The sequence below is a fragment of the Leopardus geoffroyi genome, chromosome E2, assembly GCF_018350155.1.
Source record: "Leopardus geoffroyi isolate Oge1 chromosome E2, O.geoffroyi_Oge1_pat1.0, whole genome shotgun sequence".
NCBI lineage: Eukaryota > Metazoa > Chordata > Mammalia > Carnivora > Felidae > Leopardus > Leopardus geoffroyi.
The window spans coordinates 6,111,055-6,182,774 of record NC_059335.1 but is presented as its reverse complement, the minus strand read 5'-3'; the positions used below and the strand labels follow the sequence as shown (position 1 = coordinate 6,182,774).

Below are 71,720 nucleotides of genomic sequence, written 5' to 3'. Positions count from 1 at the left end.
CTATCCAAAATGACCAAGCGGAAGAATTCCCCTCAGAAGAATCTCGAGGAAATAACAACAGCTAATGAGCTGATCAAAAAGGATTTAAATAATATAACAGAAAGTGAATTTAGAATAATAGTCATAAAATTAATCGCTGGGCTTGAAAACAGTATAGAGGACAGCAGAGAATCTCTTGCTACAGAGATCAAGGGACTAAGGAACAGTCACGAGGAGCTGAAAAACGCTTTAAATGAAATGCAAAACAAAATGGAAACCACCACGGCTCGGATTGAAGAGGCAGAGGAGAGAATAGGTGAACTAGAAGATAAAGTTATGGAAAAAGAGGAAGCTGAGAAAAAGAGAGATAAAAAAATCCAGGAGTATGAGGGGAAAATTAGAGAACTAAGTGATACACTAAAAAGAAATAATATATGCTTAATTGGTATCCCAGAGGAGGAAGAGAGAGGGAAAGGTGCTGAAGGGGTACTTGAAGAAATCATAGCTGAGAACTTCCCTGAACTGGGGAAGGAAAAAGGCATTGAAATCCAAGAGGCACAGAGAACTCCCTTCAGACGTAACTTGAATTGATCTTCTGCACGACATATCATAGTGAAACTGGCAAAATACAAGGATAAAGAGAAAATTCTGAAAGCAGCAAGGGGTAAACGTGCCCTCACATATAAAGGGAAACCTATAAGACTCGTGACTGATCTCTCTTTTGAAACTTGGCAGGCCAGAAAGAATTGGCACGAGATTTTCAGTGTGCTAGACAGAAAAAATATGCAGTCGAGAATCCTTTATCCAGCAAGCCTGTCATTTAGAATAGAAGGAGAGATAAAGGTCTTCCCAAACAAACAAAAACTTAAGGAATTTGTCACCACTAAACCAGCCCTACAAGAGATCCTAAGGGGGACCCTGTGAGACGAAGTACCAGAGACATCACTACAAGCATAAAACATACAGACATCACAATGACTCTAAACCCGTATCTTTCTATAATAACACTGAATGTAAATGGATTAAATGCGCCAACCAAAAGACATAGGGTATCAGAATGGATAAAAAAACAAGACCCATCTATTTGCTGTCTACAAGAGACTCATTTTAGACCTGAGGACACCTTTAGATTGAGAGTGAGGGGATGGAGAACTATTTATCATGCTACTGGAAGCCAAAAGAAAGCTGGAGTAGCCATACTTATATCAGACAAACTAGACTTTAAATTGAAGGCTGTAACAAGAGATGAAGAAGGACATTATATAATAGTTACAGGGTCTATCCATCAGGAAGAGCTAACAATTATAAATGTCTATGCGCCGAATACCGGAGCCCCCAAATATATAAAACAACTACTCATAAACATAAGCAACCTTATTGATAAGAATGTGGTAATTGCAGGGGACTTTAACACCCCACTTACAGAAATGGACAGATCATCTAGACACACGGTCAGTAAAGAAACAAGGGCCCTGAATGAGACATTGGATCAGATGGACTTGACAGATATATTTAGAACTCTGCATCCCAAAGCAACAGAATATACTTTCTTCTCGAGTGCACATGGAACATTCTCCAAGATATTTCATATACTGGGTCACAAAACAGCCCTTCATAAGTTTACCAGAATTGAAATTATACCATGCATACTTTCAGACCACAATGCTATGAAGCTTGAAATCAACCACAGAAAAAAGTCTGGAAAACCTCCAAAAGCATGGAGGTTAAAGAACACCCTACTAACGAATGAGTGGGTCAACCAGGCAATTAGAGAAGAAATTAAAAAATATATGAAAACAAACGAAAATGAAAATACAACAATCCAAATGCTTTGGGACGCAGCGAAGGCAGTCCTGAGAGGAAAATACATTGCAATCCAGGCCTATCTCAAGAAACAAGAAAAATCCCAAATACAAAATCTAACAGCACACCTAAAGGAAATAGAAGCAGAACAGCAAAGGCAGCCTAAGCCCAGCAGAAGAAGAGAAATAATAAAGATCAGAGCAGAAATAAACAATATAGAGTCTAAAAAAAACTGTAGAGCAGATCAACGAAACCAAGAGTTGGTTTTTTGAAAAAATAAACAAAATTGACAAACCTCTAGCCAGGCTTCTCAAAAAGAAAAGGGAGATGACCCAAATAGATAAAATCATGAATGAAAATGGAATTATTACAACCAATCCCTCAGAGATACAAACAATTATCAGGGAATACTATGAAAAATTATATGCCAACAAATTGGACAACCTGGAAGAAATGGACAAATTCCTGAACACCCACACTCTTCCAAAACTCAATCAGGAGGAAATAGAAAGCTTGAACAGACCCATAACCAGCGAAGAAATTGAATCGGTTATCAAAAATCTCCCAACAAATAAGAGTCCAGGACCAGATGGCTTCCCAGGGGAGTTCTACCAGACGTTTAAAGCAGAGATAATACCTATCCTTCTCAAGCTATTCCAAGAAATAGAAAGGGAAGGAAAACTTCCAGACTCATTCTATGAAGCCAGTATTACTTTGATTCCTAAACCAGACAGAGACCCAGTAAAAAAAGATAACTACAGGCCAATATCCCTGATGAATACGGATGCAAAAATTCTCAATAAGATACTAGCAAATCGAATTCAACGGCATATAAAAAGAATTATTCACCAGGATCAAGTGGGATTCATTCCTGGGATGCAGGGCTGGTTCAACATTCGCAAATCAATCAACGTGATACATCACATTAACAAAAAAAGAGAGAAGAACCATATGATCCTGTCAATCGATGCAGAAAAGGCCTTTGACAAAATCCAGCACCCTTTCTTAATAAAAACCCTTGAGAAAGTCGGGATAGAAGGAACATACTTAAAGATCATAAAAGCCATTTATGAAAAGCCCACAGCTAACATCATCCTCAATGGGGAAAAACTGAGAGCTTTCCCCCTGAGATCAGGAACACGACAGGGATGCCCACTCTCACCGCTGTTGTTTAATATAGTGTTGGAAGTTCTAGCATCAGCAATCAGACAACAAAAGGAAATCAAAGGCATCAAAATTGGCAAAGATGAAATCAAGCTTTCGCTTTTTGCAGATGACATGATATTATACATGGAAAATCCGATAGACTCCACCAAAAGTCTGCTAGAACTGATACATGAATTCAGCAAAGTAGCAGGATACAAAATCAATGTACAGAAATCAGTTGCATTCTTATACACTAACAATGAAGCAACAGAAAGACAAATAAAGAAACTGATCCCATTCACAATTGCACCAAGAAGCATAAAATACCTAGGAATAAATCTAACCAAAGATGTAAAGGATCTGTATGCTGAAAACTATAGAAAGCTTATGAGGGTAATTGAAGAAGATTTAAAGAAATGGAAAGACATTCCCTGCTCATGGATTGGAAAAATAAATATTGTCAAAATGTCAATACTACCCAAAGCTATCTACACATTCAATGCAATCCCAATCAGAATTGCACCAGCATTCTTCTCGAAACTAGAACAAGCAATCCTAAAATTCATATGGAACCACAAAAGGCCCCGAATAGCCAAAGGAATTTTGAAGAAGAAGACCAAAGCAGGAGGCATCACAATCCCAGACTTTAGCCTCTACTACAAAGCTGTCATCATCAAGACAGCATGGTATTGGCACAAAAACAGACACATAGACCAATGGAATAGAATAGAAACCCCAGAACTAGACCCACAAATGTATGGCCAACTCATCTTTGACAAAGCAGGAAAGAACATCCAATGGAAAAAAGACAGCCTCTTTAACAAATGGTGCTGGGAGAACTGGACAGCAACATGCAGAAGGTTGAAACTAGACCACTTTCTCACACCATTCACAAAAATAAACTCAAAATGGATAAAGGACCTGAATGTGAGACAGGAAACCATCAAAACCTTAGAGGAGAGAGCAGGAAAAGACCTCTCTGACCTCAGCCGTAGCAATCTCTTACTCAACACATCCCCAAAGGCAAGGGAACTAAAAGCAAAAGTGAATTACTGGGACCTTATGAAGATAAAAAGCTTCTGCACAGCAAAGGAAACAACCAACAAAACTAAAAGGCAACCAACGGAATGGGAAAAGATATTTGCAAATGACATATCGGACAAAGGGCTAGTATCCAAAATCTATAAAGAGCTCACCAAACTCCACACCCGAAAAACAAAGAACCCAGTGAAGAAATGGGCAGAAAACATGAATAGACACTTCTCTAAAGAAGACATCCGGATGGCCAACAGGCACATGAAAAGGTGTTCAGCGTCGCTCCTTATCAGGGAAATACAAATCAAAACCACACTCAGGTATCACCTCACGCCAGTCAGAGTGGCCAAAATGAACAAATCAGGAGACTATAGATGCTGGAGAGGATGTGGAGAAACGGGAACCCTCTTGCACTGTTGGTGGGAATGCAAACTGGTGCAGCTGCTCTGGAAAGCAGTGTGGAGGTTCCTCAGAAAATTAAAAATAGACCTACCCTATGACCCAGCAATAGCACTGCTAGGAATTTATCCAAGGGATACAGGAGTACTGATGCATAGGGGCACTTGTACCCCAATGTTCATAGCAGCACTCTCAACAATAGCCAAATTATGGAAAGAGCCTAAATGTCCATCAATTGATGAATGGATAAAGAAATTGTGGTTTATATACACAATGGAATACTACGTGGCAATGAGAAAAAATGAAATATGGCCTTTTGTAGCAACGTGGATGGAACTGGAGAGTGTGATGCTAAGTGAAATAAGCCATACAGAGAAAGACAGATACCATATGGTTTCACTCTTATGTGGATCCTGAGAAACTTAACAGGAACCCATGGGGGAGGGGGAGGAAAAAAGAAAAAAAAAAAAAAAAAAAAGAAAAAAAGAGGTTAGAGTGGGAGAGAGCCAAAGCATAAGAGACTGTTAAAAACTGAGAACAAACTGAGGGTTGATGGGGGGGTGGGAGGGAGGTGAGGGTGGGTGATGGGTATTGAGGAGGGCACCTTTTGGGATGAGCACTGGGTGTTGTATGGAAACCAACTTGACAATAAATTTCATATAATAAAAAAAAAAAAAATCAGACATCCCAGACCCACCCTAGAGACACATGGTTCCCGGAATTACGAGTAGACTTAGAAAGCCTGTTTCCCCCTTATACCGGCCACCCCAGGGTTGATACCACAGGGTTCAGGCGATAAGACTTTCACTTCTATGTCTGTCCCGGTGGAAAAGACCATGGGGACACTTGCAGGGATGCAGCAGACTACTTCTGCGCCTCTTCGTCATGTGTCACCACTGGACACATCTGGTGGACCCCACCACGCACCGGAGATCTCATGGTGGTAATGCAGCCTGGGGCCCCCGACCACCGTATGCCTTGGGCCATGGTAATCCTGTGTCAGTATCTTTCACAGAACAAGGAAAAAAGGCTACAGGGAGGGAAGCTGGAAAAACCTGGGGGTCAGGCTTTATGACAAGGTCAGACTTGGGACTCGAGATAAAGGAATGTTATTTACCCTCCGAATGCAAGGAACCCCCCTTGCCCAGCAGTCCCCCACAGGGGTAGGACCCAACCAAGTACTAGTTCCCCGACCTGCCCCCGCCCGGACGGCTACGCCCAGAAACACCCAGCCTCCGGCTATATGGCCCTCCACATCCCCTGTCCCTACCGGAGCGTCACCCACATCTTCTGCCCCAGGTCACAACTTACTCTCTGATACAGACCCCCTATGGAGCTCGGTTGTCAGAGCATTCCAGGTACTAAACACTTCTAGGCCCAACCTGACCAAGTCCTGTTGGCTCTGTCTAGATGTGTGGCCCCCATATTACGAAGGTATTGCCATTAAAGGCAATTATACAACAGCCTCCAACTCTAAGTCCTGCAGATGGCAGCAGACTACTGCAAGACTAACCCTCCAGGCAATAACAGGACAGGGCACTTGCATAGGCCACGTGCCCCCCGGGCAGTCACATCTCTGTAGTGAAACCCTAACAGTCCCCAGGGAGACAGTCTATCTACTTCCCCCCAAAAATGCATGGCGGGCCTGTTCCAGAGGCCTCGCTCCCTGCGTCCACTCCCAAGTCCTTAACTCCTCGAAGGAAGGCTTCTGAATACTCGTGCAGTTGATCCTCAAGCTAGTGTACCATTTGGGGGGGAAAATACTTAACAGGTTAGGCTCTACTAACCCCCGAAGTAAAAGAGAGCCTATTAGAACCCTAACTCTGGCTGCGCTCTTGGGACTGGGATTAGCGGGGGCAGGGACTGGAATATCCTCACTGGTCATCCAGGACAAAAACTGCGGAACCCTAAGGGCAGCCATTGACTTAGACATAGAAAGAATTGAGAAATCAATTTCTCATTTACAGGAATCCCTTAATTCCTTATCAGTACTCCAAAACAGAAGGGGATTAGACTTATTATTCATGCAACAAGGAGGACTATGTGCAGCCCTAGGGGAAGAATGTTGCTTCTATGTTGATCACTCGGGGGTCGTAAAAGAATCTATGGCCCTCATAAGAGAAGGGCTGCAAAAACAAAAGTTAGAGAACAATCTCAGTCCTGGTACGAGTCTTTGTTCAACTGGTCTCCCTGGTTAACTACCTTCATCTCGGCCCTTGCCAGATCCCTCGCCATCCTGCTCCTACTAGTAACCCTCGGACCCTGTATCATCAACAGGCTGGTCCAGTTTGTCAGGGACCCCGTGGGGGCCATCCAACTAATGGTCCTCCACGCTCAGTACAAGCCCCTAGTAACAGAAGAAGACAAAATAGAAATGCAGCCCGTCCCATGATTGGGTCCGTAAGCTACATGACAAGGGGGGAATGCAAGAGCGGACCTAGGCCGGCCGACTCCATTTTGTTCTGTGTCCTCCATCTTGTTCTGTATCCTCCATTTTGTTCTGTGTCCTCCATCTTGTTCTGTGTCCTCCATCTTGAGTGACTATGTCCCCGACATGGCCCCCTTTTCCAGGAAAACCGCAGAAAGAAATTCCCTCTCACCTGCTAAAACCCCCTCCCCTTGAGCAACTTCCCGCTTACCTGTTCAAACTTCCCATTCAAACCACACCCGGTAACCTGCGCAACAGGACTCTGATCCTTCCTCAGCCAATTGGCTAAGGCCACGACCATCACCCCACCAACTGCCCCTAGACCCCTATAAAACCTTTGTGCTTTTGAAACTCACTCTCTCTCTCTCTCTGGAATCTCACCGCTGCATCAGTGCAGGTAGGAGATTGAACTGGAGCTAGCTCGAATAAAGGCTCCTTGCTTTTGCATCGGACTCGGCTCCCTGGTGGTCTTTGGGGATCGTGAATTCTGGGCGTGAATTCTGGGTGCATGAGTTTGGGAGCACAAACTCACCTTTAGAATAATACTGACTTGCCAACATTTCTCAAGACAAACCTCTCTTGCAAATAAAGGTCAGAAAGAAACTTCTCTTAGCGTTGATTGATACAGGGGCTGGTGTAACTGTTATGGACTTCTCATGGGGCTACTGCCCCTACAGCCACCCTAGTTGGAGTTGGAGGCACCCAAGCTTCCTGACAGTCTCACCTTATGCAAATGTTTAGGGCCTGATGATCAAATAGCCTACATACAGCCCTATGTGATGAATATCCCTATCAATTTACGGGGAAGAGACTTGTTGAGTGAATGGAATATTCAGCTTAAAACAAGTTTTTTCCTAGCCACTGCTCAAATTTAGCCCCTTCCATTAAAATGGGAAACTAACCCGTATGGGTTGAGCAGTGGCCAATAAAAGGGGACCGATTGATTCATCTCCAACAATTAGTAGATGAACAGTTAAATAATGGGCATATAGAGCCTAGGAGTAGCCCTTGGAATACTCCTGTCTTTTGTGTTCCTAAAAAAAAATGGCAAATGGCGACTTCTTCATGAGCTCAGAGCTATTAATGCAGTAATTGAGCCTTTTGGCCCCTTGTAGCTAGGAACCCCCTCTCCCTCAACATTGTCTCAAAATTGGCCAATTCTTATTATTGATTTCAAACATTGCTTTTTCACAATCCACTCAGCTAAACAAGATAGAAATTTGCCTTTACCATTCCTGTTCTTAATCACTGCAGGCCAACACCCTGTTACCATTGGAAAGTCCTTCCCCAAGGGATGCTTAATAGCCCAACTATGTGCCAGTTTTATGTCAATGAAGCATTAGAGCCGATTAGACGTGGTTTCCTTCTTTGATCATTTATCAGTATACGGAGGATATCCTTTTTTGTGCCCAGCATCAACAACCTTTAGATGAGCTCTTTGCCCTTCTCCCCAACCTATTACACCAACAGGGTTTAAAAATAGCCCCTGAAAAATACAAAGGTCGGCTCCTTTTTCTTACTTGGGGCTGCAAATGTTTAATACCCAAATTCATCCCCTCATTCAGACCATTCCTAATGATTCGTACTCTTAATGATGTACAAAAATTGGGAGGCACCATTACCTGAGTTCGTCCTCCTGGGCATTACTAACGCCCATCTGAACAACCTCCTAACACTGCTTTCTGGTGAGTCTAACTTAACATCACCATGCCAGCTCACCCCAGCAGCAAAGAAGGAGCTGGATGATATTGAGTCCATTCTCACCTCTCGTAGTTATGATAGGCAAGATCCCAACCTTCCTCTACAGCTATAATAGTCTTAATACGAAGGATTTTTCTACCACACTAATTGGGCAAGCCGCTATTAAAGTTCTAAAAATAGAATGGCTCTTCACCCCCCATTAGTCTTAGACATACTCTCACCCCCCTCGTATTCAACATAGCACAGTTAATCCAAAAGGGACATCGGAGATTCTGGGAATTGTTAGGTCAGGACCCTGCAAACATCACTTGCTACCTCACAGCACTTTCTTCGACAAGGCCATCTCTTCTTTGCCAGAGCTGCACCTGGCTCTTGCCTACTATGTGGGCAATATATTTTATGGGCTCCCCTCTGATCCTTGTTTTAAGATTCACCAAGAGAGTAACATTGTTCCCAAGGGAGTCGTGCTGAAACAACCTATTAAGAATGCCTTCATGGTGTTACAGATGTCTCAGGGAAAACTCACAAGTCTTCTTGCCTTTGGAGAGTTGGGGAAAACTGGGAACATATTTCTTATACTGGACCCAGCTTTCCCCAGCATTTAGAATTACGAGCCAGGTTATTAGCAATAGAAACTTTCCCCAGCCTTTAAACATTGTTTCTGACTCTCAATATGCAGTGCATTTAATGGAAAATTTTCCTTTTCCTATTCTTCACCTCCCCTCAGACCCTGCCTTTGCTATACTTCTCCAAAGTATTCAATTAGCCCTAATATCCCGCACCTCCCCGCTTTTTTTCCATTCACATTCATTCCCATATCTCTTCCTGAGCCCATTGTTGAAGGCAATGCCTTAGTTGACAACATTCTCAAGAATCTTATCTCTTTATGAGAGCCTCCCATAAGCTTTACCATCAAAACTGGCTAGCTCTAAGCGAACAATTGAACCTTACTGTGAATGAGGCCAAACAAATCATTCACTCCTGCTCAGACTGTCAATTCCTTCCCAGCAGGAACAAGCTGCAAGCCTAATGAGATTTGGCAGACTGATGTTACAGTTTACCCTGCATTTGGTAAACCTAAGTATATCCATGCATTTATAGATACTTACTTGGGTTTTATTTTTGTCTCAGCTCATACAAAAGAAAACACCAAAGCAGTATTCAATATCTGCATGCTATTGCAGCCTGGGGCTTCTGCCGCACAATTAAGACAGATAATGGCCCAGCCTACTGCTCCTCCTGATTTCGTGACTTCTGTGCCTTATGGAATATCCGACATATTACGGGCATTCCTTATAACCCACAAGACCAAGCTATTTACAGAACAAGCACATAGCACACTAAAAAACATGTTTAAAAAAAAAACAACAAAAAAGGGCAACATACCCGTGGCTGTCTACATTACAATCTCAATTTCTTGACCACGCTATGATTACTCTTGATTTTTTATAAAAATTTAATGTTTATTTATTTTTGAGACAGAGAGAGACAGAGCATGAACATGAGAGTGTTAGAGAAAGGGAGACACAGAATCCGAAGCAGGCTCCAGGCTCTGAGCTGTCAGCACAGAGCCTGACGCAGGGCTTGAACTCACAGACTGTGAGATCATGACCCAAACTGAAGTCAGATGCTCAACCGACTGAGCCACCCAGGCGCCCCTACTCTTGATTTTTTAAATCTTGACCCTCAAGGACTTACTGCAGCTGAACAGCATTCTTCAAAACCAGATAAGCCCTCTCACCCTCTGGTGCTGTACAAAACCCCCGAAGGGGGGCCCACATGGTCCTGGCCCACTAAATTTCTCACCTGGGGTAGAGAATATGCTTGTGTTCTTTCAGATTCCGAACTTTTTCAAGATGGAAGAAGCCTCTTCATGGACTCCTCATCCAGAAGCCACTCTACAAACGCCAAGTCCTTGCCCCTGATATAATATGAGGAAGCCTTAAACGCCTGTCTAACCAGGCCAGCATCTTCTTATGACACAATGATATTGCATATAGTTCTAATTCACAGCTGATGGCCATGATTTCTGTCATTAACCAAAATTCGATTTGTGTAACCCTGACTCTACTCCTTGCCCTCATTTGTTCAGGCCAAGCTCAATATTCATATTGGGCTCATCTCCTTAACCCGCCTATATTTGATAACACTCCTAGACCGGGATATTTCTATTAGCAATAATGACACTGAGTTCATGGGAGGAGCCAATCTTAATCTGCCCTTCCAAACAAAACAAGGGCATTGGCTTTATATGCCAAGACCTCAGTGGTGGCTTACTTCAGCACCTTCTATGTGTGTTACTAAACTTAGCAACTTATCTGCTTGTCTTAAAAAAAATCAACTGGCTTTTGCATGTACAGCCCAAAACCTCTACAAGGCCAGACAGTTTTACCTTTTTCTCAGCCACAAGTTCTGATATACCTCAAACAAAACAAAACAAAAACAAAAACCAACAACAAAAAAAAAAACCCCAGCATCTCTCACACTCCTAATGTTATAGCTTGCTCTAGTCTCAAATATTCAAACCACCCCTGGAATAATATTCCTTGGACAACTTGTTATGGAGAGTCTGAGCATAATCTTTACTGGAAAAATTGGACCATTGACAGGGGTCCTAGAGGATATCTTGAAACAAAATAGACTAATTAGACCGTATCTTAGCAGGGAGAATATTTTTTTTTTTCAACGTTTATTTATTTTTGGGACAGAGAGAGACAGAGCATGAACGGGGGAGGGGCAGAGAGAGAGGGAGACACAGAATCGGAAACAGGCTCCAGGCTCTGAGCCATCAGCCCAGAGCCTGACGCGGGGCTCGAACTCACGGACCGCGAGATCGTGACCTGGCTGAAGTCGGATGCTTAACCGACTGCGCCACCCAGGTGCCCCGAGAATATTTTTTGAAAAGAAGGAAGCTTGACTGGCCCTATAATTTCTGCACATAAAGTGAAATGAAAAGGACCTTAGCTTGTTAATCTTTGGAAGCTAGGTCTTCCCTTTTTCACTCGTACTATTAGCCATGGAAAAATTTATGTAAATCAGCATACTAACCTAACTTGGGCCTCTCTGCACAACGGTCAATTTGCATGGACCACTATTTGTGTCCCTTCTCCCTACATTCTCTTTGCTACCTCTACCTCCCAGATCTGACAACTAGGAAATAATAATGACAGCTCTACCTCCCAGGGCTGGGTTGTATCCTGCATAAGAATGATAACATCACCCAATTAAATATCTCCTCCTTATTAGTACTTAGCACGTCTCAGCCTGGGTTCCTGTTAATAGCTCTGAGCCCTATATGCATCTGTCAGGACTAAGTGTGCTTTCCAGGTTCAACACTGGGACTCTACTGCAAGGCAAAAAAGATTTGTTGGCCTGTTAATCATGGGTATCCTAGCAGCAGTAGGCGTTATGCCTCTGCCACTGTAGCTGGAATCAGCCTGCATCACACTATCCAGACAGCCCATGTCCTTAATAAATTTACGGTCAATACTACCAAAGAATTTGTAAGCCAAACTTCAATTGACAGACAAGTTTTGGCCCGCCTCGAAACTCTTGGGGCTGCAGTGGAATTTATTGGAAAAAGACAGGAGGCCTTGTTCCTCCGCTCTAAACTGCCCTGTGACCCTAACTACCAGCATATCTGCATGACTGCATTCCTTATAATCACTCCCAAGCTTGGGATGCTGTCCAGACGCACCTTCGCAGTGTCTTTTCTTCCTACCTCTCTGACACCAAAGAAAATTTAGATATGACATTGTGCCAACAGCTACAATATGCAGAAGATCAGCTTAAAAATGAATGGGCTGATTCCTGGGCAATGTGGCCTGATTTAAATCCTTTCTCACTTAAGGCTAGCACCCATCTCAAATTCTGGACAACTCCGGAAAGTGGAATGCTTTTACTATGCCTCTTTTTATGTCTTTGCAGAATCACTTTACAGGCCATCCAAAAGCAAAAGAAGGACCAGGAGTTTGTCATGACGGTCCTCAAACACAAAACTAGAAGAACCAAGAAAAACAAAAAAGGGGAAGTGTGGGGAATAAGCTTAGCACTTCCCTGGGCTTGTACCAAAGGGTTAACAAGGCAAAAAGAATTACAAAGCCATAGGATGCTCACACCCAAGTTTGGGTAAACAAGATTAGGTAGGCAAATAAGGATAGACTGGGGTGGGGAGCAAAGTTCCCCAATACAAAGGTATATTGTTACAAAAGTAAACAAGATTAGGTATTCAGGGCAAAATGCCCCCCAGTCTTGTACCATACCGGAAAGCTGCTTTCACAGGAAGGAAGGACCAAATTAAGTAAACAGGTAAATAGGGCTGTAGACCAATGAGCTTTGGTGAAGCTGCCCAGAGAGGAGCTGATTAACAAAAGAAAAGGTGCTTTGTTAACCCTGAGGTTACTTGCTCTCTCTTATCCCTTAGGCTAGCTATGATAAACAGAGGTCCTGCCTCATGTTTGCTACAAACGCAACCAGGATTTTGTTTTGTATTAACCCAAACCCCTAGCCCCACATATCTTCAAGACCCCCTTTCCCTCATGCCCATGAGTTAATGTTCATGTCTTTGCGCACATCCATTACCATGTGTGTAAGCCTTCTGATCCTAATAAAAACGGAGCAAGGACCCTTATTCCGGGCTCTTGTCTTTTCCAAGACGTTAGCCACCTCTTGCTTTTAATCCTGCATCCGTTTTTTTATTTTTATTTTTTTTACATTTATTATTTTGAGAGACAGAGCACTAGTCAGGGAGGGATAGAGAGAGAGGGAGACACAGAATCCAAAGCAGGCTCCAGGCTCTGAGCTGTCACCACAGAGCCCAGTGAGGGGATCGAACTCACAAACCATGAGATCATGACCTGAGCCAAAGTCAGACGTTCAACTGAGCCACCCAGGCTCCCTTGCATCTGCTGTCTTGCTGGTCAAGAGAGAACTTTAGACTTAGAGTCTACAACACAATGTGACTGGCAACCTGACAAAATTTGTGTCACTCCCTTACAATATGTCTCTACACCCCTGGGATTTAGTTAAAAAAAAGAAAGAAAGAAAACAAAAATACCTACAAGGAGCTTTTTCTACCAATTTGCAATCTGAGATTAATACTCTGTCTTCCCAGCTGCATCAACAACTGTTAGATATCCAAAAGGAAACAGAGATACAAGTTGAACACGAGTTACGTGACAATATGAAATGGTTGAATCCAACCAACTGGTTCCATGGCCTCAATTTACATATTTGGATTACTGGAGCTCTTTGCTGGTCAATCTTTTTTGCATTTCTTGTAGCCCTGTGCATGATCTGCACCATAGTGGCCTCAAGACATCATGAACGACGACTGACTGCCCTCCTCAACTCCCACGAACAAAAAGATTCTTCACACAAAAGAGGGGATATGTGGGAAATCAAATAGCTATGTCCTGGGTTAGGAGATTATAGGGAATGCATTGCACAGGAGAACACTGCTTTCTGGCCTTGCTGATAACAGCTGGTCAATAGCTAGTTAATGCATATCTAGGGGTTGGGTCCTGCCTGTGCTTTTGAATTCCTTAGAGCATGTTAGCTATGGAATATCTTGTCTTGTTCTCCATCCTGCTTTCTGCATCTGCTCTTTTGTAGTTGTGGGAACACCTTGTTTTTCTGCATGCTTTATATATGTTCTTACAGCCCACCACCATACTGGGTGATGTTTCCCTATAATGTAAGAATATAATATATAATGCCTAATAAGTACAGGAGCTTGAGAGTAGCTATGGGAGACTTCCCTTAGCCTCCCTCTAACCTGTTGACTTGCATGGAATCTTGAGTAACCCTTTCTGCCGCCCTTGGCTTTGCTGGACAAAGCCGAAAGCCAAACCTACAGCCCTTCTCTCTCTCTCTCTCTCTCTCTCTCTCTCTCTGCCTCAAAACAAATAAACTTTTTAAAAAGTGTTTCTTGATTTGTCTCTTTTTTCCCCCCTTTGCTTGTTTGCTTTGTTTCTTAAGTTCCACACAGGGTAAAATCATATGGTATTTGTCTTTCTCTGACAGACCTATTTCGCTTAGCATTATACTCTCTAGCTCCATCCATGGGGTTGTAAATGGCAAGACTTTTTTTTTATGGCTGAATAATATACCATTGTATGTGTGTGTGTGTGTGTAACACACACACATGTACACGCACATACAGTATCTTCCTTATGCATTCATCTATCGATGGACACCTGGGCTGCTGCCATAATTTGGCTATTGTAAATAATGCTATCAACACAGGGGTGCATGTATCCTTTTGAATTAGTATTTTTGTAATTTTTGGGTAAATACTGAGTAGTATGATTACAGGATTGTAGGGTAGCTCTATTTTTAACTTTCTGAGGAATCTTTATACTCTTTTCGATGGTGGCTGTACCAGTTTGCATTCCCACCAACAGTGCAAGAGGGTTCCTTTTTTTCTGCATCCTTGCCCACACTTGTTCTAAGATACAGTATTTTTCCACCATGACCCCAAAGCACATATCAGTTGGCAGTAAATACATGTCTCATAGCTGATGAGAAAAAAATATTATACATAATTTTCTATGTACTTCTATATAAGTAAGTGCTGGAGGACAGATAGTATATTACAATGGTAAGTAATCCAAAGCAAGCTTATCTGATGAATAATCTAAATAAATGAGAGTCCAGAATTGCAAAACAAATATAGCATTGAGAAAATGAAGAATTTAATAAAACAATGTTTACCAAATGAAATTTTATAAATATCTGTTATAATCTATATCCATGAATTATAGGTATTTTACAATATTAACAAGTGGCACATGCCAGTTATATTGCATAAAACATGATGAAAGACCATCATCTGTAAATCATAATAAAGTATTCTAGGGGTACCTGGATGGCTCAGTCGGTTAAGCATCCAACTTCAACTCAGGTCACGATTTCACGGTTTGTCAGTTTGAGCCCCAGATGAGGCTCTCTGCTGTCAGCACAGAGCCCACTTCAGATTTCTGTCCCCCTCTCTCTCTGCCCCCACCACCCAGCTCACACAGCACACTCTCTCTCCAAAATAAACATTTAAAAAAATATTCTAGTAACCCTTGATAAAATCAGTAGTAAATAATAAGTAGCCACATTCTACAAAATTATACTCTGTGGAGTTCTAAACATTCACCCTTAAAAAATGAAAGATCTCTATTTTACAAAGACCACACAATATGAAAACTGGAAAATATGTTGAGGTCACGGACTTCTGAAATAACAGGTCAGGAAAATACATTATAAGGGAACTGGAGAAAGAAGTCCGAAGTCACAATTGTTATTTCATGCCTGCATTTATATAATAACGAATGGATAGAGCAATTCCCTATCTATGCAGTGCCCTTTAGTTTTCCAGTTCATTAGCCCCAAGTATATTTAATTCAGATTTATGCTCTGAAAAGTTATTAACTAAGGTCACAGACAAAAGGTTGAAAATGAATTGCAAAATGAAAATATACAGATATAATGCAAAAGGATATCTCAGGATAAACATGAAAGTTGAAATCTCTTATTAAACAAAAGTAATTGTCAGTCTACTATAGAACATACAAAATTCAGTGCATCAAACAGCACTAATTTGTTTTTAAAAACTTGAGCTAGATTAGCAGCATTTTTCAAATAATGGCAGTAACTCACAAGGTTGATATGTACAAAGATGCCTGCTCTGTCTCTATAAAACCTAGTTCTAGGGGCGCCTGGGTGGCGCAGTCGGTTAAGCGTCCGACTTCAGCCAGGTCACGATCTCGCGGTCCATGAGTTCGAGCCCCGCGTCAGGCTCTGGGCTGATGGCTCAGAGCCTGGAACCTGTTTCCAATTCTGTGTCTCCCTCTCTCTCTGCCCCTCCCCCATTCATGCTCTGTCTCTCTCTGTCCCAAAAATAAATAAACGTTGAAAAAAAAAAATTAAAAAAAAAAAAAAAACCTAGTTCTAGAAGTCCTAGCCATAACACATACCACACACACACACCCAAAAATAAGAGAGATGAAAGGTACTCAAATAGAAAAAGGAGAAGCACAATTATCTCTGTCCACAGCAAGCATGATCTTATATGTAGAAAATCCTGTAGATTACACACACACACACACAACACACACACCACAAAACCAAAACTTAAAATTGCAAGAACTGATGAATGAATCCAGAAAAGTTGCAAGATATAAAACCAACATGCAAAAGTGAATTATGTTGCTATACGTTATCCATGAGCAATCCAAAAGTCCATTGTGAAAACAATTTCATTTACAATAGCATCAAAAAGGATAAAATAAGCTTAATTTTAGCCTAGGAAGGGTATATTTATATACTCTTAACTAAAAACACTGCAGAAAAAGTGAGAGAAGACACAAATAAATGCAAAGATACTCCAAGTTCATGCATTGGAAGACTTAATATTGTCAAGATGTCAATACTATCCAAAGCAATCAACAGATTCAGTGCAATCCCTAGTAAAATCTTTTCATGAAATACATAATCCCACCCTAAGATTCATAGGGCATCTCAAGGAATCCTGCATAGCAAAAACAAACTTAAAAAGAACCACGTTGAAGGTCTCACACTTCCTCATTTCAAAATTAATTAAACCTAATCAAAATAGTATGGTACTGGCATAAAGACACAGAGACAAGTGAAATAGGATACAGACATCAGAAATACATTTTTGTGTATATAGTAAATGATGTTCCACAAGAGTATCAAGACCACTCAATGGAGGAAAGGCAGTCTGTTCAACAAAAGATGTTGAAGAAAACTGGATCTGGCACAAAAACAGACACATAGACCAATGGAATAGAATGGAAACCCCAGAACTAGACCCACAAACGTATGGCCAACTCATCTTCGACAAAGCAGGAAAGAACATCCAATGGAAAAAAGACAGTCTCTTTAACAAATGGTGCTGGGAGAACTGGACAGCAACATGCAGAAGGTTGAAACTAGACCACTTTCTTGCACCATTCACAAAAATAAACTCAAAATGGATAAAGGACCTGAATGTGAGACAGGAAACCATCAAAACCTTAGAGGAGAAAGCAGGAAAAGACCTCTCTGACCTCAGCCGTAGCAATCTCTTACTCGACACATCCCCAAAGGCAAGGGAATTAAAAGCAAAAGTGAATTACTGGGACCTTATGAAGATAAAAAGCTTCTGCACAGCAAAGGAAACAACCAACAAAACTAAAAGGCAACCAACGGAATGGGAAAAGATATTTGCAAATGACACATCGGACAAAGGGCTAGTATCCAAAATCTATAAAGAGCTCACCAAACTCCACACCCGAAAAACAAAGAACCCAGTGAAGAAATGGGCAGAAAACATGAATAGACACTTCTCTAAAGAAGACATCCGGATGGCCAACAGGCACATGAAAAGATGTTCAACGTCGCTCCTTATCAGGGAAATACAAATCAAAACCACACTCAGATATCACCTCACGCCAGTCAGAGTGGCCAAAATGAACAAATCAGGAGACTCTAGATGCTGGAGAGGATGTGGAGAAACGGGAACCCTCTTGCACTGTTGGTGGGAATGCAAACTGGTGCAGCTGCTCTGGAAAGCAGTGTGGAGGTTCCTCAGAAAATTAAAAATAGACCTACCCTATGACCCAGCAATAGCACTGCTAGGAATTTATCCAAGGGATACAGGAGTACTGATGCATACGGGCACTTGTACCCCAATGTTCATAGCAGCACTCTCAACAATAGCCAAATTATGGAAAGAGCCTAAATGTCCATCAACTGATGAATGGATAAAGAAATTGTGGTTTATATACACAATGGAATACTACATGGCAATGAGAAAGAATGAAATATGGCCCTTTGTAGCAACGTGGATGGAACTGGAGAGTGTGATGCTAAGTGAAATAAGCCATACAGAGAAAGACAGATACCATATGGTTTCACTCTTATGTGGATCCTGAGAAACTTAACAGAAACCCATGGGGGAGGGGAAGAAAAAAAAAGAGGTTAGAGTGGGAGAGAGCCAAAGCTTAAGAGACTGTTAAAAACTGAGAACAAACTGAGGGTTGATGGGGGGTGGGAGGGAGGGGAGGGTGGGTGATGGGTATTGAGGAGGGCACCTTTTGGGATGAGCACTGGGTGTTGTATGGAAACCAATTTGACAATAAATTTCATATAATAAAAAAAAAGAAAAGAAAACTGGATCTCCACGTGCAAAAGAAAAAATGGTGTTGGTCCGTTATTTTATACCATATACAAAAATTAGCTCAAAGTGGATCAGAGACCTAAACTATTCAGACATAATACTAAAATTTCTAGAGGGACGGGTCTGGGATTTCCCTTGTCCCTCAAACACAGCTGTGCTGAGGTCAAAACACTTAGCACACCCAGGAAATCAGTCTGCAGAGTGACAGAAAAATCTCCACAGGTGGGCAGAGACAGCTTGGCAGGGCAGAGGTGTGTGTTTTCGAATTGCGATAGATAAGTAGCGGACAGCATAGGCACAAGAGGGCAAGGGACTCCTTCTGTGGAAAGGCAAAAGGAAGAGAAAGAAATTCTGTGTAAGTGTGGCATTGTACTTGGACAAGAGAAAAACCTTTCCGGAACACAGACAGGAACAAAAAATACGGAGAGAGCCAGTTTCTACTTTGCAAACAGCCTTAGGAGCTAAAGATCGGAGTTTCAGGGGTGCACGACTTTCTCCGGACCAGAGAGGTTGCTGTGTGCATGGGCCTAGTGGGGAGGGGAGCCAGCCCCAGGGAAGGGGTAGTGATCCAGGCGCGCCCTGGGAGACAACAGTCCCTTCCCTCCAGTACTGTAGGAAGATGGTTTATTGTCCCCTTGAATATAATGCGAAATATTTTTCCTTTTCATATTACTGACAAAAGGAATAACATAAACATCACAAAGAAAATACTTTGTGGATATCAGGATTACTGTTACGCGGTATCTTGTGACCAAAATGCAGAGTCATTCTATGTGCCATTGCTATTATCCTATGATGGTTTCTGTTTGGGGCTCATGATCTGGGCCAGTGGCTCCATGGTTTTCATCCTGCACAGGCACAAGCAGCGGGTCCAATACATTCATAGGAACAATCTCTCCCCCAGATCCTCCCCTGAGAGCAGGGCCACCCGAAGCATCCTTGTGCTGGCGTGCTTCTTCCTTTCTTTATGGATGCTGTCCTCTATCTTCCACATTTGTTTGTCAGTTTTTAACAACTCCAGTCTGTGGCTGAGGAACACTTCTACACTACTCACTACGTGTTTTCCTACTCTCAGCCCCTACATTTTCACGAGCTATGACCCCAGAGTGTCCACCCTCTACTCTGCCTGGATAAGGAAACAAAACCCCCTAAGCTTACCATAAATATGTAAGTTATATGCCTATTCACAGTGGTTATTTATTAACTCCTTTCAATGTACAAGCACATTTATGAAATATTCACATTACGAGAGAGGGGTAAACAAGACAAACTGAGCTTCTCCTAAATAAACAACATCCAGAGCAATTACAAATGAAATGTGGTATAGTTATCAACATACAGTAGCGCCTCCTTATCCAAAGTCTCACTCTGAAGTTGGTGTTCCATGTGGTCAACGGCAGCCCACGAGCAGTCAATCCTCCTTCTGATTTATGGTCAGAAGCCCCATAGCAGCCTAGCGCTAAATCAGAAGCCTACCTCATTCCCCTCACTTCATCTCATCACGTAGACATTTTATTGTCTCACATCATCATAAGAAGTGTGAGGACAGCACAGTATTTTGAGAGAGGGGGAGAGAGAGGGAGAGGGAGAGACCATATTGACAGTATTATTACAGTATATTGTTATAATTTTTTATTACTTGTTGTGAATCTCTTACCATGCCTAACTCCTAAGTTAAACTATACCATAGATATGTGTAGAAAAAACATCGTATGTATAGGGTTCAGTACAATCTGCAGTTTCAAGCATCCACTGGGTCTGGAACATGTCCCGAGTGGATAAGGGAAGACTGTGATATATTTCTTTGTATATATTGCCAGATAACTATTTTTTCCATCAAATAATATTGGATAATTGCACATTCAGGAACATGGAAATAATTCTTATTCCAAAAGCTGCAAACAGCTTTTTCTTTAAATTCTTTAAAAAAATTTTTTAAAACATTTATTCATTTTGGAGTGAGAGAGACAGAGTGTGAGCAGGGGAGGGACAGAGAGGGAGACACAGAATCCGAAGTAGGCTCCAGACTCCGAGCTGTCAGCACAGAGCCCGACAGGGGCTCGAACTCACGGACTGCGAGATCATGACCTGAGCTGAGCTGAAGTTGGACGCTCAACCGACTGAGCCACCCAGGCGCCCCTTTAAATTCTTTTTTATCTGATATTTATTTTACCATGCTGGTTGATTAATTGGTTAAAGTTGTATGCAATGTATTTTCTTTTTCTGCTATAATCCTTATGTTTTAGCTCTATCTCTTAAAACATGTACAAATGTATATAGAACAACGTTTGATTTTTCCAAGAACAATTCACCTTTTTACATTTGATATAATGATGCATATTTTTAGGATTTGCCTTACATATATGTTGTGGGCTCCCAATGACATGTTTTACTTTCTTATTCTAGCTTTACTTTTCTTGTGTTTTTATTTTTATTTTTTTAATATTTAGGAGAGAGAGAGAGAGAGAGAGAGTTGGAGAGGGGCAGAGAGAGAGAGAGAGAGAGAGAGAGAGAGAGAGAATCCCAAACAGGTTCACTGCTGTCAGCACAGAACCCAATGTGGGCTCAATTTCATGAACCATGAGATCCTGAACCAAGCCAAAATCAAATGCCAGACATTAACTGACTGAGCCACCCAGACACCCCTCTTGTGTTAATTTTTAAGTTATTGTACAATTTATCCTTTTTCTTTAGAGGTTATAATATTCCCTATCTCTTTGTCTTTAACCCAGACATTACAACAGACTTTTACGTTTATTTATTTGAAGTTTATTTATTTATTTTGAGAGATAGAGATGGGGGAGAGGCAGAAAGAGAGGGAAAAAGAGGGAATCCCAAGCAGGCTCTGCACCATCAGCACAGAGTCCAACGTGGGGCTCAAACCCATGAACCAGAAGATCATGACCTGAGCCAAAACAAAGAGTCAGACATTTAACCGACTGAGCCACCCAGGCGCCCCCACAGCATTCTTTTAAAAACTAACCACAGTGTAAAGTTATTTAATATCCTTAAACTCTACCTGGAAAATATAAAGACATTTCAAAACTAACATATTTGCATCTTCCCAGCTTTTGAACATTTCTTTGCAATGATAAGCCTTGTATCTCCCACCCAGAGATTCATGCCTTCTGCCATCATCCATGAAACTGACAGGTAACTTGTTGGTTTGCAAATAGGATAAAATGGAAAACTCTCCATGCTTCTTGACAGTTTTGGTAAGGGGAATGATAGAGGAGGGAGAGAGATTTTCTGGAAGAGAAAGTGACAAGGCCCTTCGTGGGGCTGGTTAGGGGACGGGAGAAAGTCTCCTGAAACAGGCAGCAAGTGCTCTTCACCGACATGAGTAAAATTGCAGAAGAGCCTCCACATCCTCTACGGTGAGGAGGCTGGCAGGTGAGTGGCAGGACTGAAACAAGCAGCCTGTAGGAGCTTTGTTTATTTACCACCTGGCAGGAGGGAAGGCAAAGCCCCCAAATTTGAGGTAAAACTTGGAGTGAATCAAAATACAGTAAAAACTTGGTTTGCGAGCATAATTCCTTCTGGAAATATGCTTATAATCCAAAGCACTCGATATCAAAGTAAATTTCTCCATAAGAAACAATGGAAATATAGAGGATTGGCTCCACAACCCCAAACTACTCATATAAAAATGAATACTGTCATAGAATACAAAATAATAAGGAAAATACAAAATATAAAGAAAAATAAACAAATTAACCTACCCTTACCGTTGAAAATCTTTGTGACTGGTTCAAAGGAGACAAGAAAGAGATGGGTTACTGTGTAGGATGATTTTCACTATCACTAACGGGATCAATGCTATCTATTGGCTCAATGGAATCTTTTTCTGCATGGGGGCCATTGTATACACTTGCACGGATGTTCACTTAGTATTAATAAACTCTTGTCATATGTGGGGAATACACTTAAGAATTCCCTGAGCTTGCACCAGTGGGTTAACAAGGCTTAGGGAAGAAAGCCGCATCCACAAGATGAAAGTGCCGGAGCACATGTAGAGGCGGAAAGCCACCGCAGCAGGATGAAAACACCCAGGAGTAATCATGAAGTAAAACAAAGCATACAGCAGAAAGCCACTACAGGGCGAAAACACCCAGAGCTAATTAGCAAGCAAAAAATGCCTTGTGAACCCTGAGGTAGCATGCTCTATTTGTCTCAGCCCCTAAAAAAGTGAAGAGAAACAGACACAGTGCCTGGTGTCTGCAGTAAAGGGCTGTCTGCTCGGCGCTGAGATTTTGATTTGTTTTGACCCTAACACCACATACCTTCAAAACCCCTTTCCTCTCACACACACAACTTAATGATCACTGTTTTATTGTCTCTTTCTGCACATCCATCATGTATGTAAACCTTCTGATCCTAATAAATATGGAGCAAAGACACTCAGGGATCCGGTCTCCTCCCAGACATTAGCCTCTCTCATATTCAATTCTGCACCTGCTTTCTGGCCGGACAAGAGGAGACTCCAGACTTAAAGCCTGCAACAGTCATAAGTCGACTGGACATTTGGGCTCTTTCCATAATTTGGCTATTATTGATAGAGCTGCTATAAACATTAGGTTGCACGTGCCCCTTAGAATCTGTAGTTTTAGATCCTTTGGATAAATACCTAGTAGTGCAATTTCTGGACTGATTTCTTTTACAACCCAGAACCTCTGGCAAAAGGAGTGTTCCTCCACCTGAGGGCCCCCCTCGGGGCTTTGACTTTATGGGCTCCCTCTCAATACTACTAGCTACACTGCCTTCGGAAGTCAATTATTATCTTGCTACTTAGCTTTTACCAAAACTGATGCTGAACTAGAGAGGCTTTTTGGCTCCCCAACCTGAAATTCCAACTTTAAAGTAGGTCAACTTGAACTACATCACTAACAAGTTTGAAGGGTGCCCAAATCCTTGACAAATAGAAGCGTAATATTCAAGAACAAAACCAGACTGCCCCAGGAACGTCTCAATAATATCGGAAACGACTGAGAGAGAGCTCTCTTTGGTGTAAATGATATGCCCCCTTCAGGCACAGGAAGGAGAGTCTTATGGAAACTTGCCATTACAACAACCTTCCCTCCTGAACACACAGTGACTTGCATTTCAGGGGTGAGGGGATCCATTCGTCTTGTTGCTGTTCAAGACAACTCTGGCATAAAAGCACCCTTGGCTTCTTAAAACAGCCACCTACCACCCTGGATTGGTCTGCCCCTTTCTTCAACTCTCCCTGCCCTCTGTACAGGGGCTTGTTTCAGATTTCACCAGGGAAGATCCTGAGAAAGTTTCAAACTGACAGCCATTTACATCCAACATCATATCTCAAAACAGAAACTCATGGATGGTTCTACATGAAGACCACCTGTCACTTCCTTGAAAGAGCACTTTCTTGGCTGCCCTTTTGGAAGATGAGAAGTTAATGATGTGGGAAACAAAGGCAAATGAAAAGTTTCCTTACAACTTACAAGCCGTGAACAAGTCCTTGAGACAGTCAGAGTGACCTTCCGCTGGGAACTCAACTCCTCCATGAGGACACTTTGCTAAGGGCAAAGGCAATCTTAGCCTGGCCCCCCAGGATCCCAGAGGTCTCCTTTAATGTATCAAAATTCCTCTGGAAACTTCCCTTAGCTCTACCCCCGAAGATATAGGCTGGCAATCATACTCCAAGCTTATGGCCCTGTGTTACATATTTGAGGGGTCTCATGACTCAGGTTTTACTACACAGTAATAAACGACCTTTTCCTAACAGTAGCTAGCCCCTCAAAGTCCTTGAAACCTCGTTTCCAAAATTCCTTAGAGACTTACTTTATCCCCAACCCCCTCCCAACCCGAAGGCATATCGCCAGTCACTCTTCACAGCCCCAGTGCAGCAATTCCTGCTACAGGTCCTGTCCCTGTGCTTTAATAAAACCACCTTTTTGTACCAAAGACGTCTCAAGAATTCTTTCTGGGCTGGTGGCTCCAAACCCCAACACTTCAAACTCCACCAGTGACTTACAGGAAGCAGCACTTGGAGTCTCACTTTATTGGGGGAACAACACACATTTATTCACCAGAGTGGTTCTTACTGAGCATCTCCTCTGGGCTCACACGTGTGTTAGTCAAGAGGCACTGTGAACAGGGCTCTGTGACTGGAATCCCACATGTGTGTGCAACACCCAGGACTCACTCACATAAGTGATTGAATACTGGTGAATATAGATAAGGAGTCGCCTTCCTGAGTGTGGACCATGGTGGGTAAACCTAATGGAGGAGAGGGGAGTAGGAAGGGGATGCAGACCAGCGGTTCTGAAGGATCTTTGATCATCTGTTCACTTGTGCTCCTGTAGTTGGGTGGTTTTTAGCCAATGAATGTGGAGCTCATAAAGGGCCTCCAGGAATGGACAACCAAATACTGAAAGGGACTCACGTACCACAGATTCTATCCTGAAAGACAGAATCCTTTCAGCAAGTGTTAAGCCCTTTGCTTCACTTTTTCTGTGTCCAGGTATCAGGATCAGAGAATATTTTTGAAAACTTCCCCCCCACACTTGTTAATTACTGAGAATCAATTACAAGTTTGTAGTTATTTCCAAAGACTGTTGCAGTGTTTAGGAAAAACTCATCCTTTCTCCCTGGAGGCAGACAGGATGTCCCATGGAGGGAGCAGGAAATATCTGTGGGACTAGGAATGAAACTCTGCTATCCCATCCTATTTTCTGATCCCCCGAGAAATTTTTCTACCCTAAAAAGAAGGGTTCCCCATTTTCAGACACCTGGCCTGCAGCATCATTAAATTATGAATAGAGATATTTAGCCAAAGTTCCTGAGAAGGATTTTCAAAGAGATACAAGTAAAAGGAAGAACACCATGACAATAATTTGCATTAGAAACCACCGGATGTTTTTGGTTTTTTGGTTGTTGTTCACTATTAATTTGGAAGTGTAGGGGAGTTGGAAATTCTTTAGCATAATTTATAACATTGATCTCTCCCCCCAACCTCTAGTAGGGATACAAAGGCCGAACAACATCCATCAGAAAAATATAAAACGATCTCCTACAAATAAAAGCACACAGATCAGATGAGTCAATGGGCAGATTCTAGAAGTCTGGGATAAGCCCGTGCTGCTTACTCATTTTAATGGCATTGGGTGGTTACATTTTTCTGCACCTATTTTTTGCTGAATCACCTGTGCAGTAGGTGCAGTAATCACCTGTGATCGCTTTTTTAAATTAAGAAACATAAAAAGAGCTCAAATTAATTCTTTGGGGTTTTTTTCCTAAAAAATAAACATACAATTTGATGTCCACTATCTAGTACTCCCCATATTCAAGTCGGGGATTAGACTTGAGATTCAAGTTGGGGATTAGAGGCATAACTGTGGACAACCCTTACCGCACACACACACCCGAATACAAACACATTTCTACAAAAATGACAACACATGTATATGCAAAAAACGTATTCGGAAACAGGCATATACCCTCACATCTTCCTCTGTAACTCACACATTCCCATTCACATTAATAAAACCACATACATGCCATCAATTGTGTATCTTGATGATATGGTTCTATACGGGAAGGGGAGATATATTGGCCCATGGGATTAATGGAGGCTGAGAAATCCCAAAACCTGGGGGCCTGGGCGGTTCAGGTTATAATCTCGCAGTTCGTGAGTTCGAGCCCCACATCTTTCTCGCTGCTGTCAGCACAGAGCTCGCTTCAGATGCTCTGTCCCTCTCTCTCTGCACCTCCCCCACTTGTGCAGTCTCTCAAAAATAAATAAAAACAGTTAAAAAAATTAAAAAAATTTATTTTTGAGACAGAGAGAGACAGAGCATGAACGGGGGAAGGGCAGAGAGAGAGGGAGACACAGAATCTGAAACAGGCTCCAGGCTCTGAGCTGTCAGCACAGAGCCCGACACGGGGCTCAAACCCATGAACCGTGAGACCATGACCAGAGGTGAAGTCAGATGCTTAACCGACTGAGCCACCCAGGTGCCCCAACATTAAAAAAATTTTTAATAAAGATCCTCAAATTTGTCGTTGGTAATCTGGAGACGCTACGTCTCCAAGTCCAAATGCAAGAGAAAACCTGCGTCCTGGCTCAAAGGCACAGAGAACAGGTTTCCTTTACTCAACATACTTGTTCTGTTCAGGCCCTGGAGGAATTGGAGAGGGGAATCGGCTTTAATCTACAGATTCAAATGTCAATCTCATCACACACCCTCACAGACACACAGAATGATGTTTAACTCAATATGGGGACACCCCATGCACTGGGCAGGCTGACACATAAAACTGCCCATCACAGCACTTAACGCCACAGCTGTCCTGCCGCTCAGGGAGCTGTGTGGTGATGGGGCAGAGTGTGCAGAGAGGAGGTGGCTGGGTCCCGGACGACTTCCCAAACACCTGTCACATCTGAACGGCAGCCCCTAGACATCCTATCACAGGAGATGGTAAACCTCCTACGGATCCGGTCACCATGTTCCAGCTGCTCCTTCCTCCGCAATCCTAACTGCCTGTACTTCTGACCTACGGGTCATGGATCTGAGGTTCCAAACGCCACCCCCCATCCCCTCGGGTTTGATAAACTTGCTAGAGCTGCTGACAGAGCTCAGGAAAATAGCTCACACACTAGATTAGGTGTTCATTGTTAGAGCAGAGAACTCGGGAATAGTCAGACGGAAGAGATGCACAGGGCCAGGTGGGGGCACAGGGCCAGGTGGGGGCACAGGGCCAGGTGGGGGCACCTGGCACGGCACTCCCACGCCCTCTCCAGCTGGGGAAGCTGCCCACGTCCCATCAGGATCCCCATCAAACAAAGGGGAGCCCTTCCCCTGCCCCTTGAGGCACATGGGCCCAAAAGATCACACACAGTTCCTCGAGAGGACGTTCTAATCACTCGTCCTGGCATCAGCAGTAGGAATAGGGGTGCGGGCTGGCAGCCCTGGGCCACGACGCGAGTGGGCTGTGGGGACAGCAGCAAGCAATTTCATGCCCCACAGCGTGCTCTCTCTCTCTCTCTCTCTCTCTCTCTCTCTCCCCCCTATGGCAAAGCAGCGTCTTCTTCCTACAGGAAGTCTTCCCCCGGTTGTAATTTTTTATTTGAGGCAGATTCTGCAAAAGTTGCCTCTGACAATGCTTGCCGGCCCTTCAGCTGCCTTTGTGGACAGATGGGGCCTGGAGTTTCGTTCAATCGCTTCACCATCTGTTTTCTGTTTGTGTTTGTTTGCCGCAAAAAGCCTTACTGTTTCCATCTGGTCCGCAGCTTGGGCGAGGGCTCCAGGCGGGCTAAAAAGCTGCCTCGTGGCTGCAGGCTCAGGCTCGGGCAGGAGTCCTGGCACCTGGGGGATGCCAGAGGGGCCCCTAAAGGTCTGTGGGCTCCAGAGGCTCTAAGTCGTGCCTGACCATGAGCCTTTCCGAGTGATTGTTGCGCAGCCCAGCCTGGGGGCCAGCGAGCCCACGGAGGTTAGTCAGGTGGTCAAACATCTTGAGGTTTCCCCTCCCGATCTAGGAAATGGATCCTCAGGACATCACAGAGATGGGGGGCCTGTGCGAGGACAACCTAGGTCACGCAGGTTCGAGAGGGGCTGTTTCCGGCTCTTGTCCAGGACCACGATAGCTGGTTTCATGGACATCAGTGACGCCATTTGACTACACGCAACTGATCCAACCGGGTCAGGATGGAGCGGTTGCACAGAGACAGCGCGGCTTACAAAGACGAAAATGTTTACTATCGGGCCATTTAAAGAAGAAAAGTAAACGGCCATTTCTGATGCAGATTCACATTTGTCACATATGTATAAAACTCCAAAACTTCAGAAATAAAAGGACACAGAAAAGTCCATTTTAGAGTCAAGCTTTAAGCAAGGGGGACACAAGATTGGGCTCAGCTGAAAGCAAACCAGCAATCATTCCCAGCCACCAGGTGTTGGATTGAAAACAGGGTGAATAGAGAGATGAGGGCTTGTATTGTAATGTGGTTGAGATTACAATCGCTCTTGTTAAAATATTTTCCTTGATGACTTTAACATTGAAGTTACAGGGTGGGGACACTGCAGGTTAAAATGTTTTTTTTTTTTTTTAAGAAACCCACTAGTTTCACTTGCTGCGTGCTCATAAGTGAAGGGAGCACCACCCCCTGGGTGGCTGCCTTGTTAGGCTCCAGGAGAAGGCTGGGTCCTAAAAAGTACGTGCAGTGCTACGATCACAGACCTCAGGCAGTTCTGGCAAGCGACATCAACGGTCTTCCCATGACTTCATTATTTCACCCCACCCTAGGAATTACTGAGGTTGTCCTAAAGGAAATGGTCCAGGAGTTCCCCAAAATGGTCATCCAGATTATGGATCCGCTATTCATATATGAAGATCCCTAGGGAATTTTTTCTTTAGGTTGGTCCTAAAAAGAAGTATCACTCATCAAAAGTATACAAAATAAGTTTACATAGGTCTGGACTTGAATGTTTATTTATTTTTGAGATGGAGGGAGAGAGAGAGCGAGCGAGCGATCATGAGCAAGCAGAGGAGAGGCAGAGAGAGAGGGAGACACAGAATCCTAAGCAGCTCCAGGCTCTGAGCTGTCAACACAGAGCCCAACTCAGGGCTCAAATTCACAGACCGGGAGGTCATGACCCGGGCAGAAGTCAGCCGCTTAACCAACTGAGCCATCCAGGCGCCCGCATAGGTCTGGAGTTTTAAGTCTTGGAGATTTGAAAAAAATCTGAAATCCCAAATTGTATATTATTTTTAATTTTTTTAATATTTATTTTTGAGGGAGAGAGTGTGAGCAGGAGAAGGTCAGAGAGAGAAGGAGACACAGAATACAAAACAGGCTCCAGGCTCTGAGCTGTCAGCACAGAGCCTAACATGCGGCTCGAACTCACAAACTGCGAGATCATGACCCGAGTCAAAGTTGGATACTTGACCTACCGAGCCACCCAGGCACTCCTGAAATCCCAGATTTTAAATATGTGCAATAGAAACTTACACGCCTCAAAGATATATCCTCAGCATTTTACACCATCATGGTAAATATACCCCACCCCAGAAATTTTCTATTTTCTCTGCCTAAAAGCATTTTGTCTCATCTGCAGGAATCACTACTTCATTCATTTCAGTAAGAATCAGAATACTGGCATCTTGATTGTCCCCAAATGCTAAAATCTAGATCACCAAAAAACAATAGCTTTACTGAGATATTTTCAAAAACCAAGAGTTAATAACAGCTCTACAAGGACTTTTAAAAATATTCAAAATTGGAAATATATATTGAACATAGGAAATTGAACATTTCCTGTGATGAATGTTTTCCATTCTATCAATTTTTCAATAGTATATGGTTACCAAATTTATACCAAACACTTTAAAACTATTATCTGTTGCTACTTTATCTCATTTTTACTGTTTCTCTCAATTGTTAAACCTCTCCCAGTAAATTCTAGGCTCAATAAACTAGGTTCAAACTCAGTCCCAAAAGTTCACTAGGTATTTTATACAATATTCTCATAAAATGGGAATTAAGGTGTCTCATGAATGTATGGTTTTATACATTAGTGTAATGATAATACAATTAGTAATATAAAAAATGTTCATAATATTAACAGTTAAATGACATCTAATGTGTAAGTGTCAAATTATTACTTGAGACCTTTTTATTTGTGTAATTTTTTTTTGTAGCATGAAACCCAGGAACAAACCATCAATTTCTTGATGTTGAAAGTTATCCAAGGAATATTTTTTTAATGTTCTAGCTCCTTGCCATTCAAGGGGTGATCCATAGACCCCAAACTTTGACATCACTGGACCTTGTCACTTGTTAAAGTGTGGAATCTCAGGGCCCACCCCAGACTTCCTGAAACAGACTCAGCATTGTAACAAGATCCCAATACAATCTTGTGAAGATTAAAATTTGAAATGTACATTTTCCACTAACCCGACTTCTCCCATATGTGAAAAGTAGGGCATGTTGTGTGTATGATACCAAGAACACTCAGTACAGTAGGTACATATGTGTGCGTTGCCTCTTACACTGGCCACCTACCCATCTAGGGTGACCTGCCTCTTTCTTTGGTCCCTCCTGGCCCTCTGTGCAGGGGGCTGGTTTCAGATCTCAGCTGGAAAGCTCTCAAGTTGGCAAACCAACACCTGGTGTATCCTCTCTCTTTCCATTGGCACCTGTACGTCTACACTAGGAATCAGGGCTGTCAGGAAGACAGAATGACCTAACGTGTATAAAAAACCACTTAGTTCGGCTCCCAACATGGACCAAATGCTAGCAGCAAGAAGGATGTTGTCATCATATTACAAATATTACTGTCCTTCATACAATGTTTAGGCATACTATGGAAAAGAAATCCAGTATCAAATGTCTGTTTGAATTTTTATTATTTACCTATTTATTTATAAATAGAGAAAGAGCACATGTGTGCAAGCAGGGAAGGAACATAAAGAGATGGAGATATAGAGTCTGAAGCAAGATCTGGGTTCTGGGATGTCAACACAAAGCCTGACACGGGGCTTGAACCCACGAACTGCGAGATCATGACCTGAGCTGAGGTTGGACACTCAACCTACTGAGCCACCCAGATGCCCCACAAATGTATAGGTTTTAAATAGTTACATGTATGAAGAACTTACCAACGTCAACACCCAAAAAACAAATGATCCAGTGAAGAAATGGGCAGAACAGGTGAATAGACACTTTTCCAAAAAAGACATCCAGATGGCTAACAGACACATGAAAAGATGCTCACCATCATTGTCAGGGAAATACAAATCAAAACCACAATGAAATACCACCTCATCCATGTCACAATGGCTAAAATTAATAACTCAGCAAACAACATGTTAGCAAGGATGTGACAAAAGGGGAACACTTTGGTACTGTTGGTGGAAATGCAAACTGGTTCAGCCAGTCTGGAAAGCAGTATGGAAGTTCCTCAAAAAATTAAAAAGAGAACTACCCTATGACCCAGAAATTGCACCACAAGGAATTCATCCAAAGGGCTACAAAAATGCTGATTCAAAGGGGCCCATGTACTCCAATGTTTATAGCAGCACTATCAACATTAGCCAAAGTATGGAAAGAGCTCAAACGTCCATCAACTGATGAATGGATAAAGAAGATGTGGTATGTATGTATGTATGTGTATACACACACACACACACACACACACACACACACACTGGAATACTAATTGGTGATGAAAAAGAATGAAAACTTGCCATTTGCAACAACCTGGATGAACTAGAATATATTATGGTAAGCAAAAAAAGTCAGAGAAAGACAGGTATCATGTGATTTCACGCCCTATGTGGAAATTGAGAAACTCAACAGATGAACAAAGGAGACAGGAAGGAAAAATAAGACAAAAACAGAGAGGGAGACAAAACCATAAGAGACTCTTAAATACAGAGAACAAACTCAGGGTTGCTGGATGGGGGATGGGTGGAGGAGTGGGTTAAATAGATAACAGGCAATAAGGAAGACACATTTCCTGTTGGTCCATGGGCGTCATATGTTAAAGGTGAATCACTGGGTTCTACTCCTCAAGTTAAGACTACGGTGTATGTTAACTGACTTGAATGTAAATAAAGAAAATAAGGAAAATGAAACCACTTATTTTCACTAAATTTTTTTTTTTAAGTTTAGGCATGTGTGGATCTAGGAAGATCCACAAGTTTTTGGCAGAAAAGATAAAGAATTCATAAAACGGAAAAGATAGTTACATGTACAAATAAATTCTTTTAAATAAAAAAATGGGGGACAAATATCTCCTTTCAAAGGTATTCACTGCCGGGTTGGTCCAATCGACCAGCTGGGTAATAGAGGGAAAGAGTATCTAATGCCGGAGATTACACCATGAACACCAAATGCAAAGCAGGGGAGTCTTTGAGTCGAGATTTCCCTGTGAGTGTCTGTTAGTACTTGTCTCTAGATCACCTGCCTCAAACACACCCAGGACACTAACAAGAAACACAGGTTCCTGAATCAACAGTGAGAATTTCTTTTGAGGATCCTGAATTTCCACTTATCAAAGCATCTGGTGATAGTAGGGCTCACGTTTCCAACTGCTCTTAGGTTTCTCCAACGTGCTGAGCAGGCCCGGGGACAGATGAGCCTGGGGACTCACTGAGATTTGGAAGCTTATGTCTGTATCGTGTGGTTATCCTGCAGTCCCTGATGGGAATCCTGGGAGTGTGATTTCGGTTTCCAAGAAACCCCATTGCAGCAACCTGGGTAGCCCCAAGGTGAAGAACCGGTGCTGATGTTGAGTCTTTTGATCTCCCCCTGTCTTTTCACGGGTTTGGGGCCCTCGACCAGGGGGCTGCCTGGACAGTCCTATCACATTGCCTGTTAGGGACAGAGTCCTAGCAAGACAGAGAAGCTCTCCTGAGACACAATCTCACAGGGAAAAGGGGGACATCGCGTTTGCTCCCCCAGTGAAATCCCACTCCGCTGAAAATGTGAAAGTCGAATGGACATGGTGCCCCTTATGTCCAGGGGTTTTCACGTGGAGCTGGGAGGCCATTCAGGAGGCAGGTCTTATGCCTGTCCTCACCAGGTGGAACCAGGAACTTTGAGTGAGGCCAACCCGCAAATATCTCCAGGACTGTGGATGAACACGCCTTTGAGTTCCTACAGTAACTGACTTTGGCTCAGCGAGAGCTTTAGCAACCAGTTCAACCAGGATTGGATTTTTGCCGCCAATACCAATCAAAATTCTTTGTAAACAATGTATTCGTGCGTTCCCTTTTATCTTTAAAAGTCCCTGACTTCTCCCTTGTGAGACACTATGGGGGTTGCCACCCAAGTCTGTATCCCCTGCATTGCAATTCTTTGATCCTAGATTAATGCTTTTGCTTAATTATTGCCTCCTGGCAATTTTAGGTCATGAGAGCCATTTGCTGTTGTTGATTCAAGACAGAGCTTTCCCCAGAATTAAAAGAGAAGAGAGGTTAATGATGTGTTATCTTTGCCCTCTCCCTCCAGCTTCCTGGCCTTAGTTGCGCGTTACAAATAACCACAGTGGGTTTAACACCCAAACACCCAACATCCACACAGATAAGGAAACAGTTTCTATCTCCTCCATCTCCACTAAGGCCACACAGAGCACTTCACTTGTGACATTTCTGGGCCCCACAGGTGGGCAGTTTTCCGAGACCAACAAGCAAGCCTCCGACACCAGCTGGGTGTCCAAGAATTCAGCTCAATTCTGCCACCATCTACCCGAGACAGCAGCAGGTTCCAGGGTGAGGGCTCAGTCCCAAAGGCCACCCCACACACACATACACACTTCGAATGCCTGTTATCACCCGGGGTTCAGAGCAATGGGCGACAGACCAGAGGTTCCAACAACCCCTCCTTGAGTTTGATTAATTTGCTAGAGCAGCTCACAGAACTTAGGGAAACACTTACATTTATCACTCTATTAAAGAGTTGGGATGCGTCGCCCTCCTGGTATGGGTGTATGCGCCAGCCTGGAAGCTCTCCAAATGCTCCACCTTTAGGATTTTATGGAGGCTTCCTCACGTGAGCAAAATGGATCATTAACTCCATTTCTAGCTCCGCCCTATGGGGAGAAGGGAGGTGGGGGTGGGGCTGAAGGAAGGTGGCGGCTTGCTCTTTCTGGAGACCAGCCCCATCCAGGAGCCCACCCAGAGTCACCTATTAGCGCCTATTGGTGATAATGCTCTTATCACTCACAAGGATATTACAGGGACTTTAGGAGCCCTGTGTCAGGAACCTGGGGCAGGTTCCATATCCATATATATATATATATATATATATATATATATATATATATATCTGTGTATGTATATATGTGTATAGTCTATATATACACATATTTTCCAAGTTTATTAATTTACTTGAAAGATCATGCTCACACAAGTGGGGAAGGGGCAGAAAGAGAGAGAGAGAGAGAGAGAGAGAGAGAGAGAATCCCAAACAGGCTCTAGGCTCATTGCACAGGCCAATGCGGGGCTCAAACCCACAACCGTGGGATCATGACCTGAGCTGAAATCAAGAATCAGCCACTTAACCACTGAGCCATCTCTACATATTTTTCTATTATCTCATGCCACATTTCAAATCCGACCCAGCAAATGAATATCCCCAGGAGCGAACCAGTCATTATGGTAGTTAAAACTTACCAGGTGATTCTGATGTGTCAATTCAGAACCATTCCATTTTCACTCTTCAACCTGCATTTGGAACGCCTGGGATTGTTACTGAGAAACCCCAGATCCTGGTTCAGTACGGCTAGCTTGTGCCTGAGAGTTTGTATTTCCTACAAGTTACAGGTCCTTGGATTAGACTGTGCATTCCCTTTTGTCTTTAAAAGTCCCTGACTTCTCCCTTGTGAGACACTATGGGGTTCACACCAAGGTCCTCATTACTCAGGTGAAATTGGATGAAGAAAAAGAAACTGACCTGAGGTGTAAGGAAAAATGACAAAAGTTGTAATACACGTTCCATTTCAGACAATTTTATTCATATTGAAAGAAAGTAGTCAAACATAACATTGCAACCGTTTTTAATAACAAAATGTGCAAGGTTAAAAGAATATTCCCATTTCCCCAAGGCAACGAGAATTTCCACTGAAATTCCTTCAAAGTCAAAATCTCGATAACCAGGAGAGGGCACTCTTCCGGAGGGTTCAGGCCTTCTCCACCATCACAGAGAGGCCTTTTCCCCAGTTACCCAAATACTAGTCATTTATCCACCCACACGATGAATTAATAGCTTTCGATTCATGTTAGGGTACAACATAGCTTCCCCTTGTTGACTTAGTTTCTTAAATAACATCTGATTTACAAAGGACTACCCGTGACAATTTCATACGCTCCATTCCCACCATGACTTAAATGTACAAAATGTAAAGGTGATGTCTGTCCGGTGACCCACAGTGTCACCTGGAGCCCCAGCAGGTGCACAGGCACCACCGGCAGAAATGCCGACTCACGGGACACAGCTGTTCCTGCCTCTTTTCCCACCTTCCAGCCACTTCCAGGGTGGGACATTGGCCACACTCAGTCATTCTCAGCAGGGGAAGAGACTAGAAGGTCCTCTCAGTGGAACACCGGGAACCTGTCTCTCCGAGGCCTCTGAGATGGGAGGGCTCTGACCAGCGGGTGGAGACTTCTCCAGAGGGAGACAGGAACAGTGGAAAGCCTGGAGCTCTGCCCACGCCCTGTCCCATCTCATGTCCCATCCTCGCCCCTGCTGGCCTGGAACATGCCTGGGTGGTCAGGGTTAGGGGACAGCACAGGTCTGAACGGGGCTCAGACCAGGTGAGTCAGGCGGAGCCTGGCGTTCAAGACTGGGCATTAGGACTGGTATCTTCCCGGTCACTTGAGGTATCTGTTTGGATACTGGGGGGAAGCTGCGACCGGGACAACCCCCAGACCAGGTCACTGAGACCCACCTGGGAAGGGGGTTAGAAGAAGTTGAATCTTGCTTTCTTTGGAGGGTTCTGGGAAGGCTGCATGGGGACCTGGGGAGACCTCTTCCCCTGTGCCTGGATGCTGACTTTGGAGCTCTGGCCATGTGTTCCCGTGGCAGGCTGTGGGCGGGGCTTTGAGTCCACAGGAGGATGCTTGGCTTGTGCCTGGCGGTGACACACAGGACCCAGCGCCAGTGTCTTCCTGGCCGACGGGGGAACATCACGGGAGGAAACCTCAGGCCAGCCGGCTGTCGACTTGGAAATGAGAGCCTGGTCCCGGCAGGAGCTCTTTGGATCTTCGCAGGGCAAGTCCGCCCCGCATCTTCGGGCTGGTTCACAAGCACGCACTTCAGGGGCTTTATAGAGGGGCCGTGTAGGGCAGGACGACCGCATGTCAGCTGTCCTAGCAGGTGGCTGACACGTGGGGACAGGGCCCAGGACAGATGGCTTCGTATTGGTTTGGACGGGCAACGGCCTGGTGGGGCGCTGTGGGAGAAGGAACCTCATATTAGACACCTCAGGAGTCAGGACAAGTTGGGATTCTCTCTACGTCAGGGAGAAAAAAAGGAGCAACCCAATTTAAACAGACAACTCATGCAACACTAAGTGTCACCGAAAACGACGTGCTCGTAGTCACTGCACATTTGCAGAGATCCGCTCCTCAGAGGTGGTGGGGGGAAACAATTACAAGGCCCATCTGGTTTTTGCTGCTTATCAGATATGACAATTGAAACTTCCCTTGTCTTTGTTGTTAAGATCCAGGGAACACACAATGTGCAGAGTATAAATGGCAACCATCCTTTTCAAGGGTAATTTGGGTATTTACAAAAGTTTACAAGAAGCCTCATCTTGGGCCCCTGGGTGGCTCAGTCGGTCAAGCGGCCAACTTCAGCTCAGGTCACGATCTCCCGGTTCATGGGTTCAAGCCCCGCCTTCGGCTCTGCACTTGTGGTGCAGAACCTGCTTGGGATTCTCTGTCTCTCGCTCTCTCTCTCTCTCTTTGCCCCTTCCCCACTCATGTTTGCTCTCTCTTTGTCTCAAAATAAATAAGGAAATAAATCAATAACTTTTTAAAAAGTCTGAATTATGAAAAAGATAAGAATAAATAAAAGAGGCCTCGTCCTGACATAGGATCACAGAAGGCATCCGACAGAACCCTTCACCTGTGCACAGAAACGCCCCCACCAGCGTTTGCTGGCTGACTTGCACAAAATCGGGAAAAAATACATTTTGAAAATAAAGAAGCTGGGATTTGAAAACTCCTAGGACGCCTGTGCGGCTCCTACAGTCCAGCCCGGAAGTGAACATGGCCCTGCACCCCCCAGCAAGTCACAGATGGAGACAGAGCTCAGAAGCAGGAGCGAGCAAGACTCACCCGCAGGTGGGCGCCCGAGTCCGCGGGTTCCCTGCAGGCGCTCTGCGGCTTCCGCTGGGGTCTCCCGGGTAATTTCCGGGTCTTTCTCTTTCCGCTCTTCTTGCCTGCGGAACAAATCACGGGAAGTGTCGGATGCCCCCGACCCCGGTCGCCACCACTGACTGGGAACCAAGAAGACCCCGGAGCCCAGTCGTCGGCCTGGTTTAGGGGCGGCGGAGGCCCCGAAGCCCCTGTGGACTTTGCCAAGGCAGCTCCTTCCGGGACCTCAGCGCAGCCCCCGCTTCCAGGAAGCATCCCCTTCCCCGCCTGGCTTCAGCATGAAATACTCTCGCGTAGACTCCCTGCGCCTCTGCCGCGTGCAACACCCCAAGATAGTTATTCCCGGCCCGACTCCTTGGAAATCCCGAGGACTCGAGGGAGCCCTGAGGTCAACCCCGGGCACCGCTTGCCTACTTCTCTGCGGTCCGTGCCTGACACAGCTGCACGGGGACAGCAGGGGGAGGGGCTCCCCGTCCTCGGGGCTCCGTTGCCCCAATCATTCTGACCCTGCGAGTCCTCACCTCTGTCCTGGTTCCTTCCCGCTGCCAGTCGCGTGGAAGGACCCTGGGGGGTGGCAGTCCTGAGGCCTCCTGGGATCCGGGTTTTGATTCTTACTGGAGCCCAAGGGCTGGGGGGCAAGGGCCCCACCCCAGCACTTCATGGGGCACCTTCTGCTGCTGGCCAGGTGCCCAAAGGCTCCGCAGTTCTCGCACTTCACCTGTGGATGGAGGGAGAGGGTCCTCCGTGAGCCCGCGGAAATCAGGGCAGAAATGAAGGGTTAACAGGACAGGTATTTGGAGTTGAGTGGGGGGAAGGACATAGGCCCAGGGCCCCTGGCCAGGAAATCCGAGAGGCTATGGTCCTGCCCAGGGCCCATTTCACAGAAAGTGACCTGAGAGGAAGGAATTTCGTGGCTAAAGGTCATGACTATGAAGTGGATTTGAGTGTGGCACAGCCACCAAGCTGAACGTGACCCTGAAGAGGGAGTCAGTTTGCTCCTCCGAGGATCCGAATGGGCCCATCCGCCAGGTGAGGCCCTCACAAACCCGGCCAGCCTTGGGTAAGCAAGAATCCCTGAGGACAGAGACACACAGGTTTCTGTTGAAACCCACTCTTTGGGGTCCATGCCGGTCCTCTGGCTCTTGAAACAGCCACGCCTCCGCTTACCCTGGTATTCTCCTCTTGTGGTGGGGGATTCCTCTGCCCCACCGGTCCCTTCTGGAGCTTCTTCAGGTTCGGAGTCATGGGGAGTCTTATGGGCCGCTGGTGTATGTAATGACGTGCCATCTGCCCCATGTCCTTGGGCCTCTGGTCATTCTCCTTCAGGACCTGATTGTTGGATTTCCTATTCACAAGCAAAGGACAAAAAAAAAAAAAAAAGATGCAGACACGGAGACAGAAGTCCCTCGTAGCCTTTTACCTCTCTGCATGGAATGGGTGGGGGACTCGCTGATCACTGAGTGACCCCCCAGTGATGGGGTCTTCTCATGAACTGAGGTCCCATTGTGTGCCATTTTGTGACCTGTTTTCCATCATTACGTACTTCCAGAATAGGACACTGCCTGAGAAAAGGCCACTTCGAATGAACATGGTGAAATGAGATTGGCAGCCATGAATGTCTGTACAGGTCCTCCCCGAAAACCTCAGTGTCGCTCAGGCCTGTGTGCTGGGTTTTTGTCCAACTGCTTCCTCCAAGCTTAAAGCATCTACCCATATTTATCAAAACCGATAAGCAGGCCAACACTATTGAGTTTTTGCCCCTACACATTTCCAGAAAACTCACAATTTTCATAGAACAACATCTTCCTGAGAAAACCTGCCATTTCCTCTGACAAAGGTTTGCAGAGATTTGATGTGACGCTAATGAACACCTGTGAAATGTCATACGTGACCCCCGTAACCACATGCCAGTTCTCAACAGAGGCGTGCACAAAGTCACACGGGGACACGCAACCTGTGGACGCCCGTGCCAGCTCACATCCACGTGCAAGCTCACAGAGAAAAGCCTGTGCGACGGTGAGGGACACACAAGTCAGAAGCCCCTCCCCCACACCCCCTTGGTCTGAGCAGAAGTCTACAGCCCACACCTGCGCCCGGAGGGGATTTTTTTTCCCCCAGGCTCTACCCACGTCACTCCTGACGTCTGCCCCACCTCTCCTCTTGGTCTTTGTGTCTTTGTGAAGCCGTGAGCCGGTCCACTGAAGGCTGACATTTCTTACTGGAGACACAGCGGCCACCTGGATCCTCTCCCGGCATCAGTGGGAACCGTAGCAGAACCTCCACGGCGGCATCCACGACCCATTTCTCTGTCATCGAGTCAATCTGACAGGGAGAAAAGAGAACCAAGATACAATCAGAGTTCTGCACGGAGGAGGAAGCCTTGAGATATGAGAAGATAATAAACCAGCTCCCGATTCTGTGAGTTCTTCAACTCAGTGTTAATCAGAGAGTAAAGGGGCGCCTGGGTGGCGCAGTCGGTTAAGCGTCCGACTTCAGCCAGGTCACGATCTCGCGGTCCGGGAGTTCGAGCCCCGCATCAGGCTCTGGGCTGATGGCTCAGAGCCTGGAGCCTGTTTCCGATTCTGTGTCTGCCTCTCTCGCTGCCCCTCCCCCGTTCATGCTCTGTCTCTCTCTGTCCCAAAAAATAAACGTTGAAAAAAAAATTAAAAAAAAAAAAAATCAGAGAGTAAAGGCTCTTTCCTCTGGTTCAACAGTGAGTTTGCCCACGACCTCCACGCGGGGGAGCCCTGTGCTCAGGGAATGCTGGCGGTCCCAGGCGGGAACTGAGATGCCTGTACCCTGCCCTCTGATCACTGCACATCCCTGTTATTGGCCAGCCGGCAAATATCCACATCGCTAATCACGGGCTTTCACCCATGGTCACGGTCATGGGAGGGGAAGCTGCCTCAGCACTAGACTGGGAGGCCACCTCCTTCCTCCACATGTCACCTGCCCAACCTCTCCCACACTTACATCTCTCTGCGGAATTCCAAGCTGCTTTAAGAACTCTTTCCCCTGTTCCATGGAAAGCCTGTTGGGGTCCATCGGGGTTGGTCAGTCCCAGGGACTCTGTTGCCCTGTGCGGGATAGAAAATGAAACCGCTGAACGCTGCACATCCCCGGACCCCCGCATGCGCAATGCAGCCAGCTCCTACCTCTCTGCCCACCATCTCCCCTTTCACCTTTAGTTCCAACTACACGTGCATATCCTTCTACTAGTAACATAGTACCAATGAATGAGAAATAAGACGATAAATTTTTTCTAAATTTCTCCACTAGACTTAACATGTTTTATATATACATGAAATGCAGATTCCATATTTAGAGACCTTATGTAATACACCATAAAACGCTTGGAAAACAGTGATCACATAATTGGTTTCAAAGAGAATATTCAAAATGTAAGAAAACTGGATATTTTACATTCTCTAGTTCCCCTCTGGCATAACTGAACAAAATTAAATATAACTACATGATTTAACTTCTTTATCAGATGAACTATTTTCAAACTATGCAATATATTTCCAGCAATTTCTGAAATCAGATTCCTTAAAATCAAAAATGAAATTCAAATGGAAATTATAAAAAAGAAAAAAAAAAGATAAAACAGTTTATGCCAAAACTTAGGAGCAGAGCAAAACGTGGTTTAGGGGTAAATTCCTTAGTCTAAACACGCATATTATATACAAACATAAAATTTATAGGAAGTTTTCATCTTAAGAAATTGGAGCAAGGAAAACAAAAGATTACAAAAGGAAGAAAGAAATGAAATTGATGAATCAAAAACTAAATAGGATTAGGGGTGCTTGGCTGGCTCAGATGGTGGAGCATGCAATTCTTGAAATCGAGGTGGTGAATTTAAGCCCCACATTGGGTATAGAGTTTCCCATAAACAAAGAAACAAACAAACAAACAAGTAAATAAAAGCTAATGGGAAAGTGAAGCATAATAGGAAAATATATTGTATCTTCGAAAACAGCAATAGAATACATTATCAGAGACTGTCATAATAAAAAGACAATAAAATTTATCGTAATAGATTATATTAGGGGGAAAAAAAGACCAGGGGCATGTGGGGGGCTCAGTCGATTAAACTTCCGACTCTTGATTTTGACTAAGGTCATGATCTCACGGTTGATGAGTTTGAGCCCCGAAATGGGCTCTGCACTGAGACTGTGGAGCCTGTTGAGATTCTCTTTTTCTCTCTCTCTCAAAATAAATACATAAACTTAAAAAAAAAAGACCATTTTTCCATAGAAACAGGAAGGAGAGGGGTCAGGGAATCTGTATCTAATCTCAGGGAAACGTATTTGAAAACCTAGAATAAAGTATATGTTCCTTTTCAATTTTTATTTTATTTAAGTAAACTCTGTGTCCAACATGGGGCTGGAACACCTGACCCCCTTTTCACATTTTTAAAAAACGTTTATTTATTTTTGAGAGAAAGAGTACCAGCGAGGGAGGGGCAGAGAGAGGGCGACAGAGGATCTGAAGCAGACTCTGTGTTGACAGCAGCAACCCCGATGCGGGGCACAAACTCATGAACTCTGAGATCCCTGAGATCGTGACCTGAGCCGAAGCCAGATGCTCAGCCGACTGAGCAACCCAGCCACCCCCATCCTTTTCACATTTCAAATGGCCAAAACTGAGTAAGGAGGAAGTCTTTCCCAAGTACAAATGAAGGTAGAGTAATTCTTGCCTCTCCATTCGACTGGGAGCTTCATAGCTCAGGTACTGCTGTTTTATTTACAGGTTCAGGATCAGGGTTCCGAATTTCAACCAGGTTTCAAACAAGTTCTCATGAATACACTGGCATAAAAGATAAATTACTGAATCACTCACAGTTTTAAAAACCCTGGGTCTGGGTGATTATTCTCTGCAATGATCTAAAAGTTAATATTTGCTTGGGGCTCCTGGTTAAGGGTCTGACCCTAGATTTCTGCTCAAGTCATGATCTCACGATTCTTCAGATTAAGCCCCAAGTCAGGCTCCTCACTGGCAGCACGAATCCTGCTTGGGATTATCTTTCTCCTTCTCTCTCTGACCCTCTCCTGCTCATGCTCTCTCTCCCTCTTGCTCCCCCCCTCTCTCTCAAAACTTTAAATAAACTTTAAAAATAAAAAAGGGCCATCTGGGAGGCTCAGTTGGTTGAGCAACCGACTATGTTTGTGCTCAGGTCATGATCTCAGGGTCCTGGGATAAAGCCCCATGTCTGGCTCCTTGCTGAACATGAAACCTGCTTAAGATTCTCTCTCTCTCTCTCTCTCTCTGCCCCTCCTCCCCAATCACTCTCTCTCTTTCTCTCTCTCTTGAATAAAATAAAACAATAAAAGTTAACATTTGTCTAAAAATTAACATTGTTGAAATAGTTTTTTAATCAGGCTCTGTGCTAAAAATTCCATTAGTTAAGGGGCGCCTGGGTGGCTCAGTTGGTTGAGCGTCTGACTTCGTCTCAGGTCATGATCTCACAGCTCATGAGTTCGAGCCCTGTGTCCAGCTCTGTGCTGACAGCTCAGAGCCTGGAGCCTGCTTCAGATTGTGTGTCACCCTTTCACTCTGCCCTCTCCCCCGCCCCACTCGTGCTCTGTCTCTCTCTGTCTCAAAAATAAATAAACATTACAAAAATTTTTTTAAAAATAAAAAAATTCCATTAGTTAAGGAATCCTTACTTCAACACCTAAAATGGCCCTCTCCCCTTATTTCCTCCTATTTCTGTGAAGGGTAAAGGGAGGCCCCAAATAGTCATGGAAACGAACCTGTGATTTTGTGTCTGTCAGTGGCCACTCAGATAATGTAGACGCTGGTCCAATACTACTGGACCCAGAAGGGTTTCCAGGATGACTGAGAAGGTCAGGTCTTCTGCTGGGCTTTGATACAGCTCAGGAATCCCAGGAAATCCCCTTCCACCAGTAATCAGCTTAACCTAATTGAGTGTGAGCTCATCTTTGTGTGTGAGCTGGTTTTAGCCGGCTCACCCAGGATGGGAAAGGACGTTTTATTGGAAGAAATGTGTATTGAGTTATTGAGTGTTTACACCCTCAGCACTTTCATTGTATCTCATATGTCTGTGTCTGATACAATACACTGTAATTTGGTCTTTGCCATTCCCAGGGATTTTTAAAAGATAAACCTATAACAAGGCAATTTTAACACTATACACAATGCTGAAAATGTTTACACGCATGTTGCCAATGGGAGGGGTTGTGCCTGCATGGGGGCGGGGCTCTATCGGAGATCTCTGAACCTCTGCTCAGTATCGTCTGAGCCACAAATTGCCCCAAAGAATAAAATCTCATTTTTAAAAAATAGTTACGCATATGCCAACGCACTGGCTGATTCCTTCTGCATCTTGCTGCAGATGGGATAAGGTTAGTCTCCCCAAGGCAAGGAGCTCATTGGCATCCAGGGCTTCAACAACCAAGGGGAAGAACGGCTTTCTTTATGCACGGAATCAGAGCCCCGCTCAGATGCAGAGAAGGCCAGCATTCCCGGACTCTACGGCCAGGGCCAGGTTCCAGGATAGCGCAGGCAGGATGCTGCTCTCCGGTCCCCAGGGGACCTGCAAACCAGCAGGCATCCCTGGCCTGGGCTGGGAGGGAGATGTGCTGCCATGGAAAGGGATCTCGGGAGGATTTGTTTATGAGGACGGAGGGGTGCAGAAGGAGATGGGCGGAGCTCGGCAGAATTCACAGGGAGGCATTTCGCTGGGTGGGGTCGGCATTCAGGTGGGTTTCTCCACCCACATGCTTCCTGGCTCTCTCCTAGGACTGGGAAAAGGGAAGGCTCTTCTGCATTTCAGAGTCCTTCTGCCAGGGGATGCGGGGGCGACGGGGGGGTGGGTATACTGATGACCCATTTCTCAAAACGCAGGGGTGATGTCCAAGATAATCTCATCTGAAGGCGAAGCTCAGAGAATTAGGAGGAGAAAGAGAAGGGGGAGGAGGAGGGAATGACTGGTTTCAGGTAAATGTCCCATCCTAGATGGATTAATGTGTTCTCCCTGCCTCTACAAACACCATATTCTTAGACCTTGAAAGCATTGATTTCTCTACCTCTGATGTTCCAGCCTAGTGAGTTTTTAAAACCACTTTGTTCCCTCGATTCTCATTCAAGTCAAGGTTGGCTCACTCGAAAAATAAAAACAGATTATTTTTGTGGTTTTATGTATTCTAATGTGAAAAGCATTTAGAATGGTTTCCAGTAAATGGAAAATGGTAAAATTATTTGTTTTTGCTCTTCTCAAAACTACTTTACACCCTGTTATTTCTCTAAAATTTCTTGATTACAAAGTGCTTCATTAAACCTTTCTTCAGTATCTTAATTCCCTGTCGCTCAGAGTGTGAACCACAGATTGGCAGTATTCACATCAGAGATCTTCCACAAATGGAGAAGCTTTGGTCCCACCCAGCATTTTTCTATAAAGTTCTGCTATTTAACATGGTCTCCAGGTAATCATTGAGTACATGAAAATTTGAAAAGTGCATTACTTTTTTTTGTAAAAAATATACCAGTAAGTTTATTTCAAATTAAAAAAAAAATTTTTTTTAACGTTTATTTATTTTTGAGACAGAGAGAGACAGAGCATGAATGGGGGGAGGGTCAGAGAGAGAGGGAGACACAGAATCTGAAACAGGCTCCAGGCTCTGAGCTGTGAGCACAGAGCCTGACACGGGGCTTGAACTCACGGACTGTGAGATCATGACCTGAGCTCAAGTCAGACGCCCAACTGACGGAGCCACCCAGGTGCCCCAGTAAGATTATTTCAAAGTCTGTCTGCATACAAAAGTGTTTATGTTTGGGGCGCCTGGGTGGCGCAGTCGGTTAAGCGTCCGACTTCAGCCAGGTCACGATCTCGCGGTCCAAGAGTTCGAGCCCCGCGTCGGGCTCTGGGCTGATGGCTCAGAGCCTGGAGCCTGTTTCCGATTCTGTGTCTCCATCTCTCTCTGCCCCTCCCCCGTTCATGCTCTGTCTCTCTCTGTCCCCAAAAAAAAAAAAAAAAAAAAAAAAGTGTTTATGTTTCTAAGGAGTAAAGTGCATTTCTAAGTCACCCTGCACCTCCTGAAAAATACACAACACTATGTATGATTTAAAAAAGAGCTCTTAGGGGTGCCTAGGTGGCTCAGTCAGTTGATTGTCCGACTTCGGCTCAGGTCATGATCTCACAAACTGTGAGCCCCATGTCGGGCTCTGTGCTGACAGCTCAGAGCCTGGAGCCTCGTTCGGATTCTGTGTCTCCCTCTCTCTATCTGCCCCTCTCTCACTTGCTCTGTCTCTCTCTAAAAAATAAATAAAAACATTAAAAAATTTTTTAAAAAGAGCTCTTAGATATGCATATAGGTGCATATTAGATAGGCGGACAGGGGGGGCACCTGGGTGGCTTGGTCGGTTAAGCGTCCGACTTCGGCTCAGGTCATGATCTCACTGTCCGTGAGTTTGAGCCCCGTGTCGGGCTCTGTGCTGACAGCTCAGAGCCTGGAGCCTGTTTCACATTCTGTGTCTCCCTCCCTCTCTGCTCCTCCCCTGTTCATGCTCTGTCTCTCTCTGTCTCAAAAATAAATAAACGTTAAAAAAAAATTTAAGATAGGTGGACAGGTGCTGGATAGACAGACAATCTGTGTTGCTTCCATGCCTGTATGTTTTTTTGTTCCTCAAAATATTGTACTGATGATAGTTTAACAACTCTCACATTACCCTCTTTCTTTCCATCAGTATCTAAGACTAAATTAAAGAATATTATTCTCCCAGGGAGCATGGGTGGCTCAGTCAGTTAAGCATCTGACTCTTGATTCCAGTTCAGACCATGATCTCACGGTTGGTGAAACTGAGCCCCATGATGGGCTCCGTGGGATTCTCTCTCTCCCTCCCCCAGTGCCCCTCCCCACTTATGTGAGAGCACTGACGTTCTCTCTTTCTCAAAAAGAATTTAAAATTTTTTAATTAAAATGAGTATTATTGGGGCGCCTGGGTGGCGCAGTCGGTTAAGCGTCCGACTTCAGCCAGGTCACGATCTCGCAGTCAGTGAGTTCGAGCCCCGCGTCAGGCTCTGGGCTGATGGCTCAGAGCCTGGAGCCTGTTTCCGATTCTGTCTCCCTCTCTCTCTGCCCCTCCCCCGTTCATGCTCTGTCTCTCTCTGTCCCCCCCAAAAAAATAAATAAACGTTGAAAAAAAAAAAGTATTATTTTCCCAAAAAGTTACTTATTGAATCCATCAGATCGCTCATATCAACTGAAACGGTTCTTGCAACCCTTTCCTTTTGTCTTGGGGTAAATTAAGAAGTCTTCTCTTGAGTCTTGCCAAATGTGTTTTCATTTCAGAAAATGTTTCCCTTCAGAATTTTATGTCACATAAAATTGACAGTGGGAATGCCTGGACTCTCTTTAACCTTGAACTGAAGTGGAAACACTGCTTGGATTTTGTCCTTGAGCGCTGGGCTATGCAGAGATAGATCGGGAGTTTGGGACAGAAGCCCTATGTATCCCCGTTCTCATGGGAACTTCAGCCCCGCTCACCCTGCTTCTTAGAAGGACGATGTTCTAATCTTTCCTGAGATTCCCCCTCTTCCGTTGTCTCCTCACTGCAGTATAATTGATTCTAAGTGGGAAAAGGAAAATGCTGGCCGCTGAGAGGAGAACTGTCTTACTCGATTATTCTCTTTTACGCAAATTCTGATTTTTTTCAAAAAACAATTCTTCTGTAGGCAGCCGGGAAAAAGAAAGAGGCGCTGCACCCCACACGGGATCCGTGAGGCACCGAGTCCAGCTTCACATCACCACAGGCACAAGTCTCCTCAGACAACACTTAGCAGTCTTCTGTCATCAGAAGACATACCTTCAGGTGGACCTGTGGGTGGAGACCGAAGTCCCAGGTCTGCATCACAGAGGCATGGAGCAGTCATGAAGGAGACCCAAGTATGGAAGCTGGAGCCAAAAGAAGGAAGTGGACCCTCCCCTCGCCCATCCTTCTCCAGTCCTGCAGACCCTCCACCTCCCCTCTTGTCATATCGTGCATATATTTTTGTTGACTCTGTTTATTCCTCATGCAACCCCTACATCACAGGGGTCCACCTTCACTCTGTGGAAATCTGGGTTATGATACCATCCTTTCCACAAATTTAAAGGTCAGAAGCTTCACCAAGAGTTGTTGCCAATTCTCAGGGATCAATACTCTCATGATTTTCTCTGTTCTCCCCGTAACCTTCCCCCATAAAACCCATCTTTGCCTCATATCCACACAGACCTAGAACTCAGCCCCCAACATCGCCAACCTGAAAGAATCCACGTGGAGACAAAATGGGCTAGTTCTCCATGTGGTCTTTATTAAAGACTCTGAAAGCGTGATGGTGGGCGAGGAGCCCTGGCACACCCAGCAGTGTAATGAGTGCAAATCCGCCCAGCACATTTCCACTTGACCCAAGAAAATAATTCCACATAGTGACATTTCCACTTGACCCAAGAAAATAATTCCACAGCATGATATATTATTTACCGTATAGACTCTGCCTATGCCAGAAGGGAGGGCATCCAGGACACGTGCAATATCAGACCCCCCACACTCCAACTTTTCCACTTTGTGCCTTAACCTAGAGTAGCAATACTCACATCGTTTTTTATACGTTGCACATCATGATATCCTTGTGGGTGGTTGCAAAGTGGGAAGTCTAAAAGATGGATTCACACAGGGGCATGTACTGCTCTCTTCTTGCATACATGGATATGACGGCTAGCTACACACACATGCATGTGAGTGTAATTTTTGAGATATGGTGGGACTGTGGGAGTCCATGTGAGTGTGAGTCGTAGTAGGCGTGTATGATTCTGGCTGAGAGTTTGTACATGGGGTGGGCATGAGTTGGTGAGAGAATATGTGTGTCTATAAGTATGTGAGTATATGTGACTGTGTCTGTGATTTATGTGGAGGTGTGTGCATGTGTTTGTATGTGTGTGCATGTGTGCGTGTGCTCACATGCATGTGCAGTAGAGGCTGCCCGTCGTATGGCTCTCATCCCAGGCCTGGAAATTGAGAGGCATTAGACAGTGGGCCTGGATAAGATGTAGATTTATTTGTAGGAGACAACTAAGGGGTAATCTGAACTGCTATTTTATAATTCTTCATGTGTTACAAAAGCAACAGTTCTCGTTACTGAAAATACATCAAAAAACAAGTATGGAAAACTGTGGTAACCATCCAGTGCTCTTGAGTTGCATATGTAGCATTTACTTCATAGAAAAGGAACCACCTGAGGCTTGATTTAGACTCCCAAATTAATTGGCGTTGAGTGCCTGTCTTTGAGTTTCAACTTTTGAAAACCCTCAGGTATTTTTTCTGGTGCCAACTTTTTGCTTCTAATTTAATGGTAGTTCACCTCTGTGGTCTGAAGATTAGGAAGAAATCACTCTTGGGTGGAAGAACTTGTCAGCAAAGCAGATCTAGGGAGAGACACCTACTCGTTCCCAGTCCCTCACCTGTCAGACCTCTGCGTTTTGCTCCCCTCCATGTGAGACCTGTCTGCCTTCAGGAATGGAAAACAGCCTGTACCAGTCATTTCAATGGTCCCTTTGTAGTTATTAAGTGGAAACTGGTAATTGGTTGCGGTAATTACCAACTTCAGAAAACAAGTTCTTTATAAATGCTCTCAGATCCCCAGCCGGCGCTGTCATGGCCACGAAAGGTGAAATGATAATTGCAATTCTGAAGGGAGGGGAGGTCACGATCACTGCCCCATATCATAGGGTCTCGTGGCTGCCTCCCTCCCACATGCACGAGCCCTCATGACCTTGCACTGAGCTCACCATCCACACAGAGGGATGTTTCTGGGAAAATATTTTCCAGAAATATTTTCAGTCTGAGAAGCAAGTCTATAAGGTATAGACGTCTATGGGGAGTAAATGTGGGTAAGTGATTGTATATGAAACGGGGATTATTCTGGGTTTGAGACGGATCCAGTGTCATAGCCACAGAAACATGAGCTGGGTTAGTAAAGAGAGATGGGGTCCTAGACTTTACCTAATGCCTGCTGGCTCCTGGTGTGATTTAGTGTAATCCACAATGACAATGATTGTAGGTATTTTGTCCAGTGAAAAGGAATCCTGATTTTTCAGGTAATTTGGGCCAGAGTTCTTCTTTTTTTTTTTTTAACGTTTATTTATTTTTGAGAGACAGAGACAAAGGGTGAGCACGGGAGGGGCAGAAACAGAATCGGAAACAGGCTCCCGACCCTGAGCTGTCAGCACAGAGCTTGACGTGGGGCTCGAACCCACAAACTGTGAGATCATGACCTGAGCACAGAAGTTGGACCCTTAACCAACTGAGCCACCCAGGTGCCCCATTTTTTCCCCCGGCCTGTAGTTCTGAAAGCAATTGCTTTCAGCCTACCTTACAGGACTCAAACACCAACTTTGTAGCATTACTAGAGGTGTGCCTGTAATCCCTCCATGTTTATAATAAGGACTAGGATAAATAAATCTGTACGAATCATGCAATCTTATGAACAAACAGGATATCCCAGTGACAACTGCCAGAATAGAAATGTTTTCTCTAACTCTGAGTATGATGTGCTTAATGGAGACAGTAGTATCTCTGCTGAAAATATCATGGTCTGTGGATTACGGTGAGACTGTTTTCTTCTGGAAGCTATTGAAAATAGCATTTAAGGAAAAGACAGTTCTGTAATAATGTGTTTCAGAGAGTAGCTGTTAGGCTCACGTGTATCCTATGGTGTTTTCTCTGGTATCAGTTGTAAATTCTGTAACATCAGTTTGTAAAGCACACAATGGTCCTGTATTAGAGTTTACAATTTGCATATGTCATATTTTAATATATTTCAGAGAAGTTACCACATGGTTAATAGTTCCTAACCTGGTATTAATAAATAAGCATATGATCTAAAATTACTGATACTTCAGTTTTTACCTTACTCTATTTTATCCCATATTAGATTTCAACATCCCATACTTCAGGGCAACACATGAGATTATGATAGGTTTCCTTATACTTTTGTTCTTGACATAAAGGAAAATGCCCCAAAGTTTTTTTCTTTCTGTTTCCATCCTACTCTTGAGTCATTCTTGCTTGCATTCATTCAATTCAATTTGTCATGGGACAGGTTCCCATAACACGAATCTGCAATCAGTGCATCCACATTTTATTAAATCTCTAAAGCTTTATTCATTTTGATATTGGTGTACAGAACAAATCTTTACACACTGTGAAAGTTATTATAATAAAAATTATAAAGTAACATCCTATCAAGCTAAAATAAAAAGGCAAAGCTAAAACCAAAAGTCTATATATAGATTTTTCAAAGAACACAGCTGTCTAGCTTACTTAGCATAGTATAGCCATTAGATGCACTGTCTCTACAAACAACTCAGCCAGATTCAAGTCCACACTTTGCCCCAAGTACGGTATGAATTTAGACAAATCACCTATCCTGTCTGTATTCTCCTTGTCTTTAAAACGAAAGGGATAGTAGTGATGACTCAGAGTTTTGTTTAAAAAGTAAGTTACAACATATATGAACCTCATAGCAATGGCTCATACATTGTTATTTGCTTTAAACTCTTGGGGCGTCTGGGTGGCTGAGTCAGTTGCACATCTGACTTCAGCTCAGGTTGTGATCTCATGGTTCTTGAATGTAAGCTGTACAACGGGTTTGCTGCTGTCATCACGGAGCCTGCTTTGGCTATCCTAATGCTCACTCTCTCTCAAAACTGATTAAACAATTTTTAAAAAAAGGTTATATACTCAACTCTTGAAAATCTCTTTAAAAATTAATATTTCTCTTGTTAACCTTATTGATATACAATTGACATGCCAAAAATCGCACATATTTAATGTATATATTTTGATGAGTTTGGAAATCTGCTTACCTATGTGATACCATCACCACAATCAAGGTACTAAAATATCCAGCACTTCCAAAACATTCCTTGTGTTCCTGTGTGTGTGTGTATGTGTGTTTGGTCAGAGCACTTCACTTAAAGTATAGGCTCTTTTCATAATTGAACGTGCACAATACTGTACTACTAACTATAGTCACCATATTGTACAACAGATCTCTACAACTCACTCATCTTGTATAACTGAAACTTGACACACATTGAACAACAATTCCCCATTCCCCCTCCCTCCAGCCCCTGGCAACCACTGTTCTATTCTCTGCTTCTATGGGTTTGACTATTTTAGATTCCGCATGTAGGTGAAACCATACCGTATTTTTCCTTCTGTGATTCACTTATTTCACTTAGCGTAACGTCTTCTATGTTCATCCAAGTAGGAGTTCCTTCTTTTTGAAGCTTAGATAATATCTCATTGTATGTATATACTCCACTTTCCTCATCCATTCATAGTCAATGGGCATTTCAATTGCTTCCATAACTTGGCTATTGTGAATGATGCTGTAATGAATGTGGGCATGCAGATACCTCTTTGAGACCTTGGTTTCAATTTTTTTGGATATATACCAAGAAGTGGGATTTTTGGATGATGAGATAGTTCTATCACATTTTTTTTGAGGAACTTCTATACTTTTCCATGGTTCCATACACTACATTTCTACCAGTAGTGTATAAGGACTCCAATTTTTCCACATCCTTACCAACACTTGTTATCTTTGGGGCTTGGAAGATACTAGTCATTCTAACAGATGTGAGATAACATCTCGTTGTGGATTTGATCTGCATTTCCCTGATGATTAGTAGAGTCGACCACCTTTTCATATACTTGATCATTCATATGTTCTTTGGAGAAATGTCTATTCCTAAAGTTGCCCGTTTCTTAATTGGGTTATTTGGTGGTTTCTTCTATTGAGTTGTTGGAGATTCTTATGTTTTGTATATTAAACCCTTGTCAGATGAATGCTTTGCAAGTATTTTGTCGCATTCCATAGACTGCCTTTTCACATTAGTGATTATTTCCTTTGCTCTGCAGAAACTTTTTAGTTTTATGTAATCCCACTTGTGTTTTTTTGGTTTTGCTGCCTCTGCTGCTGATATCAGATCCAGGAAATCATTGCCAAGACCAGTGCCAAGAAGATTTTCCCCTATGTTTTCCTGAAGGTGTTTTACAGTTTCACATCTTATGTTTAAGTCTTTCATCCAGTTTGAGTTGATTTGTTGTGTATGGTCAAAGATAGGGGTCCAATTTCACCCTTTTACATATGGATATCTGGTTTTCTCAACACCATTTCAAAGGAGAAACTAATGATAAGTGGAGAATATTGGATTTTAGTTGACAAGACGCATGATGCCCACACCTCATATTCCCATGCAGGATCCTCTGGTTCTGAAGATAAATCTCAGTGACTGGAAACCAGCAGAATGGCCTCCAGGGATTTGGTCATAGGTGTGATCTTCTTAACCCAAACTGTGGTCGGAATCTTGGGGAATTTCTCTCTTCTTTACTATAATATCTTCCTCTCCTTCACTGGGTGCAGGTTGAGGCCCACAGATTTGATTGTCAAACACCTGGTTGCAGCCAACTCCTTATCCCTCCTCTGTAAAGGAGTCCCCCAGATGATGGCAGCTTTCGGGTGGAACAATTTTCCAGGTGATTTTGGATGCAAACTTCTTTTCTATCTTCACAGAATAGGCAGGGGTGTGTCCATAGGCAGCACCTGCCTCTTGAGTGCCTTCCAGGCCATCACAATCAGCCCCCAGAACGCCAGGGGGACAAAACTTAAAAGGAAAGCTCTCAAGTACATTGACTTCTCTATATTCCTGTGCTGGACCGTCTACATGCTGGTAAATATCATTTTCCCTATCTATGTGACTGGCAAACGGAACAACGTGAGCATCTCAATGAGAAAGGATTTGCAATACTGTTCGGGGACAACTAATAACAAAATCACACGATTGCTACCTGCAGCGTTGTTATCATTCCCTGATGTGTTATGTTTGGGGCTCATGGTCTGGGCCAGTGGCCACATGGTCTTCATCCTGCACAGGCACAGGCAGAGGGTCCAGCACATTCACAGCACTAATGTCTCCCCCAGATCCTCTCCTGAGTCCAGAGCCACCCAGAGCATCCTCGTCCTGGTGAGCATCTTTGTGTGTTTCTACTCCCTCTCCTCCATCTGCCAAGTCTTAATTGCTGTTTTCGATAATCCCAGCTGGTTGCTGGTGAACGTCTCTGCCTTGATCAGTGGATGTTTCCCAACTGCCTGTCCCTTTGTTCTCATGAACTGTAACTCCTGTGTGTCCAGGTTCTACCTTCCCTGGCTGAGGAACACAACATCCACGAAAGTGATAACAAACGCGTAAATTATACGTTTTTGCACAGTGTACAGTTGTTACTTCATTCATTCCCCGAGCTGCCAGCATAATGACGCAACAATCACACTCCAGGAGAGTGGTCAGCAAGCCAGAATGAGCATCTGTCCCAACAAAAAACAATCAGTGGTAATAGTAAATGTAAATGAAATATTAATGCAATTATTATGAAAATACTTATGTAACTGAAATTTTGTTCACACTTCCAGTGAAATAGTTTGGAATCTGTGCAATTGAAAAATGTTCCTGAAACAACCTAGAGATTGTGAGGGAGTATTTGAGTGTTGTAATTTTTAATTTGACATACTAAATATATCCAGAAATTAACTACGCTTGGAATTGTTGGAACAGTTGCAAGAGAAGTTAACATGTGAGACGGCCATTCAAGAAAGTGAAGAAAAGAATGTTCTCAAGTAATAATGAAGTAGGATGGGGTGATGGTGGAGTGCAAATTCAGGTTCAGTTAGGAACCTTTGGGACGAAGTTATAAAATTTGTAGTTTAAACCTTAGGGAGACAGTAATCTTTAAAATATGATGACATGGAGGGATATTAGCACATTTAAGGCATTTAACATAGAAATGGACAAAGGGACCTGGGTTGGGACAAAGGAGAGCACAAAAACCTGTTGTCACTGATGAAAAAAGTGAGTGGGTGGCAATTTTAAAAAACACATCAGGCAACCTACTGAATGGGAGAAGATATTTGCAAATGATATATCTAATAAGGGGTAAGGGGGTAATGTTCAAAATATAAAAGGAGCTCATACAGCTCAACCAAAAAATTATAATAATCTGATTTTAAAATGAGCAGAGGAGTGCATCTGGGTGGCTCAGTTGGTTAAGTGTCTGACTTTAGCTCAGGTCATGACCTCAGAGTGTGTGAATTCGAGCCCAACATCAGGCTCTGTGCTGACAGCTCAGAGCCTGGAGCCTACTTCAGATTCTGTGTCTCCCTCTCTCTCCCCCTCCCCTACTCTCACTCTGTCTCTCTCTCTCTCAAAAATAAATAAACATAAGAGAACTTTTTTAAAAATTGGACATGGGGGGCGCCTGGGTGGCTCAGTCGGTTGAGTGTCTGACTTCGGCTCAGGTCAACAAACTCACAGACTGTGAGTTCGAGCCCCGCGTCGGGCTCTGTGCCGACAGCTCAGAGCCTGGAGCCTGTTTCAGATTCTGTGTCTCCTTCCCTTGTTCATGCTCTGTCTCTCTCTGTCTCAAAAAAATAAAGGTTAAAAAAAAAATGGACATAGGACCTGAATCAACATGTTTCCAAAAAAGACACTCACATGGCCAACAGACACATGAAAAGATGTTTCCTATCACTAATCGTCAGGGAAATGCAAATCAAAACCACAATGAGATATCATCTCACACCAGTTAGAGTGGCTAGTATCAAAGATATAAGAAATAGGGACGCCTGGGTGGCGCAGTCGGTTAAGCGTCCGACTTCAGCCAGGTCACGATCTCGCGGTCCGGGAGTTCGAGCCCCGCGTCAGGCTCTGGGCTGATGGCTCAGAGCCTGGAGCCTGTTTCCGATTCTGTGTCTCCCTCTCTCTCTGCCCCTCCCCCATTCATGCTCTGTCTCTCTCTGTCCCAAAAATAAATAAACGTTGAAAAAAAAATTAAAAAAAAAAAAGATATAAGAAATAACAAGTGTTGGCAAGGATATAGAGAAAAGGGAGCCTTGTGCATTATTGGTAGAAATGTCAGTTAGTGCAGCCACTTTAGTGGCCACTAGTAAACAGTATGGAGATGTCCACATAGTATTAAAATCAGAAATATAATACAACCCAGTAATTCTACTTTTGAGTATATGCCCGAGGAAAATTAAAACACTAATTTGAAAAGGTACACACAATGCCGCTGTTTACAGCATTATTTACAATAGCTAAGGTACAGAAGCATTCTGGGTGTCCATCAATAGATAAAAATGGGATATATATACATGATGGAATATTACTCAACCATAAACAAGAATGAAATCATGTCATTTGTGACAACATAATAGACCTAGAGTTTATTATGTTCCATGAAATAAGTCAGAGAGAGAAGGACAAATACCATATGATTTCACTTATTTGTGGAATCTAAAAATCAAAAGAAATGAATGAATGAACAACAGCAACAAAAGAGACACATACTCACAAACACAGAGAATGAACTGGTGGTTGCCAGTGGGGAGGGTGTAGAGGGATAGATGAAAGAAATGAAGGGGACTAAGAGGCACACACTTTCAGTGATAAATAATCCATGAGGATGAAGAGTTACAGCATAGGGAATATAGTCAATAATACAGTAACAACTGTGTGAAGCGACAGAAGGTGACCATACTTATCATGGTGAGCATATCATAATGTACATAGTTGTCAAATCACTACGTTGTACACCTGAAACTAATATGATATTATGTGTCAACTCTACTTCAATTAAAAGTTTTAAAAAAGGAAAAAAAAAACCAAATACATGCCATCTGGGATAAACTGGCATGAATCTGTAGAAGGTAGGTTTTTCTTTAAAGTGTGAGGATGCCAGTTGGCCATGTTGGAATGAGGGAGATTTGGGAGGAGCACCCTCAAATGTCTAAGGTGAGGAAGTAAGGGGAGGCTTCCACTTTACTGAAATTCACTTCAATGGATAAAGAAAATGTGGTGTATCCATATACAATGGAACATTATCCAGCAACACAAAAGAAGGAAATCCTACCATTTGCAACAACACAGATGGCTCTCGAGGGCATTCTGCTAAGCAAGGTAAGTCAGATAGACAAAGATGCATATATGACATATATGATATTGTTTGTATGTGGAATATAAATAAAACCAAACTCCTAGACAATAGAATGGTCATTGACAGGGATGGGCGCCAGGGGAGATGGGGAGATGGTAGTCAAAGGGTACAAGCTTCCAGTTATAAGATGAATAAGTTTCTGGGGTTCTAATGTACAGCATGGTGACAATAGCTAACAATACTGTGTTATATACTTGGAAGTTGCTAAGAGAATAGATTTTAAACATTCCCAATACACCAAAAAAAGAATTACGTAATGAGATAAAGGTCTTAACTACCTCTGTTGTGGTATTCATTTTGCAATATATATGTGTATCAAATTGTCACGTTGTATATCTTAAACTTGCACAATGTTACATGTCAACTGTATCTCAATAAAACTGGGAGGGAAAAACACTCATTGTCTTCATGGTGCTTGCTTAAGATATTAGAATCCCTTCAATATTGTGGGAGGATGCCAATAGTTTTGCTTCTATTTTTCTTTTCTTTTTCATTTTTTTTTTTTTTTTGAGAGAGAGAACACATGCAAATGGGGTAGGGGCAGAAGGAGAGATAGGAGAAGAGGATCTTAAGCAGGCTCCATGCTCAGCATGGCGCTCAGTGTGGGGCTTGATCTCATCACCCCGGGATAATGACCTGAGCTGAAATCAAGAGTCTAATGCTTAGCTGATTGAGCCACCCAGGAGCCCCTCTATTTTTCTTACTTGGACCATTCCTGCTGGGCACTGCAAACCTTGTGCACACTGTGACTGCCAGCATGGCAGTGAAATTGGGGTCCTGGCCAAAGTGCTTGGGTGCAGCATGGGGTGCATCAATAAGTCCACCTCCCATCCTAAGGTTGGTTCATGAGCTAAGAGAGAATTCAGTTCAAGTCTTTTTTTTTTTTTTAAGTTTGAGAGAGACAGAGAGAATGCAAGTGGGGGAGGGGAGAAAGAGAGGGAGAATCCCAAGCAGGCTCTGTACTGTCAGCACAGAGCCCAACGTGGGGCTTGAACTCACAAAACGACGAGATCATGACCTGAGCTGAAATCAAGAGTCAGATGCTCAACCGACTGAGCCACCCAGGTGCCCCTTCAAATCCAAGTCTTTAGATGGAAGGCTGAATGGATCCACATGGGCGGATGTCATCTCAGGTTTCCTGACAGGTCAGATCTATTCCTGGATATGTGGGTAGGCGTCAGCCTGGTAGGATGTTGTAGAAAAACACCAGTCAAATAAAATATGTTTTACCATCAATGAAGAGTAAAAAGACATCTCAAAAAAGGAAAAAGAGACCTAGGACCTATGGAAACATTTCACAGGAAAAGAAATGCAAATGGTCATTTCACATATACGGAGGTATCCAACCTCAAGGGGCGCCTGGGTCGCTCACTTGGTTGAGCATCCGACTCATGATTTAGACTCAGGTCATGATCTCACAGTTGGTGAGTTCCAGCCCCAAATCAGGCTCTGCGCTGGCAGCACAGGTCCTGCTTGGGATTCTGTCTCCCTCTCTCTCTGCCCCTCCCCCACTTAGTCTCTCTCTCTCTCTCTCTCAAAATAAATAAAAGTAAACTACAAAACTGGAAATTTCAGCATACATATTCCTTAAATTTTATAATTTTATTTTATATTTTTATATATTTTATATACAATACAACATTTAAAATATAATATGCAATATAATAATATATAAAAATTTAAACATTATATATTAAACATATATCTGTTATATATAACATACGAGTTATATATATCATATATATTTACATATATTATACAATTTAAAATATATGTGTTATAGGGGGACCTGGCTGCCTTAGTCAGTGGAGCATAAAACTCTTGATCTCAGGGTTATGAGTTTGAGCCCCACATTGGGTGCAGAGATTATGTGAAAGTAAAATCCTTAAAAATATGTTATATATATATATATATTTCATATATTTATATAACATAAAATATATATTTACGTACACAATGGGTAAATTTTTATGTATGATTATATTCTATACATATATTGTTATTATTTATCATTTTGCGTTCCTGAGTGAGGAACCCTGAAAACTATTGAGCTCTTTGTATATTTCTATTGAATCTCTGTCTGAGCTTGGAGATGGCTGTGCAAAGAAAAAGACATCGGATTCCAGCGTCCTCGGATTCCAGTTCTAAGAATGGTTTCAACCACCCAGATTCCTCACCTTTGCCTTTTTTGCTTCTGTCAGTCTTGCCAAGAGGCCCGGGGTCTGGAGTTGCTGAGGCTTCCTTGGTTCCAGGTTCTTCTCTTCCCTGGAGGCCGAGGGCTGGGAGACAAGGGCCCCAGCCCAGCCCTTCAGTGGACACCTCCTGGTCCTCGCCATGTGTCCACAGGCCTGATAACAGTTCTTGCACATTATCTGTGGGTCGAAGAGGACAGTGGTCAGTGAGACAGCATCAATCACAGGAAGTTTTCAAAGGTTACTATCATGACAAGCGTTTTGATTTGGGAATTGTTTTTTCTGGAGGGCACACAGACATGTAACCTCTTAAGCGTCTGGAACTTCATGATACAATCGATAGTCATAACCGCAACTCATTTTATTTTATTTAAAAAAATTTTTTTTATTTAAGTTTTTATTGAAATTCCAATTCACAACCCATTTTAAATCGGGAACCAAGGACAAAAGATCAAAAGGTCTGAGGAGGATGATAAAGACTCAGCTGTCCTTGCAGCTCAAATTTTGGATGCTGAGCAAACTCCATGGGACATAGTGAATATGTCCAGGATGATTGAGAAAGGATGAGGCGGACCAGAAGCTTCCCCCTCCAGCTGGCCTTTTTAATGCCCGAGGAGGCCCCGCTCAAGCTTTGGAGCTCACAGCACCAGCTGGAGACAATCCACTTTGATTAATCACCAGCCCCCTCTGAAGATATAAAGGGATTATTTCCTGTTAATTTTCCTCTGCATTTTTATTTCATTTTTATTTGTTTTTTATTTTGCCACACATCTGATACCATCAACTATAATTTGATGAGTGTCATTTCCAAGCATTTAAGATATTTTAACATACATGTACATACTTTTTAAATTATATATTGCTTTCTGAAAGTGCAAGATATGTATATACATCCATAGACTGTTCAATTCTGTATCATGACTTTTCTCTCAATTGTTTCTGAAGAATCTCCCTTTCCCACCTATACCTGTAGTTCATCCTGTTTCACCACTGTTTGCCATTTACTTGGGTCAACAGACTGGACTTTTTGGTTTTAATCTCTGATCCTATTCAAGGGGATTTATGTTGTTCCTAATATTTTCCTTCCACTGGCAATGCTGCCATGAACATACTTGGCCCATGTTCTTGTTTGCTATGAATTCCCTGTTGCTATAAACAGTGAGGAACCAAATTTCCGGATCATGGTTTTCAGGCATCTTTATATTTAGTCCCCATATTGTCCCCTGAAGGGGTTAAACCAATCACAACCCACACTAACCCTGGAGGAGAGTCTTCAATTCCCCACATCCTTGGTACACAGGGTAATGTCTGAATTTTTATTAATTATATGCATGTGAATTCGTGATGTTGTTTGTTTATTTCCATTTGTTTTATTGTAAGCAATGCTGTACATAACATAACATCATATCCTTTTTTTTTAATATATGAAATTTATTGTCAAATTGGTTTCCATACAACACCCAGTGCTCATCCCAAAAGGTGCCCTCCTCAATACCCATCACCCACCCTCCCCTCCCTCCCACCCCCCATCAACCCTCAGTTTGTTCTCAGTTTTTAACAGTCTCTTTTTTTTTTTTTTTTAATTTTTTTTTTCAACGTTTATTTATTTTTGGGACAGAGAGAGACAGAGCATGAACGGGGGAGGGGCAGAGAGAGAGGGAGACACAGAATCGGAAACAGGCTCCAGGCTCTGAGCCATCAGCCCAGAGCCTGATGCGGGGCTCGAACTCACGGACCGCGAGATCATGACCTGGCTGAAGTCGGACGCCTAACCGACTGCGCCACCCAGGCGCCCCAGTTTTTAACAGTCTCTTATGCTTTGGCTCTCTCCCACTCTAACCTCTTTTTTTTTTTTTTCCTTCCCCTCCCCCATGGGTTTCTGTTACGTTTCTCAGGATCCACATAAGAGTGAAACCATATGGTATCTGTCTTTCTCTGTATGGCTTATTTCACTTAGCATCACACTCTCCAGTTCCATCCACGTTGCTACAAAAGGCCATATTTCATTTTTTCTCATTGCCACGTAGTATTCCATTGTGTATATAAACCACGATTTCTTTATCCATTCATCAGTTGATGGACATTTAGGCTCTTTCCATACTTTGGCTATTGTTGAGAGCGGTGCTATAAACATTGGGGTACAAGTGCCCCTATGCATCAGTACTCCTGTATCCCTTGGATAAATTCCTAGCAGTGCTATTGCTGGGTCATAGGGTAGGTCTATTTTTAATTTTCTGAGGAACCTCCACACTGCTTTCCAGAGTGGCTGCACCAATTTGCATTCCCACCAACAGTGCAAGAGGGTTCCCGTTTCTCCACATCCTCGCCAGCATCTATAGTCTCCTGATTTGTTCATTTTGGCCACTCTGACTAGCGTGAGGTGATATCTGAGTGTGGTTTTGATTTGTATTTCCCTGATAAGGAGTGACGTTGAACATCTTTTCATGTGCCTGTTGGCCATTCGGATGTCTTCTTTAGAGAAGTGTCTATTCATGTTTTCTGCCCATTTCTTCACTGGGTTCTTTGTTTTTCGGGTGTGGAGTTTGGTGAGCTCTTTATAGATTTTGGATACTAGCCCTTTGTCCGATGTGTCATTTGCAAATATCTTTTCCCATTCCGTTGGTTGCCTTTTAGTTTTGTTGGTTGTTTCCTTTGCTGTGCAGAAGCTTTTTATCTTCATAAGGTCCCAGTAATTCACTTTTGCTTTTAATTTCCTTGCCTTTGGGGATGTGTCGAGTAAGAGATTGCTACGGCTGAGGTCGGAGAGGTCTTTTCCTGCTTTCTCCTCTAAGGTTTTGATGGTTTCCTGTCTCACATTCAGGTCCTTTATCCATTTTGACTTTATTTTTGTGAATGGTGTGAGAAAGTGGTCTAGTTTCAACCTTCTGCATGTTGCTGTCCAGTTCTCCCAGCACCATTTGTTAAAGAGACTGTCTTTTTTCCATTGGATGTTCTTTCCTGCTTTGTCAAAGATGAGTTGGCCATACGTTTGTGGGTCTAGTTCTGGGGTTTCTATTCTATTCCATTGGTCTATGTGTCTGTTTTTGTGCCAATACCATGCTGTCTTGATGATTGCAGCTTTATAGTAGAGGCTCAAGTCTGGGATTGTGATGCCTCCTGCTTTGGTTTTCTTCAAAATTACTTTGGATATTCAGGGCCTTTTGTGGTTCCATATGAATTTTAGGATTGCTTGTTCTAGTTTTGAGAAGAATGCTGGTGCAATTTTGATTGGGATTGCATTGAATGTGTAGATAGCTTTGGGTAGTATTGACATTTTGACAATATTTATTCTTCCAATCCATGAGCAGGGAATGTCTTTCCATTTCTTTAAATCTTCTTCAATTACCTTCATAAGCTTTCTATACTTTTCAGCATACAGATCTTTTACATCTTTGGTTAGATTTATTCCTAGGTATTTTATGCTTCTTGGTGCAATTGTGAATGGGATCAGTTTCTTTATTTGTCTTTCTGTTGCTTCATTGTTAGTGTATAAGAATGCAACTGATTTCTGTACATTGATTTTGTATCCTGCAACTTTGCTGAATTCATGTATCAGTTCTAGCAGACTTTTGGTGGAGTCTATCGGATTTTCCATGTATAATATCATGTCATCTGCAAAAAGCGAAAGCTTGACTTCATCTTTGCCAATTTTGATGCCTTTGATTTCCTTTTGTTGTCTGATTGCTGATGCTAGAACTTCCAGCACTATGTTAAACAACAGCAGTGAGAGTGGGCATCCCTGTCATGTTCCTGATCTCAGGGAAAAAGCTCTCAGTTTTTCCCCATTGAGGATGATGTTAGCTGTGGGCTTTTCATAAATGGCTTTTATGATCTTTAAGTACGTTCCTTCTATCCCGACTTTCTCAAGGGTTTTTGTTAAGAAAGGGTGCTGGATTTTGTCAAAGACCTTTTCTGCATCGATTGACAGGATCATATGGTTCTTCTCTTTTTTTTTTTTGTTAATGTGATGTATCACGTTGATTGATTTGCGAATGTTGAACCAGCCCTGCATCCCAGGAATGAATCCCACTTGATCATGGTGAATAATTCTTTTTATATGCCATTGAATTTTATTGAGAATTTTTGCATCCATATTCATCAGGGATATTGGCCTGTAGTTATCTTTTTTTACTGGGTCTCTGTCTGGTTTAGGAATCAAAGTAATACTGGCTTCATAGAATGAGTCTGGAAGTTTTCCTTCCCTTTCTATTTCTTGGAATAGCTTGAGAAGGATAGGTATTATCTCTGCTTTAAACGTCTGGTAGAACTCCCCTGGGAAGCCATCTGGTCCTGGACTCTTATATGTTGGGAGATTTTTGATAACCGATTCAATTTCTTCGCTGGTTATGGGTCTGTTCAAGCTTTCTCTTTCCTCCTGATTGAGTTTTGGAAGCGTGTGGGTGTTTAGGAATTTGTCCATTTCTTCCAGGTTGTCCAATTTGTTGGCATATAATTTTTCATAGTATTCCCTGATAATTGTTTGTATCTCTGAGGGAGTGGTTGTAATAATTCCATTTTCATTCATGATTTTATGTATTTGGGTCATCTCCCTTTTCTTTTTGAGAAGCCTGGCTAGAGGTTTGTCAATTTTGTTTATTTTTTCAAAAAACCAACTCTTGGTTTCGTTGATCTGCTCTACAGTTTTTTTAGATTCTATATTGTTTATTTCTGCTCTGATCTTTATTATTTCTCTTCTTCTGCTGGGCTTAGGCTGCCTTTGCTGTTCTGCTTCTATTTCCTTTAGGTGTGCTGTTAGATTTTGTACTTGGCATTTTTCTTGTTGCTTGAGATAGGCCTGGATTGCAAGGTATTTTCCTCCCAGGACTGCCTTCGCTGCATCCCAAAGCGTTTGGATTGTTGTATTTTCATTTTCGTTTGTTTCCATATATTTTTTAATTTCTTCTCTAATTGCCTGGTTGACCCATTCATTATTTAGTAGGGTGTTCTTTAACCTCCATGCTTTTGGAGGTTTTCCAGACTTTTTCCCGTGGTTGATTTCAAGCTTCATAGCATTGTGGTCTGAAAGTATGCATGGTATAATTTCAATTCTTGTATATTTATGAAGGGCTGTTTTGTGACCCAGTATATGATCTATCTTGGAGAATGTTCCATGTGCACTCGAGAAGAAAGTATATTCTGTTGCTTTGGGATGCAGAGTTCTAAATATATCTGTCAAGTCGATCTGATCCAATGTATCATTCAGGGCCCTTGTTTCTTTATTGACCGTGTGTCTAGACGAGCTATCCATTTCTGTAGGTGGGGTGTTAAAGTCCCCTGCAATTACCACATTCTTATCAATATGGTTGCTTATGTTTATGAGTAATTGTTTTATATATTTGGGGGCTCCTGTTTTCGGTGCATAGACATTTATAACTGTTAGCTCTTCCTGATGGATAGACCCTGTAATTATTATATAATGCCCTTCTTCATCTCTTGTTACAGCCTTTAATTTAAAGCCTAGTTTGTCTGATATAAGTATGGCTACTCCAGCTTTCTTTTGGCTTCCAGTAGCATGATAAATAGTTCTCGATCCCCTCACTCTCAATCTACAGGTGTCCTCAGGTCCAAAATGAGTCTCTTGTAGACAGCAAATAGATGGGTCTTGTTTTTTTATCCATTCTGATACCCTATGTCTTTTGGTTGGCGCATTTAATCCATTTACATTCAGTGTTATTATAGAAAGATACGGGTTTAGAGTCATTGTGATGTCTGTATGTTTTATGCTTGTAGTGATGTCTCTGGTACTTCGTCTCACAGGGTCCCCCTTAGGATCTCTTGTAGGGCTGGTTTAGTGGTGACAAATTCCTTCAGTTTTTGTTTGTTTGGGAAGACCTTTACCTCTCCTTCTATTCTAAATGACAGGCTTGCTGGATAAAGGATTCTCGATTGCATATTTTTTCTGTCTAGCACACTGAAAATCTCGTGCCAATCCTTTCTGGCGTGCTAAGTTTCAAAAGAGAGATCAGTCACGAGTCTTATAGGTCTCCCTTTATATGTGAGGGCACGTTTACCCCTTGCTGCTTTCAGAATTTTCTCTTTATCCTCGTATTTTGCCAGTTTCACTATGATATGTCGTGCAGAAGATCGATTCAAGTTACGTCTGAAGGGAGTTCTCTGTGCCTCTTGGATTTCAATGCCTTTTTCCTTCCCCAGTTCAGGGAAGTTCTCAGCTATGATTTCTTCAAGTACCCCTTCAGCACCTTTCCCTCTCTCTTCCTCCTCTGGGATACCAAATATGCGTATATTATTTCTTTTTAGTGTATCACTTAGTTCTCTAATTTTCCCCTCATACTCCTGGATTTTTTTATCTCTCTTTCTCTCAGCTTCCTCTTTTTCCATAACTTTATCTTCTAGTTCACCTATTCTCTCCTCTGCCTCTTCAATCCGAGCCGTGGTGGTTTCCATTTTGTTTTGCATTTCGTTTAAAGCGTTTTTCAGCTCCTCGTGACTGTTCCTTAGTCCCTTGATCTCTGTAGCAAGAGATTCTCTGCTGTCCTCTATACTGTTTTCAAGCCCAGCGATTAATTTTATGACTATTATTCTAAATTCACTTTCTGTTATATTATTTAAATCCTTTTTGATCAGCTCATTAGCTGTTGTTATTTCCTGGAGATTCTTCTGAGGGGAATTCTTCCGCTTGGTCATTTTGGATAGTCCCTGGAGTGGTGAGGACCTGCAGGGCACTTCCCCTGTGCTGTGGTGTATAACTGGAGTTGGTGGGCGGGGCCGCAGTCCGACCTGATGTCTGCCCCCAGCCCACCGCTGGGGCCACAGTCAGACTGGTGTGCCTTCTCTTCCCCTCTCCTAGGGGCGGGATTCACTGTGGGGTGGCGTGGCCCGTCTGGGCTACTTGCACACTGCCAGGCTTGTGATGCTGGGGATCTGGCGTATTAGCTGGGGTGGGTAGGCAAGGTGCACGGGGGCAGGAGGGGCAGGCTTAGCTCGCTTCTCCTTAGGTGATCCACTTCAGGAGGGGCCCTGTGGCAGCGGGAGGGAGTCAGATCCGCTGCCGGAGGTTTGGCTCCGCAGAAGCACAGAGTTGGGTGTTTGCACGGAGCGAGGAAGTTCCCTGGCAGGAACTGGTTCCCTTTGGGATTTTGGCTGGGGGATGGGCGGGGGAGATGGCGCTGGTGAGCGCCTTTGTTCCCCACCAAACTGAGCTCTGTCGTCCAGGGGCTCAGCAGCTCTCCCTCCCTTTGTCCTCCAGCCTTCCCGCTTTCCGAGCAGGGCTGTTAACTTATGACCTCCCAGACGCTAAGTCGCGCTTGCTGTCGGAACACAGTCCATCAGGCCCCTCCGCTTTTGCCCGCCAGACTCGGGGGCTCTGCTTGGCCGGCGAGCCGCCCCTCCTCCCGGGCTCCCTCCCGCCAGTCCGTGGAGCGCACACCGCCTTGCCGCCCTTCCTACCCTCTTCCGTGGGCCTCTTGTCTGTGCTTGGCTCTGGAGTCTCCGTTCTGCTAATCCTCTGGCGGTTTTCTGGGTCATTTAGGCAGGTGTAGGTGGAATCTAAGTGATCAGCAGGACGCGCGGTGAGCCCAGCATCCTCCTGCGCCGCCATCTTCCTCAATCCTCCATAACATCATATTCATCACAGTCTTACTAACACGTGAATTGTCCTTTTGAATTTCTCATTCAATTCACTGCGGATTGTTTTTCTTTCCTTTTAATGGGTAGACATTACTTTTTATATATTCTGGATATATTTCTCTCAAAGTGATGGGAATTGCAAGTATGCACTTCCATTTTGTACCTGGCCTTAAATTATATTTTCAGACAGAATGTACCAGATAATAAATATTAGTAATGTAGGAACTTTATTTAGATCCTGGTTCAAAACAAACAAACAAAAACAATTTAAAAATGTGTTTGAGTAATTTGGGAGAATGTGACTATGAACTGGGTATTAGATGATGTTAAGAAACTAAAGAATAGGGGTGCCTGGCTGGTTCACTCAGTAAAGCATGTGACTTTTGTATTCAGAGTTGTGAATTTGAGTCCCAGGTTGGGTGTAGAGATTACTTAAAAATAAAATCTTCAAAAAAATAAAGTAAAAAGTAATTTGTGTTGTAATAGACTGGGAGTCTTTTTGTTATCTTTTATATCCTCGAGTAGTTATTTATTAGAGATGAATTTTATGGCTCGCCACTGGTTGATTACAGAAATCCTGAATTTCACGATTTGCACTCAAGATTCCAGCTCCATTTCCCACTGAACCCCCATTCCAAAGGAGAAGTTTTCAGTGGATGATACAAGAATGGCAAAACACCCACACATTTTGAGGTGGCCTCAAAAAACAGATTCACTTTATTTTCTTTAATTGTGTGAATGCTTGAAATTTCCATATTAAAACCTTTAATGAGGGCACTTGAGTTGCTCAGTCAGTGAAGCTCAGGTCTTGATCTCAGGGTTGGTGGGTTGAAGACCCACATGGTGCTGAGCACTGTGAGTGAGGAGCCTGCTTGGGATTCTCTCTGCCCCTCCCCCCCCCACTTGCACGTGCATTCTCTCTCTCTCAAAATAAATAAATAAACTATTAAAAGGGTTTAAAAACCTTTAATGGAAATAAATCAATATTGGCGAACTATCTTCACCATGAATTATTTTTAGTTCATTGCTGGTTTCACTTTTATATAAACATGTGGTATTTGTCAGATGTACTTATAGGTAAGATTGACTTGTTGATGTTCCTACAGTGACATCCAGTCCTTAAAGGTCCAGGCAGAGTTCCCGCTCTCTTTGGCCAAGAATGGAAACACAGGAGAGAAATACGCCCTTTGCATCAGAGGGGTCTGGTGGACATTTTTTTTTAAGTCCGATTTTCCTTTGACTTACTCAGAACGAAATTATCAGTGAGAAGAATACTGACAATACACGTTTTCCAACGATATGGAAGAAATCTTTCTGATAAACCTACCTAATCCCTGTACTCCTGGGAAGAAGGAACACGAATCCAGCAGGGTCTTAACTACTTGTGGGTGGGAGTTGGACCAGAAGTAAGAGAGGGAGGGGTCCCCAGCCTTCCAGTCCCTCTGCCCCCTGGCTTTGCTGTCCCGCTTTTTGTCACCACGACAGGCCCCTAAAAGGCTCCCCTTGGCTGAGTGGGGCCTCCCACAGGAAGCACAAGCGGCCACGTTCCATCTCTCGCGAGAGCCCAGGTTCCCAAGCGGCAGGAAGGTGGAATTTTTCCAGCCAATAGGAGCGAGCCACGCCCTGCGAGGGCGCCTATAAAAGGCAGGTGCCAGCGGCCAGGCTGCACTTGGGAGACCTGGTGGTGCAGGGAGAAGGCTGTCCCCGGGGGCTTCCAGATGGACTCTGGAACTGAAGGCTCAGAGCCCCGCAGCTCCTCCGTGCGACACCCCACTGACCGGCCGCCCTGCCACCAGAACTCGTTCCCAGAAAGCGGCTCGGATGTGGAGGAGAAAGCACTGGAAGGGAAAGAGGAGACGTTACTGTCGCCGTTGAGAGAGAGCCGCACCCAAAGGCGAGGTAGGAGTCGGGTGGGTTGTGTTGGGGGGGCTGGAAGGAGGGGTAGGGGTCAGGGTTGTATTCGGAAATCGGTGGTAGGGAACATCACCCAGCTCCAGGGAGGCTTTGAGAAGCGGGGCATTGATCCCCAGGGACCAACTTGCTCAGGTTCACCTCGGACCCTGGCTGAACAGCCTCTGTTGAGAGAACCGTCCACAAATCGGGGTCTGGGATGGACTAGAGGGTTCTGCGGGCCTCGAGAGAGGCCACTCGCGCAAACGGCCTCTTTTCCCCCAGGGTCAGAGCCCAAGACAGAGGAGGAGGATCCCAGGGAAAGTGAGCCCAAAAGGGACAGCTGCATTTCCGGATCAGGTGAGAGCTGGTTTTGCTGGGGAGGGGGCACAGGACGTGGGGCGGCTCAGTCTCCCCGGTCAGGGAACTGGAGCTCGGGGGCACCCTCGCACATCCTGGGCTCTAGGAAGAGCTGGGAACCTGGTCTTGGCTGCCAGCCCCGGTCCTCGCGTGTGCAGGACGGATTAGGGCCGCGAGGGTGTCGGCCCGAGGCGGTCACCAAACCTCTGGCCTTGTCCACAGAATCGGAAGGCTGCTCCAGTTGGGAGGGCTCCGGCAAGAGGAAAGTCACTTCCAGCGACAGCACCTGCCCCCCAGCAGCAGGTAGGATCTTGCTTTGGGGCGGAGGTGCGCGGAGAGGAAGGCAGGTCCAGCACGCGGGGCGTGGGCACCGAGGGTTGTTGAGGGGCTGAATCGGGTGAGGAGGCCCTGGAATCCAGGGAGCTCTGGGGGACCCGTGCCGGGCCTGGCCTCGCCTCGTCCCAGAGCCGGGGCAGGAAGGCTTAGGAGACCGGCGGGGTTCACCCGAGGGGGTGGGGTCCCCGGGAATCCAGCTGGCGGGGCGCTCGGCCACTTGCTGCCTCCGCAGGGGCCTCTCCAGCAGGTGAGCGCAGTGTGACTCCGGGAAAGAGGAAACGGACGACGCCGGACTCGGGCCAGGGCAGCGAGAGCGAGGAGACCGCGGGTGCCCAGCGCAGGAGACGCGGGGCGCGGGGCGCCGGGCGCGGCCGACGGAGCAGGTGCAGGTCCCCGGGAGACCGGCCGCCCCCACTTCGGAAGAGGCTGGTGACCGCCGTGCGCGCCCTGTCTGAGGCCGTCCGTCAGGACGTGGCTGGGGCGTGGGAGCAGCGGGAGCGTTCCCCGCTGACCTGGGAGCAGCGCTCGGGGCTCGGGCGGCTCTGGGCGCCTCTGTGCGCGGCCTTGCAGACCGTCTACACCATGGCCAACCAGGCGGCCTATGTCTTCCCTGCAGAGAGCTGGCTCGTCCCAGCCCCGCCGCCGGGCCCCCGGGCTCCAGCTGGGGATACAGGAGAAGCCCGGGGCTCCCCCCGCGAGGGACACGGGGCCTCCCCTCCGCGGGCCGGGAGCGAGGCCGCCCGCACTCCGTCAGGCGCCCGCGCTGCCGCAGAGCTGCGCGCGCAGCCCGCGGGGTGAGACCGAGGCCCTGCTACCGCCCACACTGCGGGCACCGCGCGTGTCAGACTTGGGGCGCTCGGAGCAAAGGCACTGCAAACACCGAGTGCGGAGCTGACGAGCTCGTGTCCGATTTCGTGTTAGGCACCGTAGTGTGTTTTGAGGGTCTTAGGACGGCCGAGCATTATTTCATGATGAGAACAGGTATCGGGGTGTAATTCCTATGTTGTTGCCAACGTCTCGCCAAGTAAACATACTTCTCTCCTCCCCTTTGATCCGAAAAGGCGCTAAGTCTTGGGTCCCCTGCCTCCAGTCTTGGAGGACTGAAGCCACAGGCCTGGGGGAGCATCTGTGTGGAGGGATGGTTGTACTGTGGTTTGTCCTTCGCTTTTCTGTTACTTTATATGAAACCTGGTTCAAGATACATTAGTGTTATTGACCGTATGTGCTTATTCTCACAGCTGGCTCATATGCCAAATTTTAAATTTTCTTCTAGTTTGCAGATTTCAAGTTATCCTATTTATGAGAGGATATTTAAGATAGATGCTGTCATTTTATATATATTTTATGTACTTTCCAATTTGTATTTTACACTGGGATCGTGTAGTCTTTCATCTATAAATGTGCAGAATTTTATGTAAGCAAAATCAACCTTTTTCCGTATTGTCTTGTCCTTTGGTTCCTAATTTCTACATAACAACGATAAAATAAAAATGCTGCTCATGGATTGTAGGTCTTAGATAATTTCATATTTATCTAGATGGAGTTTGTCTTATGGCAAGTGAGGGTTAGGAAGGAGGCTGTTTTCTTTTCACCTCTACTGCATTTCCACCTTGACTTTCCTACACCTAGCAGCTCTTATTGTAGGACGGGGATAGCAGTCAATTATCCCACTGAATGGGGCAATTCAATTATAATATATTATAAATCAGTTTGAACCTATGCCCTGGCTTCAAATTATACAAAACAAGTGCCTGCATGTGTACAAAAAATTACAATTGGCAAGTTACATTTGGGGATTGGAGGTGCTATTACCAAAGGATGAAAAATGAAATTTTAAAATAATAAAATAATACAACAAAATAAAATAAAAAACAGAACACCTGGGAATAAATCCAATAAAAATGTATCAAGTGTATATGAGAAACCATATAAGATTTCAGAAATATATGAAAGTAGACAGAAACAAATATAAAATCACATCATTGTTCTTAGGTAGAAAAACTCCATGTTATCAAACATCAATTGTCCCTAAGCTAATTTATAAATTTAATTTGTTTCTGAAACAGATACCACCAGTTCCTTATTGAATCCAAGCATGTTATTACAAAAAAAAAAAAAATCCCTACAGCTGAAAATACAAATAAAAATATGCAAGAAAACTCTGAAAAAGAAAAAAAAGACGAGGGTAAACTTTTAGTTAAGCAAGAGCTCCAGAGATCTCCTGTATAACATTGCACATATAGTCATCAATGTATTTGTACACTTAAAAATCCATTAAGAGTGGGGCAAGTGGACTGCACCCCAATGTTTAGAGCAGCGCTATGGACAATAGCCAAATTATGGAAAGAGCCCAAATGTCCATTGACTGATGAAGGATAAAGAAGTGGTATATGTATGCAATGGAGTACTACTCGGCAATCAAGAAGAATGAAATCTTGCCGTTTGAAACAATGTGGATGGAACTAGAGTGTATTATGCCAAGCAACGTAAATCAGAGAAAAACAAACATATGATTTCACTCATATGTGGAATTTGAGAAACTCAACAGATGAACATAGGGGAAAGGAAGGGAAATTAAGATAAAAACCAAGAGGGAGGCAACCATAAGGGACTCTCAAGTACAGAGAACAAACTGAGGGTTGCTGGAGAAGGGGTGTGTGTGGGGAATGGGTTTTGGGTGATGGGCATGAAGGAGGGCACTTTTTGGGATGAGCACTGGGTGTTATGTGTAAGAGATGAGTCACTGGGTTCTACTCTTGAAGCCAAGACTACACTTATGTTAACTAAAATT

At 43.9% G+C, this 71,720-nt stretch overlaps 4 protein-coding genes across 4 annotated transcripts; 3 read left to right on the top strand and 1 right to left on the bottom strand.

The window, feature by feature from the left end:
- Positions 1 to 19,183: 19,183 nt before the first annotated feature.
- LOC123578490 (vomeronasal type-1 receptor 4-like) lies at positions 19,184 to 19,825 on the top strand. Its single transcript, XM_045441356.1, has one exon. The coding sequence runs from the start codon at positions 19,184 to 19,186 to the stop codon at positions 19,823 to 19,825; it is 642 nt and encodes a 213-aa protein (XP_045297312.1).
- Positions 19,826 to 35,895: 16,070 nt separating this feature from the next.
- Positions 35,896 to 37,763, bottom strand: LOC123578489 (protein FAM90A27P-like). Its single transcript, XM_045441355.1, has 2 exons — positions 37,470 to 37,763; positions 35,896 to 36,580 (listed from the first exon to the last, which is right to left on the bottom strand). Exons 1-2 carry the CDS (start codon positions 37,761 to 37,763, stop codon positions 36,089 to 36,091), a joined length of 786 nt encoding a protein of 261 aa, XP_045297311.1. The 3' UTR covers positions 35,896 to 36,088.
- Positions 37,764 to 52,612: 14,849 nt separating this feature from the next.
- On the top strand, positions 52,613 to 53,872 carry LOC123578016 (vomeronasal type-1 receptor 4-like). The gene has a single exon (XM_045440512.1). The coding sequence runs from the start codon at positions 52,826 to 52,828 to the stop codon at positions 53,765 to 53,767; it is 942 nt and encodes a 313-aa protein (XP_045296468.1). The 5' UTR covers positions 52,613 to 52,825; the 3' UTR covers positions 53,768 to 53,872.
- Positions 53,873 to 56,497: 2,625 nt separating this feature from the next.
- Positions 56,498 to 70,370, top strand: LOC123578488 (protein FRG2-like-1). Its single transcript, XM_045441354.1, has 6 exons — positions 56,498 to 56,527; positions 58,766 to 58,958; positions 67,871 to 68,242; positions 68,519 to 68,593; positions 68,816 to 68,896; positions 69,162 to 70,370. The coding sequence occupies exons 1-6, from the start codon at positions 56,498 to 56,500 to the stop codon at positions 69,725 to 69,727; spliced, it is 1,317 nt and encodes a 438-aa protein (XP_045297310.1). The 3' UTR covers positions 69,728 to 70,370.
- Positions 70,371 to 71,720: the final 1,350 nt, after the last annotated feature.

What these genes read in the sequence shown, in the direction of transcription:
- LOC123578490 (XM_045441356.1), top strand. Translation starts at nt 19,184, where the DNA reads ATGGGCCTAGTGGGGAGGGGAGCCAGCCCCAGGGAAGGGGTAGTGATC.
- LOC123578489 (XM_045441355.1), bottom strand. Translation starts at nt 37,763, where the DNA reads ATGCTTCCTGGAAGCGGGGGCTGCGCTGAGGTCCCGGAAGGAGCTGCC. An exon ending in ACTCGGGCGCCCACCTGCGG is followed by an intron (nt 36,581 to 37,469) that starts GTGAGTCTTGCT and finishes CTTCTCCCACAG; the next exon opens with CGCCCCACCAGGCCGTTGCC.
- LOC123578016 (XM_045440512.1), top strand. Translation starts at nt 52,826, where the DNA reads ATGGCCTCCAGGGATTTGGTCATAGGTGTGATCTTCTTAACCCAAACT.
- LOC123578488 (XM_045441354.1), top strand. Translation starts at nt 56,498, where the DNA reads ATGGCTCTCGAGGGCATTCTGCTAAGCAAG. An exon ending in GTGGGTCGAAGAGGACAGTG is followed by an intron (nt 58,959 to 67,870) that starts GTCAGTGAGACA and finishes GGCCTCCCACAG; the next exon opens with GAAGCACAAGCGGCCACGTT. An exon ending in GAGCCGCACCCAAAGGCGAG is followed by an intron (nt 68,243 to 68,518) that starts GTAGGAGTCGGG and finishes CTTTTCCCCCAG; the next exon opens with GGTCAGAGCCCAAGACAGAG.